Source organism: Phoca vitulina, unplaced genomic scaffold, assembly GCF_004348235.1.
Source record: "Phoca vitulina isolate PV1807 unplaced genomic scaffold, GSC_HSeal_1.0 scaffold39, whole genome shotgun sequence".
In the NCBI taxonomy this organism is placed as follows: Eukaryota; Metazoa; Chordata; class Mammalia; order Carnivora; family Phocidae; genus Phoca; species Phoca vitulina.
The window spans coordinates 7,085,478-7,157,566 of record NW_022589742.1 but is presented as its reverse complement, the minus strand read 5'-3'; positions in this window follow the sequence as shown (position 1 = coordinate 7,157,566).

Genomic DNA, 72,089 nt, shown 5'->3' with positions numbered 1-72,089 from the left:
TTGGCCTCCCTGATTCCGAGACCTCTTCCACACCACAGACACTCTGCAGACTCCCTCTGGGCTCACTTCATTCCTAAGTGATTTGAATGCAAACCGCAACCCAAACAACAGGGAGTATTCTTGATCGGAGAGTAGAAAATGCTACAGGAAACTTCCCTAGATGTCATCTCTCATAAACAAGGCTGTGGTTATTTGCACCGTTCCTTGGCTCATTATTGAAGCTCCAGCATACTCATTAGCTTTGGAATTAGTAATGTGCCATGAAAATGATGCTTGTCAATCAGCATAATCAAAGCGAATCACTTTGGGATGAGGTTTTCCCCAAATAAATAGCAGGGGTTTTTTGTTTGTTTCTGATTCAAAATAAAAGGCTTCTTTAGAGCTAGGGCTATGTGTGGCTGACTTTCCATGGGCACGGAGCCAGTAGGAACATGGAGTGGTAGTTTTGAACTCTTGCACTAGAGCCGTGGTTCTCAAAGTGTAGTCCCTGGACCAGCAGCATCGGCATTACCTGGGGGCTTGGGGAAAATGCAAAATCTTGGGCCCCACCCCAGACCCACTGAATCAGAAAGTGTGTGTGGGGGGGGCCGGCAATGGGTTTTCCACCAGGCCTTGGAGGTGATTCCTAATGCACACCCAAGTTTAAGAACCACTACATTAGAGAAAATGAGACAATGAGTCGAAAGACAAGAAAGAAAGGCTGTTCAAGGTCACGTGTGAGACCCAGGCAAAAGACATACCTTGGAACACCATGAACAACATGAAGGGTTTTTTTTTGTTTTGTTTTGTTTTTTTCAGGTTCTGGCCTTGGAACGAAGTGGGGATTAGGTAATAGATGAGATAAACATTAAAAGCCCATTAAGAAACAGGAAGACATGAGAAGGAACCCAACATAGAGAAGATGCACGAACATGAGAGGGTAAATGCAGACCAGAAAAGGAACCTGTTTGGCCGGAGGATGCCTTACAACTGAGAGAATGCATGTTCTGATTTTTTGGTTTCAGTTTGTTTCTTTAAACGACCCGTTGACGTAGTTGGGTGTCTGCAGTTCTTAGAATACCGGGGGCTCTCAGGAGAGTATTGCGGCTCTCTGGTGTGAAGCCAGGAAGTCAGGAGATATTGTCTGCTTTTCGATCTGCCACTGACTATTAGTGTGAACTTAAGAACGTCACTTAATCTCTCTAGACCTGTTTCCTATTCCAAGAAGTGGGAATGAACATCTCTGCCCACTGCTAGCTTTGGGGTCTTTTCTGTTGCCCTTAGATGCGAATTACAGGTGCTTCAAAGCCTGGTTAACAGAGAGTTAAGGAAAAGAAACATCAGTGTCCCAGGCCCTTGATTTATCCCTGACTTTGTGGTTGTCCACAGTGCCTTCATTTCAGTGACTGCAAGGATAAGCAATTGAGAGAGCCCCATCTCCCCTCCCCCACATAGCCTGGAGATGCCTACCTACGCAAGAAACCCCAAACAGAGAAAATGAAAGACCCTGCCACCCACCTCATTTGTGGCACCATCCTCCCAGTGAATTCATGTATAGCAATAAATATTGATTGCTAACAGTTCTTGAAAAATTACTTTGTGTTGGGCATTGCTCTAAGTAGCTTCTGGGTGTTAATATATGTGATGTGAGAAAGTGTTCTAGATCAAATAACTTGGAGAAACACGGAGTTATGTAACATTAAAAGGATTGCTTTACTGCAGGACCTGTTAGAGCCTTTAGTTGCATGCCTGGCTGCATTGTGACTTTCTAAGGACGGGTAGCATGCCGTGATTCCCAAACTTACTTTCCATTTGACTGTTTCTGGGTTTTTATTTGCTTGTTTTCCCCCAACCTTTGCACACCTATTCAAATCTACCCAGGACATACTTATTTAACCATTTGAGGTAGGGACAATTACTACCCCTATTTTATAGAGAGGAAAACTGAGGCTCAGAGAGGTTAAATGACTTGCCCAGGGTCACACAATGAGTAAGAGGCAGAGCCAGGATTCCATCCTGGGCAAACTGATGCCAGACTGGGTTTTGACCACGATGCCTACTGCTGCTTTTATAGGAGGAAGAAGAAGAAGAAGAAGAAGAAGAAGAAGAAGAAGGAGAAGGAGAAGGAGAAGGAGAAGGAGAAGGAGAAGGAGAAGAAGAAGGAGAAGAAGAAGAAGAAGGAGAAGAAGAAGAAGAAGAAGAAAAAGAATAGCTAAAATGGATGCAGCATTTACAATGTGGCAGGCTCCATGTTGAATGTGGTACATGCATTATGTCATTCACCCTCTCAACAGCACTGGGAGGCACGTGCTACTCTTGTCCCCCATTAATATGAAGTTATTGAAGCTAGAGAGGGTAAATAAGTATACCACAGTCACACATCCTGACTACAGTCAGAATTTGAACCCAGTTCTGTCTGGCTCTAAAGCCCATGCTTTTAACCACTAGGGGCTGCTTCTTCATCTAGACACTTTCATGAGCCCCAGTGACTGAGAACTCTTGTGTTAGGTGGATCTAGTGGTACTTGACATTTCCCTAAGTGACCATGGCAGTGGAGACAGGTAATTCTATAGAGGTTGCTAGGCAATGCCTAGAGGAAAAACCAAAGAGGAATCTTGAAATCTCTCACGGTGTGTGGTGCCCCACAGGAGCTACTTCGCCTCTGCCAGTGAGGGGTTGGCCCGGGACTATGCCCCAGACTCCCAGCTGTCAAGCAGAGGCCTTGCCCTGGAATGAGGACATTTTGTGGACCCTCTGTTGGAGCACCCAGCTTTGAGATGGGCTCCCACGCAGTCCCAGCTCATCTCAGAGAGGCAGCCAAGCCCAGCCTGTGGCCTGCTGTGTACACATGCAAAGCCGTCTACCCACTTGCTGTATCTGGTGGCTGGCAAATCCTGCTTCATGCAGGCTGAGCTGATTTTGAAGCAGGGCAGGAGCACAAGCAACTAAAAGACACCCACTCTGCTCTCCCGAGCCAAGTGTGGCTACAAATGGCAGACTCTGCTGTAATATTGGCAAAGCTAGCTTCATTCCCTGGGAGGATACAGGCTGCGGCCCACTGGAAAACACTTAGGTGTGATGGTACCAGGACAACCCCCAGTCTCACAGCTCTATAGCTTCACCTCCCTCTTGCTAAGCCTTATGAAGAAATGTGTTCTGGTGCCCACTGAGAGACCCTAATAATAGCGGTCTCCGGGCAGCCAGGAATTGTACAGACGTGGCCTTTGCTCCAATAAGCCCAGCTATCGACCCACTCCAAGCCCCCTGCTGGGAGAGCTCGTAAGCTAGTTAATCAGCATGAGCAGGCGCTGTGCTGGACACTGGGGATAAAGTGGGACACAAGTCCGAACATAGTTCCTGCTTCAAGGGGGACAGGTTTAGTATGCGAGACAAACATGAAGTGAATATTACACAATTTCTTTGATGACATAATGAACTCCTCAAGGAAGTTAGAGGGCAAGCTCTTGCAGGTGTTTCAAATGCCCGCTTTCTGTGCTACCTGTGGGTGCTGGGTCTTCCTTGGCTGTAAGTCCCAAGGCTGTGGCTTTGGCTGTAGTCATCAGCATTGCCTGTGGGCGGTGAAAGCAGCTTCTGGTCCTGGCTCACCAGTGCTCAGAGTGCCAACAAAGAATACTAACTGTCCAGAGAGCTTCTCAGGTTATTTGGCAGAGGAGCTAACCCCAAGGACCAGTAATCTGAGGACAGGGCCTAGTACTGATTATCAAGCACAAAAACGAGGCACTGTGACTTAATAAGAACCACCAAGGTCCAATGTAGTAATGGTGGGTGATAGTACCAATCCCCCTTTATCTAGAGGCCTGGGGGTCATGTAATTTAGGAGGTCAGAAAAATCAGTGCTTTCTGTTCTTCCTTCTACATGATTCCCAGACTTCGTTGCTGACTCCCTGTCTTCTGCTCAGCCTCGTAATATTGGAGAACCTTAGGGTTTGGTCGGTTTTCAGCTTCTTTTTGCTATATACACACTCTCCCTAGGTAATCTCATCACATCCCATGACTATAGATAATAGCATATTTTGATGACTTCCAAATTTATATTTTTAGGCCAGATTCACATCTCCAGCTGCCTAACTGCCATCTCCATGTGGATATTTAAAAGGCTTTTGGAACATAGCAATTGCAAGACTGAACTGTTGATTTTCCCCCAACAGTTTTCCAGTCTTCCTTGGCTCGGTGAATGGTACCACTATCCATCAAGTCATTGGAGCCTCTCTTTCCCTCAGGCCTCCCATCCATTTCATTAGGAAGTCCATTGCCTGTATCTGTAAATATATCCCAAAGACCATCATCTTTTCTCCATATCTACTGCAATCAGCCTAGTCCAGTCATAATCATCACTTTCCTTTACACCAGCAATGAAGGCCTTCCCTCTTCTGCTCTTACTTCCCTCCAGTCCAGTCTCCACAACTGGGATCAGTCATCTGCCTTCAGTGAATATCATCAAATCATGTCATCCCTCTGCCTAAAACCCTCCAATAGCTCCCTATTTCGTCTTGAATAGAACTCAACGTCTTTACCACAGTTTAGAAAATCTGTATGATCTGCTTCTAATTTTCTCTTCCACCTCATCTTGTGCCTCCGCTTCCTTATTTATCATATTCCTGCAACAGTGGCCTTTTTTCTGCCCCTTAAACATATGACACTCTTTCTAGCCTCAGTGCCTTTGCACAGGCTGCTTCCTGTGGCTGGAATGCTCTTTGACCTCACACTTCCTGTGTCTGTCCTGTCATCCTGTCACTGCCTCAGAGAAGCCTAAAGTAGGATTTTTTTTCTTTCTCAACTTCTTACCTCTTTTCTTCATAGGTTGTATCACAATTAGTTGCTTTTTTATACATTTATTGGACTTCACTGGGGCAGTGAGAGTCTGTCTTCCCAACTAGAATGTAAATCTCCTGGGGGCCACTACCACTGGAAGGGGTACTTAGAAGTTAAAATATAAATTAATTTAGGAACAATAAGTCATTTCCATCAAGCTTATTACATTTGTTAAATAATTCCCAGCTTCTGTAAATATCAGGCTCTTCTTCAGCATCTGAAATTATTTGATTTACTCATGTCTGGTTCATTCCTAATGTTCCTGGAACTCTTCTCTCAAAACAAATGATTTATGGGTATTTACACCTTCCTTTATTTGATGTGAAAATGATAAAGAAATTTTGTGAGTCTATCAAGGTTGGAAGTGCCACTCCTTTTCCCCCATGATAATGACTTTCAAAGAAAGCCGCGTGCTATCATAGAAAGAGCACTCACTGGCTTTGCTGACAAACAGAAGAAACGGCTGTCAATCTCAGCTCTCCCACTGACAAGTTATGTGACCTTGCAGAAATTACTTGACTTCTCTGAGCCCCATTTTCTACATAAGAGTCATAATACCTACTCCAAGGTGGTTATTTTAAAGATGAAATGAGACTAGGGTCATATAAAGTTAGCTGGCACGTAGTGGGAACTCAGTGAAAGTTCATTCTTTTCCCTTCAGGGCTAGCCACTAAAGAAAAGCCATTACTTCTTCATTACTCTATTTTTAAATGATATTTCCTGGGCTACCTACGTAATTTTTGGTTTGGGGTTACATGGCTTCTTTCTAAATATCAAATTCACCCTCCAAATAGGCATTTTGTCACCATTGCAGAGCCTCTTGAGAATGTGGTGCACACTCTGGAGCTGGTCGCCCAGGATGGGTTTTTAAATGTTTCCACAGCGGCAGCACCACTGAGGCAATTGGCCAGACCCTCATGGGCTGGCTAGGTCCCCACACATTTACAAAAACTGTCGTATCAGCATCTAGGTCCATGATTTTCCAGGCATATGTTTAGATACGAGACCATCATTTCAGAGTGAATCCAACTTGCCTCATGCACATACAGAGCCTCTTTGACTAAGACTATCTTTGTGGGGAGTATTGCCGGAGCAAAGACCCTACCCTGGCCAGCTCTGGGTAGGCGCTGTGGCCTGCTAATAGGACTAGTTCACACTCTGGGACCATCTTGAACTCAAGAGTGGCCTTGAAGTTAAAGGATAAAAGTAGACTTTAGAGGAGTTAATGAATGAATTCATGCTGGAAAATGTTTCCCTTGGGCCAGAACTCCCGTTGATTTTGTTCACATATCCAGTCCCGATTCCCAGAGGCCTCTAGTCACATATGACAAATGGCTGGTCATCCAAGCAAAGTGACCTGCCATTCAATAAACCATATCTCAGCCAATTTAGAAGACAGCTCATTTTTCTCCTTAGGGATCTCTTCTCCCTTCATCTGTATGAATATCCCAAATGCGGTCTACTGAGGCCTTTACCCCTGCTGAGGGAAGACAAGCTCCTCTAACCTGCCTGCAGGACCTTTCTTCCTTGTCGAAGGATCTTGGAAGGGCTCTAAAGGTTTTATTGCTTCAAGTTAGGCTTGGCCAAATTACTCACAAGTGCTGAATCCTCTTAGGGGTGTCAGCCTAAGGGAAGGAGACCTATTCAGACGGGGGGCCTGCATTGAGACTGCCGACAAAGACCAATTAGTCTTGATTGTGCTAGCTGCATTTGGAAGGTGACTGCCCTCAGACCACCAACTCATGCCACCAAAGTGCTCATCCCACCCAGAAGTCAGCTGCTTTCCCTCAGTTCCCACTCCAACTTCACATGACCCCTGGGTCAAATGCCTCTCTCTCGCCCTTGCTTTCGCTCCTGCCAGGTTGTGGAGAGTGCTCTTCATCCCAACTGCATTCTTTCCCCCTCGGTCTGAAAGCTGGTCATGTTTGTATGATTGCCATGACAAATGAAGCAATCTAACCTTCCCTGTAGAAAATCCCTGTGACTTCATTTTGATCTATTTTGCCTCTTGGTGGCCCAGGTTGTAAACTTCATTTGGAGGAATTCTGGTCCGTCTTTAGATTATTCACCTATTTATGAGGTTATACATTTCTGTGAATGGAAATGTATTTAAGCAGTGAGATGATGTCTTTCATCGAAACATCAGGTACTGAGCACCTACAAAGTACAATGTAAGTGTGAGGGCTTAGCCACTTAAGTCACAACTTCTGCCTCTCCAGGACCTCACTGCCCATAAGGAGATAAAGCCAAGTACATAAATGACCATGATAATGATCCCTGCCTTTCTTTAAGCATTTAGTATGTGCTGCCACCATGTTAAGTGTTATACATATTTCATTTAATCCTCATGGGTACACCATCCTTTATCTGCAGTTCTAAAATGCAAAGCTTTAAAAACCCATAGTTGATTCATAGGATTTTTTTCATAACTGATTTGGCAACAGTTGAACTGAACTTTTTCACGAACTGACCTGAGGCTATTTGTCATTTTATCCCACTTTATGTAATCATTCATTTGTTTCACTGTAGAAATACTAAGGTGTTTGCTTTCAAGCCCTATCCCAGACCCCCTAGCGGTGTTTTGTAGGACATAAAACGTGCCCTATACTTTTTAAAATCCCCAAATTTCTGAATTCCCAAACACTCGTGGCCTCAGGATTTTTGGAGAAGGAAACAGTATAGTTATTGTGTCCAATTTGAAGCCGAGAGAAGTGACACAACTTTCCCATAATCACACGGCCAGGAACTGAGGCGCCAGGACTGAAACCCAGTTTTGTCTGGATCCAGAGTCCATGTGCTTACCCCCTGAGCCACACCAGCCTCTCATCAGAAAACAGCGTATAGCAACGATCATTAGAGAGACTCAGATTGAGGGCTATGGGGAATTTGAAGAGGAAAAGGGGACCTCCCATTGGGGATTTAGTCAAAACTGCAGGGAGAGAGGGAGAGTGCATGTGGAACTGTATCTTGGAGGAAAGAGTGATCCGTGAAGAAGAGAAAGTCATCTAGCCAAGGAGCATTTGGGTACCTAAAGAGGCAGCGCTGGCCAGGGAGAGGAGAAGCTGGGAATCAGAGTGAGAAGGTAGGCGAGGAGCAGAATATGAAGGGCCAGGAGGACTAGAGTGAGGAGTTTTGAATGAGAAACAATTATGTGCCCCTTGCAGATCCCAAAGCACTTACCGGACATCATGTCATTCTGCCTCCATTCTGCCTTAGAGGAGCAAAGAACAGATACGCACATCCTCATATATTTTTGCTGGCTCTCTTTTATTTTTTTTATTTCACTTTATTTTATTTTGTATTTTTTATGAAGCAGATTAACAGGATGTGCTGAAAAGGCAGCCAAGAAAGTGAGGTAGTCAGGAAGAGCAACGGTCATAAACATCGATAGTAGAAGGATCTGTGCGGGGCTTTGTTGCTTCATTGTAAGCAGGGAGTTAAAATTTAACCAAGGAACTCATGCCTCACTGCAGCTGGTAGGGAGTCAGTGGGAACCCGGCCGGTACCCCCATGATAACTCACAATCCCCCTCCTTCTGCGCTTAAATAACTGTCTCCAGGTCTTCCTCCTCCTCCTCCTATTCAGAATCCCAGTAAAGGTCTTAGGGGAATATCTCCATTACCAGGGATTTAAACCTAGAATCCAAATATGTCCTCTTTTGTCATGAATAATCAAAGTTCTAAATTGATATTTTAGAAATCAGGTCCAGTTCATGAGTAGTGAATTGAGTGTGTCTAATTACATTTTATAGTCATTTAACAGCTGTTAATAATGTAATTTTGTGTTATGCCCAATTTGCACTGAATTACTTTAATGACACACATTGTATTTATTTTCCTTTTGGTGTAACAGTAATCAAACACCAGGGAATCAACTTGGACATGGAAAGAAAGAATTTATTATTTTCATAAGTTTGAAGAAAAGAGATTAAAAAAAAAGAGTATGTCGTAAAAATAAAAGTAGCTTAACATACATGAATGCATTGTTTTCTCTGGCATTTCTTAAGGAAAAAAAATAATGTAATGAACACAATACATTTGTTTCCCATCCAAGTCGGTATTGTTTGATGTGAACCAAGAGTTTGCAAATACACATTTGACTGACAAGCTAATGAGCTTCGTCCTCCCCTCACCCCCAAAAATATCCTTCTGGAATGAAAACCCAGATTTCTGAGTTTCTGGTGTATGAGTTAAAGAGACACAGCATCCATTTAGATAGACTACCCCCCCCCCCCAAAAAACTTACATGTCCAAGGTGAGGCTAGAGGAGAGAAGCAATATAAAAAAAGAAAAACAAACAGGAGGGAATACAGCTTTAATAGAAGAAAAATATAAAGCAGGTAGGCAAGTATTTCTCCCACGGGTTAGAAGAAACTTCTATATGACATCTTTATAAGGGTGAAGAGAAGGCCAATTTGGGGATGAAAAAAATTGCTAGATAATTGGAAAGGTCCATTACGAAAAGGCTACTCTGTATTTTTCCACTCACTTTAAGCACTTAAGACCAGGCATTTAATATTATACCCACATGTAAGTGTTTTCTGCAGCCCACATAGGCCAGTGCCCTTTATATTTGAAATGAACTATAAGAGTAGAACAGAAAGGAGTTCTACCTGTCTGCGGGATGCTGGCTGCCATAACTCCAGCCAGGGCCTGACCGAGCATGTTCTGCTTTTGCCCACTGGCCTCCTGTGACCTACTTGGGAGGAACTACAAATGGATGGGCCTTCCCTCCAGGAGAGTCAGAGTTATTTTGCAGTTTGTTAAGAGTAGGAGGCTAATTTCATCCCCATTATTGCTCTGGCCCCAGTGAATGGGGCAATGGTGTACCAAGGGGGGGCTGGTGGTGGGAGAGGTCCACCCCAGGTGCAGGCAATAAGGGGGGGAGGGGTGCATTCCCTGTGGAGAATTCAAAAACAATAATAAAACTGACTAAAAGTCGGTCAGCTTTTCATGTTCATCATGTGCTAGCCATTCTAAACAATGTCAGTGATAAAACACTCCTTCCCGCAGGGTTGCCTGCCCCCACTACTGCCTCCCCCACTTGGGTATTCCATTGAGTTGGGGGGTGGGGGTGGGGGTGTGATCCCTCACATACCGGGAGAGTTACAGAGCCCCAGTGTGTACCCTTGTCTTGTCACGGTGGGCATTACTGCATCATTGTGCGGCTAGTACCAAAGCTACTCTTCCTTCAGCCTCCTGATGGCCCTGACTAGCAGCTGCTGCTCCTTTACCCCTGCTCTTTAGCCTCTGTAGGCTTTTCTCACCACCACAGTGGCTCTTGCCAATGTGTGGGTGAATTCTCTCCCTGCCAATGTTTGCAGTTCTTTATTAACTTCCTAAAGGGTGTTGTGGCTCCTTTAGTTGATGGAGCCTTCTCTTGAGGAATTTAGGACAACTTGCCAAGGGCTGGCTTGAGGGTATTTCAGTGACACCACCTGATGTCTTACTCTGCCAACAATCAGCCACTGTCCCCCAGCCAAAGCTCACGGCCTTTGGCTCTTTCCTGCTTCAGGGTGAATTCTCTCCTTGCGCAGAGCACTGTCCTCAGAAGTTGGTGGAGGAGGGGATAGACTTGAGGCTTAATTCTGGGGTCCTGGATACCAACTCCAAAATTCTCTTCACCTGTCCATTCCTTCAGGGCTGTTTTGGCACAGAGTTGCAGATTTGACCGCGTCTGTATGTGATGGGGAGCGGGCAGTATCTATGCTTGAGTCAAGGAGCATGGAAACCTATGTAATTGCCTCTATAATCCATAGAAATACAGAGGTTGAGTTAACTGAAGACAGTCTTGCATTGGATTTCTTGATGCACCTCCAGTACAACAGATGGTCTTCTTTTTCTTAATCTGTTTTTGGATTATAGGTCCCTTTGAGAATCTAATGTAAACCATGCACCCTCTCCTCAGAAAAGTGCACTCCTCTGCATATGGTCAGAATTTTCAATGCCACTTACTTGGGTTCGGTTATGGGAGTCTCTGAACCTCAGATTAAGAACTTCTGGTCTTTTTAGTGCCATTGTATTGCCTGTAAGGTGAATCATGGAACACTACATCAAAAACTAATGATGTAATGTATGGTGATTAACATAACATAATAATAATTAAAAAAAAGAAATCCTGGTCTAGCAAGTCCTCCTTATCTTGCTGCCCCTCACTCCCCAGAAACATATCCAGGGTGATCTTCCACATTAGGCACAGGGAGCACGGAGCCTAGGGGGTTCACAGTACTTTTAGGGGCCCAATGATAATGTCTTTTTCAAATTTTAGTTCCAGTGTAGTTAACATACAGTGCTATATTAGTTTCAGGTGTACAATATAGTGATCCAACAGTTCCATGTATTACTCAGTGCTCATCAAGACAAGGGCGCTCCTAATCCCCTTCGCCTATTTCCCCCATCGCCCCACCCACGCTCTGGTAACCACCTGTTTGTTCTCTATAGTTAAGACTCTGTTTTTTGACTTGTCTCCTTTTTTCCCCTTTGTTCATCTGTTTTGTTTCTTAAATTCCACCTATGAGTGAAATCAGATGGCATTTGTCTTTCCCTGACTGCTTGTTTCACTTAGCATTATACTGTTTAGATCCATCCATGTTGTTGCAAATGGCAAGATTTCATTCTTTTTTAGGGCTGAATTATATTCCATTGTATATATACACCACCTCTTCTTTATCCATTCATTTATTGATGGACACTTGGGCTGCTTCCATAGTTCGGCTATTGTAAATAATGCTGCTATAAACATAGCGGTGCATATATCCCTTCAAATTAGTGTTTTCATATTCTTTGGGTAAATACCTAGTAGTGTGATTACTGGATTGTAGGGTAGTTCTATTTTTAACTTTTTGAGGAACCTCCATACTGTTTTCCACAGTGGCTGCACCAGTTTGCATTCCCACCAACACTACAGGAGGGTTCCTTTTTCTCTGCATTCTCGCCAACGTTTGTTTTTAGAGTTTTTTATTTTAGCCATTCTGAGAGGTGTGAGGTGATAGCTCAGTGTAGTTGTGATTAGCAGTTCCCTGATGATGAGTGATGTTGAGCATCTTTTCATGCATCTGTTGCCCATCTGGATGTCTTCTTTGGAGAAATGTCTGTTCATTTTTTCTGCCCATTTTTCAGTTGGATTATTTGCTTTTTGGGTGTTGTGTAAGTTCTTTGTATATGTCATTTGCTAATATCTTGTCCCATTCGGTACGCTGTTTTTTAATTTTGTTGGTTGTTTCCTTGGCTGTACAGAAGCTTTTTATTTTGATGTAGTCCCAATAGTTTATTTTTGCTTTTGTTTCCCTTGCTTCAGGAGACATATCTAGAAGGATGCTACTACGACCAATGTCAGAGAAAATACTGCCTCTGCTCTCTTCTAGGATTTTTATGGTTTTAGGTCTCACATTTAGGTCCTTAATCCATTTTGAATTTATTTTTGTGTATGGTGTAAGAAAGCAGTCCAGTTTCTTTCTTTCGCATGTAGCTGTTTAGTTTTCCCAGCACCATATGTTGAAGAGACTCTTTTCCCCCATTGCATATTCTTTCCTGCTTTGTCAAAGGTTAATTGACCATATAATTGTGGGTTTGTTTCTGGGTTTTCTGTTCTGTTCCATTGATTTATGTGTCTATTTTTGTGCCAGTACCATACTATTTTGATGACTACAGCTTTGTAATATAACTTGAAGTGTGGAATTGTGATGCCTCCAGTTTTGTTTTTCTTTTTCAAGGTTGCTTTGGCTATTCGGGGTCTTTTGTGGTTCCATACAAATTTTAGGATTGTTTGTTCTAGTTCTGTGAAAAATGCTGTTGGTGTTTTCATAGGGATTGCATTAAATGTGTAGATTGCTTTGGGCAATATAGGCATTTTAACAATATTTGTTCTTTGAATCCATGAGAATGGAATTCTTTCCATTTCTTTGTGTCATCTCCAATGATAAGGTCTTAATTTCTTCTAAAGTTGGAAGAAAAAATTGAACTATTACATCAAAGAAAATACTTTAATAAAATATAACATATTCATTTTTGCACTAATACAGTAGTAAAATATAAGTTTTAATATTTTTCATGGAGGAAAGGGCCCACAAAATAAAAGTGCCTAGGATCTGTGAAAGTCATAATACAGCCCAGAAAAGAACTGTTGTGGCTTTGTGAAGATGGAGGCTAGACTAAATTGTTGCATGTGCATACCTTTCCCTGCAGGAAGACAAAGGGTCTGTAGCACTTTCTCACTGAGCTGATGGCAGAGCCCAGGATTTGGAATTGGGGGACCCAGATTCCAATCTTGACTTAGTCGCTGACTGCTTGTGGGACCTTGAGCAAGTTATCTTACCTCTCATTTTCTTCATCTGCTAACTGGGGATAAACCTAAAAATTCTGCCTTGACCCCAAACTGGGGTCTAATACTCTGGATGTGTAACAAGAAAATAGATGCTAAGGAGTGCTCCATAACCTTTAAAGAACAAGAGATTGCAATTAATTGCATGATAATCACAGATTGGAAATCGTAGTGATGAAAGCCACCCTAAGGTTGCTATTCCTATTCTTGCTGTTGTTGTATCTCACGGATTCCCAGGATAGTGGAGAAAAGGAGGACCCTGGAGGAATGTCTAGAGACATAAACCCACAGGCCAATTTATAAAATATGAATATAAGGTAACAAAGCTAGTTTTTAGACAAAGATGAAATTTTTCTGAATCTTGTGTAAATAAGTGCTGTTATTCTAAGTTGTTATCCTAGATGATTATATACTTTTCTCAGCCATGCTATTTTTATAACTCTCTCTGAATTGCCTTCTGACTTAGATTATAAAATCCATGCAAAAATCTTTATTGTTTGTGAAACTGGATTTAGAACTGGCAGATCTGGTTTCAAGCCTCAGCTCTGGGGCTTACCAACTATGGGACCTTGGACAAGTCACTTTCTCCCTCCGAGCATTAAGTTTCTCCTGTATAAAGTGGGAGTCAGACTGGATAAAAAATTCCATACACATGACCTGGAAGCTACCCAGTGACGAAGCTGCTTCTTTCTAGCTCATGTACACCCTAGCCCACCTCTCTGGTGCCTATGCAGTCTTGAAGGCCTACCAATTTACTTTAGGGCCTAAAGAGTGAGCACTGCTGCCTCTGAGGGTTTAAAATCATGTGTTGGTATCCCTACAGGTGGATTCACTTTTGGCCCTGCAAAGACAACAGCCACTACTTCAATAATAAAGTTTACTTTCTCTACACATGGTACAAGAGGGCTTAATTTTGGGACTCCCTCTCAACCAATTGCAAGTACACCTTCTTCTGCCCTGTTCTCACTCAGTAACCCAATCCCAGCTACACAGACTACAGGATTCATCTTCACAGCATCAGTTGCATCAACTCCTGCCCCAGGAGGAACTAGATTTTCCTTAGGAATAAATGCACCAAAATAAAACTTGAGGAATACTGCTTTCACACAATCTACAGTGATTGCAGGGGTTTTTGAGCTGGGTACCAACAACCTTACTAATGCTGTGGTCACCAGTGCCGCCATCAAACCAGGTGACAGCGTCCGCTCCTTTTGCTTTTGGCTCTACTACCAGCTCTGCTACTTATTCTGTAACAACCACAGTGTTCTCATTTACCAGCAGTAATGCATCCTAGCCTGGGAACACAAATTCCAGTGTTGTCTCAATAGGGGATGCTGCTCAACCAACAGCATGTGCAGGATTACTCCTCATTCCTGCTACCCAAGCCTGTTCTCTGAACATAACAGAATTAAACTAGAAATCAATAACAAAAAAAATACTAAAAATTTTTTAATCCCCAAATAGTTGGAAATTAACAATATACCTTAAGTAACTGAAAAGTCAAAGAAAGAAACCACAAAGGAAATTGGAAAATATTTTGAACTGAATGATAATTACAAAATTTATGGAATGCAGTTAAAGAGGTTAGAGGGAAATCTATAGCTTTAGTTAGAAAGGTCTACAATTAGGGCGCCTGGGTGGCTCAGTTGGTTAAGTGACTGCCTTCGGCTCAGGTCATGATCCCGGAGTCCTGGGATCGAGCCCCACATCGGGCTCCCGGCTCAGCGGGGAGCCTGCTTCTCCCTCTGACCCTCTCCCCTCTCATGCTGTTTCTCTCTCACTTACTCTCTAATAAATAAATAAATAAAATCTTAAAAAAAAAAGAAAAGTCTACAATTTAGTTAGAAAGAACTACAATTTAGTTAGAAAGGTCTCCAATGAATTATCTAATTTCTACCTTAAAAGCTAAAAACAGAGAAAACTAATCCCACAATAAGTAGAAGAAAAATAGTGAAGATAAGAGTGGAAATTAATATAAAAGAAAGCAGACAATATAGAAAACAAAACAAATGTTTGGAATGGAGGAAGTGAAATAGTCTTAACAGAATATTATGTACATAGAACATTCAAAGGAATCTACAACAAAAAAATATTGGAAGTATTAAGTGAATTTAGGTAGGATGCTAGATATTAGGTGTATTAGTTTTCTATTACTACAAACTTAGCAGCTAAAACACAATGTATATTTATTATCTCACAGTTTCTGTGGGTCAGAAGTCTGGGTACAGCTTATCTGAATCCTCTGCCTAGGATCTCACAAGGGTGTAATCAAGGAATTGGTCAGGGCTGGGTGTCTATCTGGCAGTGTCAACTGAGGAAGAAGCCACTTCCCTGTAGATGTATGACCTTGCATTATTTAACCTCCCTATAGGTTTATTACCTCATCTGTGAAATGGGATCATAATACTTGTACCTAAGTACTCAATAAATAATACTTATTATTAATAATCTCCATGGTGTACTTGAAAATTTGGCTGAATAATTTTGTATTTGTTGGTCACACACTTTCAGATTCTGGAATAAAAATGCTGTAATATCTCAAATATCATAGTAATACCTTATTACTTCACATAATACCTCTAAAGTGTTAAATTTGTAAAAGTTTTAAAAAAGCAATTAGCCAAACAGTAGAAACCAACTGAGGGTAAACTCTCCTTTTTACTCAATGGTGTCTAAGTATTTGAGATTTGAGATTTCTTTTTCTCTCCAAAAAATATCTCATGGCTGCTAAGTCAAAAACTTTAGAAAATGACTTGGATAGAGGTGTGTGTTACAGCTAGGCTACCCCCACAACTATAGCAATTCAAGTCAAATTTCTATGGATGAAAGGAGAGACCATAATTGCCAGACCTCCTTACCAGAAACTGGTCATTGTGTCTGTATTAGTGATTTGATATTCCTCAGTAATGGTAGAACTTCAGTAAGTATCTTATACTACTTCAGTTAACTATAGTCAAACAGGTGAAGCCGAGAAGGTATTTTCTGTCTCTCTCTCTCTCACTGAAATCAAACACCCAGTCTTTAAATTTTCACCTATTGCTGTATCATCATTTCCATGTGAGAACATCCTTTATTATTTCCAAGAGTAACATATCATTACAAACCTTCAGTGGCAATAAAGCAACAATTGAGTATTAGTTTCCACCATTTCTATGGTAAGGGTTTAAGGTAGGAAGTATGCCATTACAAGAGTTAGCTTCTGAAGGACTATACTGGGCAATCAAAACAATGATATATTGTTTCTTAGGAACACTTAAAGTCACTAGAAAAGAACTAGGGCATACATGAGAATTTGGGAGGGATGCTGCACTTTCAAGATTGATGTGATTGGAATTGGTTGAGGAGACAGTGCAGATGAAAGTTATCCTGAGTTTCCCTGCGTGGTCTCCACAATACACAGAGGACTCTGGTGGAACCAAAGCCACCATGGAACACCTGTTCCACCTGCCACTACCTTTAAAAGTTTACTAAAATTAAGGGAAAGAATGGCCCTATTTCAGAAGACTCATCCATGTCATCAGTAAATTCATTCATGACACCAACTAGAGGCTGATCCGTGTTATATCTTCAACCCCAACCTACAAATGAGCAGCTTTTGGATTACCCAGAAGTTCTTCATGGGCCATATTAATGGAAACTCCTCAGTCCTACATTGTCATTGCTATCTGCTCTGACTCTATACATTCAAGCCAGCCCACCCTATTCATGTCATATCCAGACAACAGCATGTAAATGCAAGTACTTCAGAATTGTTTTCTACCGCAACCCAACTCTCCTCACTTTATTCCCGAATTTGGTTCTGTTCTGTTCAAGTTCCTCCTAGCTCCTGACTCATGATGTTCTTTAATGGCTAAGGTTTGTAGCCATCTTTTTTTTTCTGTTCCTGGCTTTTATGAATAGGACTTTCCCCTCAGCTTTGGCCTTTGGGATTCAAACTATGGCACTAGTCCAACTGTTTTAGGTTCTGTGATATATCTGGGTTCTGTTAATATATCAGAAATCTTGTAGTGCTCCAGTTCCCATCTGGTGGGTTTGGCTATAAGTGAAGATCTGAAAGATTGAATCCTGATCAAGTGAATTAGAGAAGATTTGGGAGAATACTGAGAAAGGATAGAAGGTACTGGGTGGGACATAATATTTACCTCAGAGTGGCAGACAATAAGGATTGTTCACTTCTCTTGCTGTTAAAGCATCAGCCTTCATAGCTACATTGCACTAATAGTGGGCTGCTAAAGATGAGGGCCATTGCCATGAAATGCCTGTGGTTGACTAATGGCCACTGCTTGAGAAAGTCTGGATGGCCCAGGTTGCTGATTACTATAATGGGAAAAACATTGTCCTACTCATGAATTTCATCAAATCCTCATCCTAGTTAGGAAACTCAGAATGTCAGTCACATATCACTGAGTATCTCTGAATAGCCTTAATTATGACATCCAGGCCCTCCCCTACAAAGCAGATCCTCAGAGCAGAGACTGTCACCCACCAAGCTCAAGACTGTCCAAATTGTCATGTTGGAAATTCCCTCTTTGAAAACTTGGGCGAGTAGAAGGCTTCCAACTTGTTAGGAAGAACTCCTGCACCATGAAATATCACAACTTTAGACAATGATGATAACTGTAGTCTCTAAAATGTGGTCACACGTGAGTTGTCCAGACCCAGAATCAACATTGCTGTGCTGAGTGAAACCAGACTTCCTGTTGAAGGGCAGCCCCTGAGAAGGATTCCAGCTGCAGTTTTCCTTGTAGAGATCTCCACCCTCTAGCATGAAGGCTATCAGGTGTTGGCTTTACAATTGGACAATCACTTGTCTCAAAACTCCCCAACATGCTGAGAGGTATTAGTGAACTTCTGGTGACCCCACACGTACCCTTCAAACTCAATTCCAGTACTTCTGACCTAGCATTAGGACTTGGAATGATGGGAAAGAGAAATTGGATCTAGATGAAGGTAGTGTCAACAGAGAACAAGCTGATTGTCATGAGGGAGCTTGACCAGAGTAGGAAAATCATCTGGTCTTTCAGGAATGAAAACTAAAATATACCTGGATTTCCCCTCACCAAATGTTGCAAGCAGCAATTCGTGATCACTAATTCCATCTTCTGCCTACCACTTAGAGCAAATGCCAGTTGGGTGCAAACAAAGTTTTTAATAGTTATCACCAGGTTGTCGTGCTTATCAATGGGACCAGCAGAACACTAATGTCAACAAAACCATTTGAGATTCTGAGTGCTGTCCTGATAAACATCTCATTTGCTTGCTCTGATCCCAACATGCAGAAGACAGTCACTAATTTGGAAAAGGAAGGGGAGACAAAAGAGGGTGGTCCTACCCAAGTGCATGAAACGTCTGAGTTGTAGAATACTTTAATGACATAGAAGAGCATGTGAGCTTGGATGAAAGGAGAAGGAAACAGATATTGTTTAGGTGGAGAGTGGCTAAGAGTGTGGGCTCTGGAATCTGAGATCCTGGATTGTAATCCTGACACTACCACTGACTAGCTGTGTGATCTTGGACTACTCACTTGCAGTCTAAGTTTCCTCATCAAAACCCAGGGATATAACTCTCTACACTTTCCATTCCATTTTGCTGTGAACCTAAAACTGTTCTACAAAATAAAATCTATTAAAAGATTGACCCAAGGATAATAGTAGTACCTGCCTCAAAGACGGTTGTGGAGACCACGTGTATCAGTTATGAGGTCATTGTCTCTCAGCCTGAAACCCATCCATCTATACTCTGCTTTGTGATGCTGGGACAGGGACCCCACAAGCCACATTTCTTTTTTGCCAGCTGGCTTTCTGGTAGGCTGTGCCCATGGAGACACTAGAAGAAGACTGTAAGTCTGGAGCAAGAAGAGATCTGCTCCTATCTGGGTGCTTCTTGTAGGTTTTATTTGCCAATGTATACCACCCTGACAACACTTCTTCACTCCAGCAGCTGCAGTTCCTACTGGAAGCAGTAGCTGAATCCAGCTTTTCATTTTTCTAGCACTTGCAGAACCAGCCTTATCACAGCCCCCTCAGAGACACCAGCTCTAGCCTCCTCAGAAATCAAGGTCTCAGCTTCACGGGGCCACTCTTCCAAGTTGAGTCAGCAGTACCATCTGAGCAGTGCCCTCATCTCAGAGGTCTGAGTTTCAGTTCCTCAGGGTCCCTGCTTTAAGCCTCTACGTTTTAATAATTTCAGCCTCTTCTCTTTGTTCCTCCAGGCACGGTTGCTGCTACTTGCAGTTGCTATCTATGTGACACTTTTAGACATGTTTCCTTTTACCTTTTCAGTTACCTAGGAAACAACTTTATTATGCCTAGTTACCAATTCTTTATAGTAAACTCTCTGTTCCTAAAACTGATGTGGTTTCTGTCTCTGACTGGACCCGGATTGATATACTATATTGCTAGCATTTATTGAGTACCTGCTATGTGTTAAGTCCTGTTATAAGAATTGTATATGTTTTCACTAATCTAATCTCACTCCCAAACACGGTGTTAAAGTACTATGAAGGGAATATCACAATGCCTGGCCCATAGTAAGTATTCATTTAGTGTTAGCCACTCTTTTTGTTTGGGTAATGCCTTAAACAGACCCTGAAACAAGGACTCCTAGGTTGCAGGTGGTTTATTGGGGAGGTAGCATAAGTCATGAATTGGGGAAACTGAGGCAGGAAGAGATAACAATAACCAGTAATATGTGCATTGATGAGCAGGTTACTGCTATGGACAAGTGGGGCTCAATCCTACTGGGAACCCCCTTTGAGAAGGCTACCATGACATGCCTCTGAAGTATCCCATCAGAGCACAGGGAGGATGGGCATTTATATACCCTTCCCATCCCCCACGGGCACTAACTCCCCCACATTTCCAAGTTAGCCAAATAGATAAGGGGCAAGGCATTAAGAGCATCAGTTAAAGCTATTATTATCCTTATGGGTGTAGACTATGGACTGGCCCGGTAAAGGCCATGAAAAATGTTTTCCTAATACAAATCACAAAACTGACATAGAAGCAAGGGGAGAAATATCAACAATGTCTCACATGTAATAGGCATTCAGTAAGTGTTTGTTTAACTGAACTATTGATGGTAAGATTCTGCCAGGAATGCTATTTGACTAACAAGACACTTGGTAAAATTTTCTCTTGAGTAGAGTAGAATTTTCCTTGAGTAGAAGGATTTAATTCTAACCCACCCTCCCCCGGCCAGAAGTTAACTGGCTATTAGAATATAGCAGCAACCATTGAGGATTGCTAGTATGTCACCTTGGAACTCAATATAGTAAAGGAACTAGACAGTCACATTCCAAAGATGGTCTTTGTTTAGAGGTATATGGGATTATATTTTTAGTATGGTAAATACTTAAACATATTTACATGTTATTCAAGGAGAGGCTGAAGGTACTAGGAAAGACAAGGAATAATGTTATGGAGCCGAGAAGGGATTTGGGGTACAAGGGAAGAAATTAGCCTTCAGAAGTAATAAGACATACTTTTTCCATGAGATGGAAAAGAATGGTGTGGCTGAACATAAATACTGTGTGTGGTAGGGAAGAGGGAAACAGCGTTGAGGAAGTTCTACCTGGTAGCTCCAATTCTCTTTCTAACTTAAAAAGACTGAGGGTAAGGGAAAATGAGGGTGGAGGTAATAGGATAGTAATCTTAAAGAAAATGTTGAGAGGAAGTCAGCAAGATGGCAAAATAGGAGGTCCCCTGCTCATCTTTCTGCTCAGTGACAGTAATTTGGCAGCAGACATGGACAAGAGTACATCTCTGGGAGCTTTGAGAGATCCAGCCACAGGCCAGGAGCAGTTTTGTCCTCCCAGGAGCTCACCAGGAGTCATGTCCATCCCAGCCCCTGAAGGTAGGCCTGCCAATTTCTGTCCCACTGAAGATCCTAAAAAGACCTTGTAATTCAGCTGTAGCTCCTCTCAGCTACAGCCCAGGCACAGTCCTTCCTGCCCAGGGTCTGGGTAGGAGACACACACATCCTTGCCCCCAAAGCAGGCCTGCTGATCTCTGTCCAACTGCAGATCTTAAGGCAGGCCTACACCCAGCCCCAACCCCTCCCATCCATGGTCTATGAGCAGTCTTGCCAGCCCAGGGACCTGCCAAGAGACATGTCTATAAGTTCCACTGGAAGCAGTCCCAGTGACCTTGATCTGATGGTGGAGCCTGAAGTAGTGGCCCAGTGACTTGTCACCAGCCCCTTTCAGCTGCAGTCTGGGAGCTGTCCTGCCTGCTTAGGGACCTGGCAGGAGACACGCTGCTCTGTGTTCACAAAGGTAAGCCTGCTAACCTCAGTCTGACTGCAGATCCTGAAGCAGCCCTGTGACCCAGCTGTAGCCCTACTTTGCCAAAGTGCAGGAGCAGTCCTGCCTGCCCAGGAACCCAGCAGGAGGCACACCCATCCATGTCCCTGAAGGTGGGCCTGTAGACTTTGGTCCCAGCAGTGGGCCCTGAAGTACTGTGACTCAGTTCCAGCCCCTCTCAGCTTTAGTCCAGGGCCCCACCCAATAGACCCACCCAGTGACCCACAGAGGGCCCTCCCAGGGACCCAGCAGGAACCACAGCCATCTGTGTACATGGTAACAGGCACACAGTCTGTTGACTCAACTGTGGACTCTGAAGTGACCCCTTGTCCCAGCACCAGCCCTACTGACCAAGGTCCTAGAAGTAATTCCATCCTACTAGAGATCAGAATCCACACCCATCCAAAGCCCCTGATAACAAGTCCACGAACCAAGGACCCCACCGTGGATCCTGTAGCAGCCATGTGATCTGGCTCCAACCCCACATGCCTGTTACCCAAGGGCAATACTATCAGCCCAGAGACCCATCAGAGGAAGGTCTTTACCTGCCAAAACCAGTCTGCAAAACTAGAAAAGGGTTTGCCCTCTCAAATACAGAGACACCAGCACAAGGCTACACGGATCAGGAAGAATCAGGCAAACATGACACCACAAAAGGAAACTAATAAAGCTTGAGTAACAGACTCCAAGGAAATGGAGATCTGTGAACTGGTGACAAAACATTCAAAACAATCATCTTAAAGAAGCTCAATGAGATGCAAGAGAACACAGATACGCAACTAGATGAAATCAGGGAAACAATGCATGAACAAAATGAGAAATCTGAAAAAGAAATTTAAACCAAGAAATCTTGGAGCTGGAGAATATAGTCACAGAACCAAAAAATTCAATAGAGATTCAACAGAAGAACTGATCATGCAGAAAAAAGAATTAGCAAACTTGAAGACAAGTCATTTGAAATTAGCCAGTTAGAGGAACAACAACATCAAAAGAATGAAGAATGAAGAAAGCATATTGGACCTATAAAACCATCAATAAAATGAATATATGGCATTATGGGAGTCCCATAAGGAGCAGAGGGGAGGCAGAAAGATTACTTAAAGAAATAATAGCTGAGAGCAGGCCAAATTTTGGGAGGGATATAACATCCAGAGATATATGAGGCTTAAAGGACTCTAAGCAGGATGAACTCGAAGATTACCCTAAGACTCATTATAATCAAATTGTCCAAAATCAAAGAAAAAGAGAGAATTATGAAAATAGCAAGAGAAAAGTAACTCAATACATACAAAGGAAACCTCATAAAGCTATCAGTGGATTTCTCAGCAGAAACCTTGCAAGCCGGGAGGGAGTGGGATGACATTCAACGTGCTAAAAGAAAAAAAACTGCCAAGCAAGAATACTATGCCCAGGAAAGCTGTCCTTCAGGAATGAAGGAGAGATAAAGACATTCCCAGAGAACAAAGCTGAAGGAGTTCATCACCAGTAGACCTGGCATACAAGAAATGATAAGGGAGTTATATTTGAATTGGAAGGATGTTAGGTACCAGCATGAAAACATATGAAAGTATAAAACTCACTGTTAAAGTTAAGAATATAGTCAAATCCAGAGTACTTTAATACTATAATGGTGGTGTGTAAATCACCTTTAATTCTAGTATAAGAGTTAAAAGACAGGGGTGCCTGGCTGACTCCGTCAGTAGAACATGCAACTCTTGATCTCCCAGGGTCATGAGTTCAAACTCCATGCTGGGCATGGAGCCTACTTTAAAAAAAAGTTAAAAGACGAAAGTATTAAAAATAGCTATAGCTACAATAATTTGCCAATTGGTGTGCAACATAAAAAGATGTAAATTGTGCCATCAGTAGCATAAAGTGTGTGCAGGGGGATAAAAATGCAGTTTTTGTATGCAATTGAAATTATGTTGTTATCTGCTTAAAATAGATTGCTATAAGATATTTTATGAAAGCCTGATGGTAACCACAAAGCAAAAACCTACAGTATATACACAAAAGATAAAGAGAAGAGAATCAAAGCATACCACTCTGGAAAATCATCAATTCACAATGGGAGATGGTAAAGGAAGAAGAAAGGAACAAAGGAAATACAAAAAAGCCATAACACAATAAGACAGCATTTGTAAGTCCTTACCTATTGATAATTACTTGAAATGTAAATGGGTTAAATTTTCTAATCAAAAGGCATAAAGTAGCTGAATGGATAAAAACAAAAGAACAAGACCCAACTATATGCTGCCTATAGGAGACTCACTTCAGCTTTAAGGACACATTGACTGAGGTTGCCAGAGGGCAGGGGTTGGGGGAATAGGTGAAATAGGTGAAGGGGATTAAGAAGTACAAACTTCCAGTTATAAAATAATTAAGTCATGGGGATGAAAAGTACCGTATAGGGAATATAGTCAATAATATTGTAATAACTTTGTATGGTGACAGAGAGTAACTATACTTATCGTGGTGAGCGTTTGGTAATGTATATAATCAGTGCATCACTTTGTTGTACACCTGAAACTAATACAATATTATATGTCAACTATACTTCCATTAAAAATTAAAAAGCCCAGGGATGTCTGGGTGGTACAGTCGGTTAAGTGTCCAACTCTTGGTTTCAGCTCAGGTCGTCATCTCAGGGTTGTGAGATTGAGCCCCACATTGGGCTCTGTGCTCAGTACAGAGTCTGCTTAAGTTTCTCTCTCCCTCTCCCCGTACCCCTCCCCCCACTCTCCCAATTAAATAAATAAATCTTTTTTAAAAATTAAAAAGCACAGATGTTTGCTTGAAGTTAGGGACACAGCAGGCAACGTGACTGGCCCCAAGCTGCGGAGTAGGAGGCCAGAAGGAGATCTCTTCCACAGTTCAGGGCTGAGATGGATCCACTCAGGTAGTCTTGTTCTGTTACAGTCCACTGGTCCCTGCTGGCCATGTCTCAGCATATGACACAGCTGAGCCAATGTCTTGTCTATGACCATGTCAAGTGAATAGAGCTGTTGTTTCCACCCTTGCTGCCATCCTTGGTTGCCTCTGCAAAGACAGGAGGCACAAGACGCTGGAGCTGTGTCAGTCAGCATGCTGCCCAGAAAGAGCCCTCCTGCCCCACCCCAGAACTGCCTAGTGCCAGATCTAATCCAATGAGGGGATTTTCTGGGACAGCATTCTAAAACAAGTTCAGTGCCAGCATGGAGGAGACCAGTTTAGGGAACTAGTGTGAGTGGGAGTGAGCCTCCAGAATTGCTGAGCACTAGGCATCAAATAGGAAGAGATGGAAGAGACAGAAGAGAAGAGAGACTAAGTGAGGGGGCCAATGTAAAACCAGAGATGAAAGGATGTAGAGAAAGGGCTGGAAAGTTCTGTTTGAGGTCTGAACCCCAAGAACTTTGAGTTCTCCATGGGAGCTTCATGTGATCTCACCAAATGGAGCAGATCTGTCAGAGCAACAGGACAACCTGGGCCCATCCCCCAAAACTCCCCAAGGCTTCAAGCATATTCCTTGTGCCCAGATGGGCTGTGGGCTCCCCAAGAACACTCTTCTCTAGCTGCAACCTCAAGACGCCAGCTTTAACATCTGGCCTTCATACAAGATACAGGGGCCCTCTTAGAATAGGCACAGTGTTTTTCATGTGAGGACATCCTGGGCGTGGAGAGCTTGGGATCCTTGGATCTGCCACTGGACATTCCCCTGGTGTGGATTTTGGCAGGAGGGATCCATACTGGGCAATAGTCCAGTGCAGACAGTGCTGGCCAGAATCCTGGTTCCCTGACCTGGCCCACTGCCCTCCTTGGCTATCAGACAAGGTTTGCAGAGCCCACAGATATCTGTGCCCATTGGAACAGCTAGGGAGCTGCAGGATCTGGAGACACAAGAGGGTCCCTTTTGTCTCCTTCTGTCCTCACTAATGACCTACGTCCCTTCCCAGGATGGCAGCTGGAGGATTGGCCTCTGACCAGAGGAATACAAAGCTGTTCTTCAAGGGGTGGCCCAGCTATTGAGAGTGAACACACAGGTGCCCATGGGCAGCTCTGACCCTCACCCACACTCCTAGCTGAGACGAGGGCCGTGAGCCAGGCCAAGGTAGCCATGTCCACATTTTGGAAGACATGCCAATTTGGCTGTCAACCCTGTGTCACTGCTAAGATGTGAGCTGCGGCAGGCACACCCTTCTTACCACTTTCACTGAATCTTTGGCATAATCCATTGCAACTTACACATGGCATCCTCCAGTTGGTATGCCCACCCACGTGGGGAGTTCCCAAGGATCTTTAAACCCTTGCCCTTAAATCATCTCACCTGCCTGCTCCTTCCCTTGGGCAACTCTCTTGGGCAACCACACCACTCCTCACTCTCTCCATTCTTCTCTCCATTTTCTTGACCCCACCCTGTCTCCCAACACACACACACACACACACACACACACACACACACACACACACAGTTTGTCACAAGACCAGTGCAGTTGGGTTATTTTGTGCCATCCCTTCTGAGAGCTGTTTCTGTTCGTCAATGCCCTCTGTCCCTGAGCGTGGCTCTGTCCCCATAGTTCTGTGCCTTCCCACCAAGCATTACAGCAGATGTAGGATACAAAGTCCCCTCTCTTAACCAATCATGGATTCAGCCCAACGGTAAGGGAAACATCCTGCAGATGTGTAGGATGTTTTGCCTGCCCAAGTGCCTCACAATGACTGGATGTGGTCAACAGGGCAGCTTGGGTTGGTACATTTGAGAGGAGGAGACAGGCCTCAGAGAGGGGTTCAATGATTTGCCCACACAATTAGTGACAGAAGTAGATTTCAAGCCCTGATCTGGAGTTTTTCTTCTCTACCTTTCTACTACATTGCTTCTCCAAAGACAACACCAGTGTGGCCCAAGGACTGGTGGCAGTTCTAGAACTGTTTGTTGCTGGTCCATGACAAGATGAGGAACTTGTGGCTTGCTAGGAAAATAAAATATCAACTAAACTAAACAGCATCTTAGTGATGCAGTCGATTTACACTGGCACAAACTCTCTAAGGCAATGCCACCCACAGTCCTGGTGCTGAGGGCTGGCCAGCATGAGGCTAGACTCCTTGCAGAACCGGGCTTTGCCTCCTGTGGGAGGGGAATGGGTTGCAACAGAGGCTGAAGGCACAGGTGGCATGGTCGTGGAATAATCACAGCCCTCCAAGGGTGAAGATGACCCCGTGCAGCCCAGACTTGGCCCAAGCCCAAGCCTGGAGAACAGCGCTACTCCAAGAGCCCGGCTGCAAAGGCTTTTGTGCTTTTGTTTACCAAGTTTCCTCATCTGTAACGCAGCTGTGCCAGTCCCGGGCCTGTTCACCCTCCAGCCCCTTCCTAGCTTTTTGCCTGCATCTCTGCATGTGGCAGGGGGACTGACCCCTGCAGGATGTTTCCCAGAATGACCTTCCACTAGGCCCAGCCTGTGAGAGGGGCTGGCTGGAAACAGGCAGGAAAGAGGAAGGGAGAAGCCGCGGAATTTCTTCTGCCTTCTTCTCTGCATCCCAGGGCAGCCAACTTGTCCCAGTTTGTCCAGGACTCTGCTGGTTTTAGCGCTGGAAATCCCAGGTCTCGGCACCCCGGCAGTTCTGGGAGAAGCAGTGTCTTCTTCTCCAGGGACTGGGTCACTTCCGTGGCTCCAGCTCCTGCTGGAAGGCTCCTCCCTCCCCTGTCCCAGAGCAGGCTGTGGTTCCAGCCTCCGCGGGGCGCCTCCTCCCCTGGGCTCTGTAGCAAACTGCCCTCCCAGGGTCCCTTCGGCTTCCCGCCACTGCCACTGTCCGGGTGGCCGCTTCAGCCTTCCTGTGTTCTCAGCTCTTCCCTCACCTGGGACACCAATTCCTTCTGTTAATTCCCACTGCCGCTGACACTTGAAGTGGTTTCTGTTTTACTGCTTAGACCCTGACCAGTGCCACGGGGACAATGCTACTGACTTTATAGCCTTATCACAAGGATTAAATTAGTTACATAAACCACTTAGTGTAGCGCTTGGCACATGGTAATTGCTTGTTAAATGTGAGCTGTGTGGTGTGAAATAACATTTACTCGCACTTGCCATGTGCCAGGCACTCTGCTAATCACTTTACACCCATTATCTTATTTAAGCCCTATCACCCTTATACCTGGGCTAACGTGTTCCTGAGTTAATTGCTTAGTAAACCTGTTTGTGTTTCACACCTAGCAATCCCCAGGTTCTTCTGAAGCCCTCCCCCTTGTGACACCAACCATACCGTTGATGTAGTGAGCACGCTCTCAGGCTCTCGGGACACAAAGAGAAATGAGACAGTAACTTGCACACGATGGACAGTCTCTTGGAGGAGACTGGTGCGTCCGCCAGCTGATCTGTCCCAGTGCGGGGTGGGCGCTGCCATGTCAGTGGGAACAGCTGTAGGACAGAGGGGCGCTGGACTGTCTGGCTTTGGATCTAGGTTCTGCCGCGTTCTACACCTGTGGCCACCTACCATAAGGAAGAAAGTTCTTTTTAAACCCTCTCTGCCTCAGTTTCCTCCTATGGCAAGAGTATTATTTTCATGGTACCTATCTCATAGGGGTTGTTTTGAGGATTAAAAGAGTTAATATTGTCAAAGTGCTTAGAATAGGGACGCCTGGGTGGCTCAGCGGGTTAAGCGTCTGCCTTTGGCTCAGGTCATGATCCCGGGGTCCTGGGATCGAGTCCCGCATCGGGCTTCCTGGTCAGCGGGGAGCCTGCTTCTCCCTCTGCCTGCCGCTCCCCCTGCTTGTGCACTCTCTCTCCCTTTCTCTCACTCTCTCTCTGACTCCCAGACAAATAAATAAATAAAATCTTTTTTTTTTAAGTGCTTAGAATAGTGGCTGGCGTGCACTAAATACTATGCATTTGTTAAATAAGAACCAAATCAATAAGGTGAACCCCTAGTGGGGGGAATCTAGAGAACGGTGTCATCTGAAGGCTTCACAAAGGAGGTGACATTGGAACTGAATCTTGAAGAAATAGCAGAAGTTTTTCGGGTACAGAAGAAAGCATCTAAATCACAGGAAAATTATGCACACAGGTATAGAGTCGTGAAAGGGCCTGGTGTATCTGAGGAGTGACGAGAAGTGAGTAGCTGGAGTTTGGTAGTAGGAGAGGAGGCTTGAGATTTATTTTGGGATACATTGGACAAGGCCTTGAGTGACATGCTAAGGAATTCAGGTTTTATTTTGAGGAAGGGAAGAGGAGGCAAATAGAAGGTTTTAAGTTGGAGAGGGTGAAATGATCAGCTTTGTTTTGTTGGCATGTCATTCTCATGTCACTAGAAGCTTCGAGCTGAAAAACCCAGTTCAGTTGTAATAAAAAAATATAGTAGAACCAAGTAGGCCCAGATTGGAAACAACCCAAATGTTCATCTGTAGAATGGACAAAGAAATTGTGTGGTCTATTCATACAGTGGAACACTATACAGCACCGATAATGAAAGAGTTACTGCTATATGCAAAGAACATGGATGAATCTCCTAAGCTTGATGTTGAGCAGAAGAGCCCAGACACAAAAGGGTAAATCCTGTCTTATTCCGTTTGTATAAAGCTCTAAAACAAGCAACACTAATCTATGCTGTTAGAGGTCAGGACAGTGGTTTACTTGAGGGAGGAGTAGTGACAGAGAGGGGACCCAAGTTGGTTTTCCGGGCTGCTGGCAATGTTCTGTGTCTTGAACTTGACCTGGGCCCTGAATCCACATGCACACACATTTTACAATCAAGTTCAAGACACAGAATATTTGTACATTAAAGCAACAACAACCACCTTTTTAGTGATGTATAATATACATACAGAAAAAATCCACTTATTGTTTTAAAGTACAAGTGGGAGACATTCAGCCCTGCAGAGATCCAACTGCCCCTTGACCATACTGGGATATAGGGAAGCCGTGAACACAGGTGTCCTTACAAAGCTGGTGCCCCCAAGAGAGATGGGCCCTCTTTTAAGTGTTGCCAGATGACCCCAATATTATGCCTCTAGATGCATTCAGGAGCAAACGGCTGGTCTGCATCATCATTATGTGTTTCTAAAGACCAAGTTTCAAGCACGTTAAACACTGCTGTAAGAAGAGATAGGAGGAACCAGGATTTGGGGTGAAAATCAAGGGACACTTTAGCCTTATCTGTAATGGTTTACATTTTTACATGGAAAATGCATTCCAGCATTCCTTGTATATTTACACTTACCCAGAAATAAGGCACAGCTCTGCCTTGTCATTACATGGTGATGGAGACTGCTGGATAACTAGGATTGAAAATCGCTAGGCCTGGATTATTGTCATTGCTAATTAATGGCTTGTGTTTCTAGAGTGCCCTGTGGATTGACCCTTATAACACCTCTGTGAGGTAGACGGATGGTGTTGGGAACAATATGCAGATAAGGAAACTGAGGATCCTAGTAGTTACATGAGTGGCCCCGGTCAAACAACCAGTTGGTAGAAAACTGGTATCTTCATCATAGTCCAAGCCTTTGTTATCTCTTGCTTGGACAACTACAATAGCTTACTAGTTGTTTCCCAGGATTTACTATGCTCCCCAATAAATTGTCCACACTGAAGCTAGAGTGATCTTTTAAGAATGCCGTGTCACCCCTTGGTTTAATACTCTTCATTGGCTTCCCAGTGATCATAGGGTAAGGACTCAAATCACCAACAGGACTTACCAGGCCCGTCATTGCTGGGCCCCACATGCATACCTCTCCAGCCCCATCACGGTGCAAGAGGGCCCCATCTCATACCATGTTCCTTCTTGTTCTTTATGCTCCAGCCAAATTGAGTGTCTAGTCCCTGAAACCTGCCATACCCCCTGCAACCACAAGGCCTTGGTATGTGCTGTTCCCTTTGAGGTGGATGCTCTTTCCTTCCCCTCTTTGCCAAGTTATCTTCTATTCATCCTTGAGATACCAATCAATGATTGCTTCTTCACAGAAGTCTGTGTTGACTTTCCTGAGTTAAATCCTCCCATGACAACTTCTTAGAGAACCATTGGCTTTTACTTTCATAGGCTTCACCACAGCTGTGATTTGCTACTGATTTATTTTTTCATTGTCTCTCTCTCCCACTAGAATGGAGGTTCTGTGAAGATAGGAATCTTGTCTTGTTGACCACTCTTTCCATTAGTTCCATGCCTGGCAACTTGTAAGCTCTAGGTTGATAGCTAGTGAATCCCTGCAGGAATTAGTTATATTAATCAGCAACTGATATATTAATTCTATCATGGAGTCTACACCTGAGTTCCAGTGGGGGCTCCGTCACTCTCTGTTTAAACTTCAGCAAGTCCCACTCCTCTCTGAGCCTCAGTTTCGCCATTTGTACAATGAAAAAGTTGGACCAGCTGATCTCTGAAGTCTCTTCCAGGGCTAGATTATTCTCAAACTGAGAGTCAGGAAACTAGCTTCCCTATTTTCTCCTTGAAGCTCTGTGCTCTGGCTACAAAAAATGAGATGGAAACTTGTCAAACATTTCAGTTTGACATGGGTCACTTTCTGTGCCTTCAACAGACACCTGTTGATGGGTGGACTTATCCAGTTAAGGAGCCCCATTCTCCTTGTTTCCCTTCAGCGTTATTGCAGTTTGAAGTTATGTTAGTCTTTTCAAGGAAAAAATAATTCCAGGAGACTTAACAAGTGACTGCCAGTTAACTAGAAAGGCAATTTTTGGAAAACAAAAGGCCGTTTTTTGAAGAATTGTAGAAGTTAAAACATAGGAGAACCTGGGTGGCTTAGTCGGTTAAAGCGACCAACTCTTGATTTTGGCTCAGGTTATGATCTCAGAGTTGTGAAATCGAGCCCCAGACTGGGCTCCTGCTGGACAGGTAGCCTGCTTAAGATTCTCTCTCTCCCTCTCCCTCTCCCCTTCCTCCCTGCTCTGGCACACGCTCTCTCTCTCTAAAAAAAAAAAGAAAAGAAAAGAAAGAAATTAAAACATAATTAGAATAATCATCTCATGGTTTAGAGACCAAGCCTTGGCTCTGCTAAGTTCTTACTGGCTATGTGACCTTGGACAAGTTACTTCAATCTGCTGATTTCCTCCAACCCTCCCTGTAAAATGGAGGCAATAGCAGAACCCATCCCAGAGGACTGTCATAAGGATCAAATGACAGGATGTATTTAATCACATAGTTAAGTACCTGGCACACCATAAACAAACCTTCAACAAAGTGTGGCCACTCTAATCATAATTATTATATGACAACACCTAAAAAGTTTCTTCAACTCAGGCTATGAACACAACTGGCAAAAGCACAACAGAGCATTGCATGCTCAGGAACGGGGCGAGCGGGGTCTCGTTTGTTGTGAGGAGCCAAAAGATTCCACTATTTGAGTAAAGAGAACATTAAACTGAGGAAGTATGTGGTAGGGGTTAGGAGCAAGCTTTTTAGCCCCTCTGATCCTTGGCTTCCTTGTTAATACAAGAGACCCTAATCACATCACCACGTTGTTGTAAATTAAGGTTAAATGTCATCATGCCTATAAAGCGCTTAGCGTAACCTGGCACATAGCGCTCAGTAAACGGTAGCCTCTGTTACCGCAATTATTATTACTCCTCTTCCTCCTCCTCCTCCTCCTCCTCCTCCTCCTCCTCCTCCTCCTCCTCTTGAGCTAGACAGAGCCTTTGCAGCCCTTGGTGACGAGTGCAGGCGGCTGAAGTTAGAGCTCCTGGTGATCATCCAAACCGGTTCTCAGGCTTCTAAATTCTGTGTCAAGTGAACTTCTGGGCCATTTAAAACACAAAAGGCGCCCCCCCCCCCAAGTGCCCCGGATTTTCAAAGGGAATGCCGGTGCTTGGAAGAAGTTGTGATGCCCCGGGCATCCGGGGTGGCTCGGTGGGGAAGCCCGCGCCGCGCGGCCCCCAACTCCGGCCTGGCGGTCTCGGGGGCGGCGGGGGGGCGCCCGGCCCACCGGCGCGCCCGGCGGGGGCACGGGCGGCCGGGCGTCCACTCGGCCGGGCCCCTGGAGGTGTTCCCAGGTACCCGAGCCTCGCGGCGTTTTCAAGTGCTGGCTGCGGAGCTTGAAAAGGGCCCGCCGCTGGGCCGGGCGTTTTGTGTTTGCCAAACAAAGCATGAAGGGAGAGTGAGCAAAGGGGGCGGGCCGGGCGCGGCACAAAGGCCGGGGGCGGGCCCCGGGCTGGGGAAATACAGTTCAGTGGGCCTGAATTGATACGCTCATCCCCCCCGAAAGCCCCGGGCTGGGCGATCACAGGGCATGAAGGCCTAGCAAAGAGCACTCCGCTGCATTGATCCAGTCCCGAGCGAGCGAGCGAGAGGCTGCCAAGGGGAGGAGGCACGGGTGGGGAGGGAGGGCGTCCGCGGGGGTCCGCAGGGGCCGTCGGCCGCAGATTAGGCGCTTTTCTTGGAAATGAAGGAATCTCCCGGCCTGAGCCAGGGCCCTCCAGATGGAGCGTGCCCTCGAACCGAAGGGCCAGGGTAGGAATGATTCCCGGGTTTCTGTGCGGAGCGGACACGCCGCGGGGTCGACCACCACAAAGATGCTCTCTCTTCCTCTTCTGCACGAGGTGGAGGGGAGTGGCTGCGCCTTCTCCAGGGCCCTCCCCAACCACCCCCCACCCCTGCATCCTGTGGGTCAGGGGATGCACAGATGCCTGTGGTCCTCCGCCTTGCCGCGCTCCTCACAGACTCCGCATCTACACAGTGTCTGCCTCTATTTACTGGTTGAAGGGAGGGACAGATTGGATGCACGGAGGGAAGGACGCAGGCATAGATGTGTGGCTCAACCAGATGGGTTTCTGTTCCCTTCGTTCTTGCCTAACGAGTATTTTTGACTGTGTGGCATTGTCTCATTTGAACATGATGATGGGGGTTTTATTTTTCTATTTGTACCATCTCGTGTTTTCCAGATCATTGAACATGGTCGCAAATCTTTTATATAATTAGAGAAAACATCAACAAACATTGTTGCTACTAGAAATAAAGCCAACGGAACAGACTGAAGAAGGACAGGCTTCAGAGAGGCTAAGACGATTCCAGTGTAACTCTTCTCACGGGCGTGGGCCACGATCACCCCGTACGTAACACAGGACCTGGCACACAGGATTGAACAAATAAATGGCTGGGTCTGCCGCTACTGAAATCCAGTGCCATTGAACAAACGAAATAGCTGAGGTTCAGAGGGGCTAAGTGTTGCGCACCCAGGACTGAAATCTGCCAAATGCAAATCCTTCCCCGCCGCCCCATACAATCCTGAAGGGCTTCTTCAAATACCGGCCATTTCATTTCACTCCTCTGTGTTCATTTCTGGACTCTAAGGCCCCAGATTTCCTTTCTGAAGACACAAGGTTTTGTTTGTTTTTGTCGTAATGACACACTCGGCATCATTAAGTGTCCGTGAAGAGGAATCTTTTAGTTGCATTAGAAACGTGGTTTGTGGCCACTGAGAGCCTTGGGAAACGAAGCTCTCCTAGCAGGAAGAGGCAGGCTGCTAATGAACCGGCTTTCTGGGGGTGGGGTTTCTGCATTCTCCTAGGGCTGACTTTAGCATTATTGCCAAGGAAAGGCTTAGGCCCTGTCTGAACGACACTGTGATTTGTGAGTATAAACAGTTTAGATCTAAGCAAAGCGGTTCTTACCCAGAAAGAGTTTCCCATCCGTAGCGCCTTCCCTGACTTGTAAATCGGAACTGATACAAAATACTTCAAACTTTGCCTTGATTTGAAGTTTACTGAGAGAATCAGGCCAAGTAATTGAGCAAAAATATAGTTTTTGATGTTAAGTCAGTATTGCTTAAACCGTTTTATATGAAATCCTTGAAACAGTTTTGCACCATAATTTATAGGAATTCCTTTTAAAAAACATGTCTTTATGTTGATGTCAGTTTGTTTTGCTTGCAAGTATCCTTTGCCAGGATTATATTTTCACTGGAAACATTCATCATAGTAATGAGTATCAATCTACTACTTTATTTTTAAATTTAATTCTTACATGTGGTTTTGTGAAATTCTTAAACATCACATGAAATATTTTTCATAAAAATGCACCGTGCAAATCCACACTGATTTAGCCCATCTGTTTGGATGAACAGTTTCTTGGCTTTAGTAGGAAAGAGGGCATGAATATTTCCTTGCAATATTTTTCCTTCCCTGAAACACCCATGAATGAAATAAGACCTCAGGATTGCGTGAGATAATTTACATACTAATTAGGTAGCATGGTGGAGGGGGCAGTGGGTGTGGTCTTGAGCAAGTTGCTCATCCTGCCTTAGGTCTCAGTTCACTCACCAGTCCAAATGCTGAGGGCTATTAAGAGGCTAAAACGAGATGTGTATGAAAAGAGCCTGGCATGGTAGGTGCTCAAGAAATGGTCATTCCTTTTTACTACTCACAACAGCCACCACTGTCCTCCTTTATAAAAAGGATCGGTTTTCTCACCTATAAAGTAGGGATAATGACACTTACAATAAAGGTAGCACAGTATAGAATATTGACTAAGAAGAGCATGGGCTCTGGACTCAGATTGTCTGGATTTAAATCTCAACCCCACTATCAACTGTGTGATCTTGGGCAATTTAATCAATCTCTTTCTCCCCCACCCCCCATTGTACTACTGTGTAAGGAGCGGGTGGTCAGGGGCTGGTCGTAGTACCCATCACCCAGGGTGGTTGTGAGTATTTAGTGAATTAAGGCACCCAGCATAGACCTTCTTAACCTTTTTATGCATGGCTTCTTTTGTCAGTCAAAGCCTCTGGACCCCTTTTCAGAATAATACTTTTAAATGCATAAATACAATACTTCAGATTACAAAGGGGAAATTAGTTATAGTGAAATAAATGTATCAGTGTATTTTATTTTTTTAAAGATTTATTTATTTATTTGAGAGAGAGCGAGAGCAAGAGCGAGAGAGAGAAGTAGACACCCCAGGAGCAGAGAGCCCAACGTGGGGCTTGATCCCAGGACCCTGAGATCAGGACCTGACCCGAAGGCAGACGTTTAACCGACTGAGCCACCCAGGTGCCCCGGTGTCAGTGTATTTTAAAAACAAATTTGTGCTATATGTGCTTCCTTAATAGTGCATTAAATAAGTAACAAGGTTTAGCAGGCTCATATCTGCCATTATTTCAAAGCAATAATGAACAAAATGGTATTGTGAGATTCTGGCGACTGCAATGTACTGTAAAAATATCTGTGGGGCGCCTGGTTGGCTCAGTCGGTTAAACCTCTGTCTCTTGATTTCGGCTCAGGTCATGATCTCAGGATCATGGGATCGAGTGTTCCCCCCCCCCCCCCCCCCCCCCCCGCCATCAGGCTCCCTGCTCAGAGGGGAGTCTGCTGGAGATTCTTTCTCTCTCTCCCTCTACCCTTCCCCGTGCTCTCTCTCTTTCTCTCTCTCTCAAATAAATAAATCTTTAGAAAAAATGTATCTGTGATAGGGGTGCTTGTGTGGTGCAGTCGGTTAAGCATCTGACTCTCGATTTCAGCTCAGGTCATGATCTCAGGGTCGTGAGATCGAGCCCCACGAAGGGCTCTGTGCTGGGCCTGGAGCCTGCTTAAGATTCTCTCTCTGCCCCTCCCGCCTGCCCTCCCTCTCTAAAAAATAAATAAATAAATAAAAAGCTACTCTTTATTTTAAAAAAAGTATCTGTGATATTTCTACTGGTAATAAAGTCTCAGGTATAGCTAATATGACTTTGATTTGTTACCTACATTCATAATTGAAGGAATGATTGCTTTCAGTTAGAGATTAATGGAAATTAAGTTGTAATCTTTTCCCATCCAAATTGATGGACACCAGATTAAGAACAAAACTCTGATTAGTACAATAAATGCCCGCTATTATCACGTTAGAGGGATCATGTGGATCATGTGGGTTGGGTGAACATCGGGCATTCGATACATGGAAACTGTTTCCGTTGTTTTCACCTATCCGCCGCTGTTGTTGCATGAAAGCAGCTATAAACATTATGTTTTTAAAAATGGGCATGGCTGTATTCTGATAAAACTTTATTTACAAAAACAGGTGGCCAGGGGGCAGGATTTGGCCCATGGGTCATATAGTTTGCTGGACCTGGCATTAAAACATTGTTCCCTGAGGAATGTGAAATTCAACTTAAAACATTTCAACTTTTCATGTCTTGTCAAGTACTTGGCACAAGACCCTACTGGGAAGTGCTGTGAATACTCTTTAGAAGAACCAGAAATTGTTCTACAAATGATAACTAATCAAAATAAATGGAATTTTCTTGGCCTGTTACCTGTGATAATATCTAGACCTGCCTTGTCTACGAGGACACGGAGAAACATAAAGCCAACAACAATGATGACATGAGTAATTAGAACCAGCAACATTCTAATATGTGAGGAAAGCAAATGACATGGAAACTATTAGTGACAATACCACCTTGTGTCTGGAGCTTTCTCCGAGGAGCTATAACTATCTTGCAGCTGTTACCTGCTTGGCCACTATAGATGTGCAGTAGATACTTGTTAGTTGAGTGTCCCCTGTGGTCCCGATGAGTCTCCAAGGAGGAAGAGAAGCAAGCATATATTCATTTTGAAATCTTAGTACTTCCATTGCATAATGTTTTGGTATTGCTAGGGTTGATGGAAAAAAAGGTGAAACAAAGTGAAATAAGGGTGCCTGGCTGGCTCAGTTGGAAGAGCATGTGACTCTTGACCTCGGGGTCATGAGTTCCAGTCCCACGCTGGGTGTAGAGATTACTTTAAATAAATAAATAAACTTTTAAAAAAGGCAAAGTGAAATGGTTTGGTGTTCATGGAAAAGGAAAGAATGGAAAAGGAAAAGTACTGGAATGGTTGCTCTTCAGATAAAAACATCTCAGGGCAACAAACATACTAAGTGCAAGGTGTGATGGTGAGCTAGAGGGAAAGAAAAAATATAGCCATTGGCTTTTGCTCCTCCTACAAAAGAGTTAGGTATGTATCTATGACAGAGAAAGTGGTTGTGTTAGGGGATAAGAGATGACAGCATAGGATCAGAGACGTTATGTTCCAGCCAGCTGTGGAAGTAGGCTATCTAGAGCTAATATCTCATGGTGTCCTTTTTTTCTGGCCCCAAGGACATCTATTTCCTATTCTCCTGTCTTGCTTAGTATCCGACTTCAGTCGGGCAGGGGTGGGGGGGTGGAGAGAAAGCTCCTTATACAAAAGTTACCATGACATTGTACACAAGAGGTCCCCCACCTTTGGTGGATATGGTCTGACCTTAGACTGCTTCAGACACAAACACAGCAGACGCTAAGCAGCTCTCAGTGTATGACTTTATTTTTTTAATTTTTTTTTTAAAGATTTTATTTATTTATTTGACAGAGAGATAGAGAGAGAGAGCACAAGTAGGCAGAGAGGCAGGCAGAGGGAGAGGGAGAAGCAGGCTTCCTGCGGAGCAGGGAGCCCGATGCGGGGCTCAATCCCAGGACCCCGGGATCATGACCTGAGCCGAAGGCAGCTGCTTAACCAACTGAGCCACCCAGGTGCCCCACAGTGTATGACTTTAAACAGATTCCCCTTCATGGGAGAAAAAAAAATTCCGAGACTTCAATCCGGGTCCCAACACTGGAGACTGCCCTCAGCTGTAGAAGTCACCAGTGGTTCCTGCATCCTCTGCTTGCCTGGGTGGGACTCTCCCTACTGCATCTGCCAGGGCATCGGAGCACAACTGTACTCTTGTCAGGCTGAGCTACAGCGCTCGGAAGATGTTCTCCCAGAAATCCTGGTATCTGGATCCTTGAGTTTTAGAGCTGTCCTAGCCTACCTTTTCAGTTTTCTGAAGCTGTGGGGCCTGCCTCTGCACCACACACAGAAGTGGTCTGGGAATTCGTCTCTGTCAACCGGGCACCGTTCAGAGCTTTGGGCCTGAGCCCTTTCACACTCTGCACTGGTCCGCACTCCTCCTGGCCCCACTTCTCATCAGCAGTCTTACCTTTACCTTCCATACCTCGTGTTCCGTATTGCTTCCTCAGCAAAAAGCGGTGGTTAGCTTCTTTCCTGTTACCCAACTTCCTTTTACCTTGTGGGGATGGGGCTCAGTGAGGCTTCCACAGTGCTAGGGTTGATGGTGACAGTACACTGGATAGAGCTGCAAAGATGCCCAAATCAAGAGAGTGTGCATAGAGAAGTAAGTGGGAACTCAAAGTCAGTAAGCCAGAGAAGGGCATGTGACTATGTCATAAAGCTGGGTAGGCAGTGGGGAGCAGTTATTGAAAGCCAAGCTGTGTGGCCAGGGAGTGGAGGAAATGGGAGCAAACATTAGCATGTGGAGGAAGTGAGTAGGCAGGCAAACCTAGCTAGATATCTGAAAGGAGTGTATTATGTATGGCCAATTTGACCCCTCCTCCAAATAGGGCATGCTACATGGGGGAGGGCCAAGGGGGAGACCACCACCGTGCCAGTCAAGGTAGGCCAACTTACACTGTGGTAACTACCTACCATTTCAGTGGTTTAAGGGAACACACGTTCCGCTCTGCTCACACGCTACCTATCTTACGTGGGTCAGTGTGGCTTTGCACCACATAGTCACTCAGAAACCTAGACTGAAAGTACCTCTTCCATCCTGTAGCTACACTATCAGGAACACATAACCTCTTTGGTGGTCATCTAGAAAGAGAGTTGTTTACTAGTGATTAAGTGCTCTGGCCTGGGGTTGACTCCTGTCACTTCTGCTCATGGTCCATTGGCTCGAACTAATCACATGGTCTTGCCCAACTAGAAGGGGTCTGGAGAATGTGGGGAGCTCATTGATATTTGGTGAGCACTAACTGAGCTACAGGCAGCATTCGGATGTCAACGGCTGCTCCAGGGCCTTGACATTGACAGAGCCTCTCCACGGATGGCACTTCGTCTGGGTTTACTCCAGCCACACGTGTGGGTCCAAGAAAATTAACACTTCTAGTACAACAGCCCATGTGCTGGCTTCATATAACATTACCTTATGGGACAGCAAACTCTGGGTTCTAAACAGTTGATTCACAAATAGACTTTGAAAGCTTGCCTCTTAGTTAAGAATGTCCTTAGTGACCTCAAGCCTAGGATGGTCATGTGGTAAAGTTGTGCCATGAGGAGGGAGCTGTGGCGGTTTTTAGTAAACTTCTCCTCCCATGGTCCCTATCCCCGTCAATGGTACTACCGTGTAGTCATGTACACAAGCCAGAAGCCTTTCCAGCCTTCTCTGCCACCAATCTTTCTCTCACTCACTAGGCTTTGACCCCACTGACCTTTCCTCTGCCACTCATGCACTCCAAGCTTGTTCTCGTCTCCGGGTCTTTGCATTTGCTGTTCTCTCTGCCTGGCATACACTTCCAGTCCACCCCCATCTGTATTTAGCTCTCTCTTACCTTTAAGTGCATAAATGAACCACTGTGCACAGCGTGGTCCACAAAGCATGAGATCACCACCACTGGCTGGTGATGCAGGGGGAATCGCTAGAATGTGAGCTCTGTGAGAGCAGGGACCACTGTGTATCCACTGGGATCTAGTAGGGGCTCAATAAATATGTGCCAAAAGGATGAATGGTCAGAGCAAGTCACCAGTGAGGGCAGTTATAACCTCTTCTTCACTCCCATAGGCTTGGAGAGGGGTATCACATGTCACCTATATTTAACTTCACCCTCAGATGGGGCCGTGTAAGGGTGGAAGTGGTCTCCTTGAGTTTCTTCCTATGCTTTTGCCTCCTCCTCTGGGTGAAGAAGTCAGACTGAGGAGCAGCTTCAGTGATTTCTTTTGCCTATGGCTGGTAAGCAAATAATTGACCACAGGCACCCGGGCTCAGGAACTAGAAGTGACAGACTGAAACCTTTCCTGTTACTTTTTCTGGGAAATTTCCTTTTGATATATTCATTTCAGAATCATGCACATTGTTTCAAGCACACAACCTTCTAGTACGTTAAGTTCAATATCTGCCTCCTCCCCTTCCCCTCATTCCCCCCACCACCAGACTGTAAACTACACAAAGGCAAGGATTGTATCTCTTTTGCTCATCACTCTCCCCAGCATCCAACGGTGGGCCTGGCAATTGTGGGTGGGTGCTCAGCCAGTGTTTGCTGAATTAATGAATGAGGCCAGAGATGGGCTACCCCTGATTCCTGGTTTCTAAGCCATGTAATGTCGAGACGAGAAATCTGCTTTATTTGAACTATGGCTCCCTAGTCACTTGCTTTACTGTTTAGTTAAGGTGGATCAAGCTGTACTGAAAGGATTTCACCTGGCAAGACAATTGATCTCACTTTGGTGATCTCATACCGGCCACAAAAAGTGTCACTGTGATCTTAGAAAACAAAAATCCCATATAACTTTCAACATATTTAAAGTGATATACCTCTTAAACAATCATTGGGTCAAAGAACAAATCAAAAAGGAAATTTGAATATGCCTTGAGACAAATGAAAATGAAAACATAACACCAACAGTTATGGGATCGGGAAAAGCAGTACTAAGAGGGAAATTCAGGAGTGCCTCGGTGGCTCAGTTGGTTGAGTATCCGACTCTTGATCTTGGCTCGGGTCTTGGTCTCAGGGTCATGGGTTTGGACCCCACATTGGACTCCACGCTGGGCATGGAGCCTACTTTAAAAAAAAAGAGGGAGACTCATAGCAATAAATCACTTCTATTAAATTGGGGCACCTGGGTGGCTCAGTTGGTTAAGTGGCTGCCTTTGGCTCAGGTCATGATCCCAGGATCCTGGGATAGAGCCCCACATCCAGCTCCCTGCTCAGTGGGGAGTCTGCTTCTCCCTCTGCCTCTGCCCCTCCCCCTGCTCCTTCTCTCTCAAGTAAATAAATAAAATATTTTTTAAAAATAAAAATAAAAGGGAAGAAAGATCTCAAATAAACAAATCTAACTTTATATCTCAAGTAACTAGAAAAAGAAGAAAGTACAAAATTATCAGAAAGAGGAAAATAACAAAGATTAGGGCAGAAATAAATGAAATAGAGACTAGAAAGATAATTTTAAAAATCAGTGAAATTAAGAATTGGCTTTTTGAAAAGATAAACAAAATCACCAAGCCCTTAGCTAGATTGAGAAAAAAAGAGAGGACATAAATAAATAAAATCCAAAATGAAGGAAGAGACATTGCAACGGATGCCACAGAAAAAAAAGGTTCTTTTTTTTACGTTATGTTAATCACCATACATTGCACACGTGCACGCGCACACACACACACACACACACACACACACACACTGGAATATTACTCAACCATAAAAAAGAATGAAATCTTGCCATTTGCAACACCATGGATGGAGCTAGCGAGTATTATGGTAAGTCAGTCAGTCAGAGAAAGACAAATACCATATGATTTCAGTCATACGTGGAATTGAAGAAACAAAACAAAGAAAAAAAGAGAAAAACAAAAAAACCAGACTCTTAACTATGGAGAACAAACTGATGGTTACCAGAGGGGATGTGGGTGGGGGGATGGGTGAAATAGGTGAAGGGGATTAAGAGGAAAGAAAGAAAGAAAGAAAGAAAGAAAGAAAGAAAGAAAGAAAGAAAGAAAGAAAGAAAGAAAAAGAAAACCTCCTAACAACCAAAACTCAGATATCTTCACAGGTGAATTCTACCAAACATTTAAAGAAGAAGTAATGCCAATCCTTTTCAAACTCTTCCAAAAAATTAAAGAGGAGGGAACACTTTCAAGTTATTTTATGAGGTCAGCATTACCCTGATACCAAAGCCAGACAAAGACATCACAAGAAAAGGAAACTACAGACCAATATCCCTGGTAAATATAGATGCAAAAATCCTCAAGAAAATACTGGCAAACCAAATCAAACAGCATATTAGAATATTAGAAGGATCATACACCATGACCAAGTGAGATTTATCCCTAGGATGCAATTAGTGGTTCAACATATGAAAATCAATTAATGTGATACACCACATTAACAGAATAAAAGATAAAAATCACACAATCATCTCAATAGATGCAGAAAAAGCATTTGACAAAATTCAACACCCTTTCATGATTTTTTAAAAAAAACCTCTCAACAAACTGAGTATAGAGGAATGTACCTCAATATAATAAAGACCATATATGGCAAGCTCACAGCTAACACTGTCAATGGTGAAAAATTGAAAGTTTTCCCTCTAAAATCAGGAACAACACAAAGGTGCCCACTCTTGCCACCCCCATTCAACATAGTACTGGAAGTCCTAGCTAGAGCAATTAGTTAAGAACAAGAAATAAAAAGCATGCAAATCAGAAATGAAGAAGTGGAATTGTATCTGTTTGCCAATGACATGATCTTATATAGAGAGAATCCTAAAGACTACATTTAAAAAAAAAAAAAACTGTTAGAAAGGGTAAACAAGTGTGGTAAAGTTGCAATATACAAAAATCAACATTAAAAAATCAGTTGCTTTTCTTTTTTAGGATTTTATTTATTTATTTGAGAGAGAGAGAGAGCGCGCATAAGCCGGGGAAGGGGCAGAGGGAGAGGGAGAGAGAATCTCGGGCAGACTGAGTGCAGAGCCCAATATGGGACTCGATCCCAGGACCTGAGCTGAAACCAAGAGTCAGTCGCTCAACCAACTGAGCCACCCAGGTGCACCCCCAAACCAGTTGCTTTTCTATACACTAACAAAGAACTATCTGAAAAAGAAATTAGGAAAGCAATCCCATTTACAATAACCTCAAAAAAAAAAAAACTTAGCAATAAACTTAACTAAGGAAGTAAAACACTTGTATACTAAAAACTACAAAACACTGATGAAAGAAATTAAACAAGACACAAGCAAATGGAAAGACATTCCATGTCAAGCATTAATAATGTTAAAACATCCATACTTCCCAAAGCAGTCCACAGTTTTGGTACAATCTCTATCAAAATCTCAAAGGCATTTTTTACAGAAATAGAAAAACAATTCTAAAATTCATATTTAACCAGAAAAGACCATGAATAGTCAATCAATCTTGAGAAAGCATAAACCTGGAGGTATCATACTTGCTGATTCCAAAATATAGCATAAAGCTCCAGTAGTCAAAACAGGATGGTACTGGCATAAAGACAGACATACAGACTAATGGAAAAGAACAGAAAGCCCGGAAACAAGTCCCTGCATATATAGTCAACTGATCTTTGGCAAGGTTGCTAACAATAAACAATGGGAAAAGAACTGTCCCTTTAACAAATGGTATTGGGGAAACTGAGTATTTACATTCAAAAGACTTTTCACTGGACCTTTATCTTGCGCCATGCACAAAAATCAACTCAAAATGGATTAAAGACTTAAATGTAAGACCTGAAACTATAAAACTTCTTGAAGAAAACATAGGGGAAAAGCTTCATGACATTGGTCTTGCCAATGATTTCAAGGATATGACACCAAAAGCACAGGCAACAAAATAAGAAAGAAACAAATGGGATTGCATCAAACCCAAAATCTTCTGCATGGGAAAGGAAACAAGTCATCAGAGAGAAAAGGCAATCTATGGAATGGAACAAAATATTTCCAAACCATATATGTGATACAAGATTAATCTCCAAAATATACAAGGAATCCTTATAAGTCAATAGTTAAAAAAAAAACAACACACCCTGACAACCCAATGAAAAATGGGCTAAGGACTTGAATAGAAATTTCTCTAAAGAAGACCATACAAATGGCCAGCAGGTATGTAAGAAGGGCCGAGCATCAATAATCATCTGGGGAATACAAATCGAAACAACAATGAGATATCACCTCACACCCATCAGGATGACTCTTATCAAAACAACAGAAGACAACAAATGTTGGCAAGAATGTGGAGAAATTGGAGCCTTTGTGCACTGTTGGTGGGAATGCAAAACAATGCAGCCACTACAGCATAGAGGGTTCTCAAAAAAATGAAAAATAGAACTACTATATGATCCAGCAATCACACTTCTGGGTATTTATCCAGAAGAATTAAAATCAGTAGCTCGAAGAGATATTAGCCCTCCTATGTTCATGGTAGCACTATCCACAATAACCAAGGTGTGGAAACAATCTAAATGTCCATTGACCAGTGGGTGGATAAAGAAACTGTAGTATATACATAATAATGAATACTATTCAGCTTTCTAAAAAAGCAGGAAATTCTGCAATATTCGATAACATGGATGAACCTTGAGGACATTATACAAAGTGAAATGAGCCAGTCACAGAAAGACAAATACTTCATGATTGCACTTACATGAGGTACCTAGAATAGTCGAATTCATAGAATCAAAGAGTGGAATGGTGGTTGCCAGGGCCTGGGGGAAGGGAAATGGAGAGTTACTAACCAATGGGCATAAAGTTTCAGTCAAGCAAGATGAATAAATTCTGGAGTCCTGCTGTACAACATTGGACCTACAGTCAACAATAATATATTGGACACTTAAATGTGTTAAAAGTAGATCTCATGTTAAGTGTTCTTTCCGCAATAAAACAAAATAGAAATAAATAAAAATAAATATTAAAAAGGACATTAAAAAGTGATATACCTCTTCCTATGATAATGACAGTGATGGTAATAGTAACAACATTAGCTATCATTTCAGTGCTTATTATATACGAGGCGCCTTGCTAAGAACTTTGTATGCATTGCCTCATTCAATCTTAGCAACTTGAGCTCCTTTCTCTCCAGGGTCTCAGTTTCCCCCTGTAAGAAAGTGAGACACAATCAGGTAGTAGGGGCAGGGATCTGAGGAGGCAGAAGCTGCTGATTGATTCCCCTGTCTGGCTTCCAGTGCTGAAGGGAGGGCATTAAAAATACATCCCCAATCTATTCAATGCTGCCAAAAGGAAATATATCCATTTTCTACTTACCACATTGGAGTTGCTTTAAAAATAATTCCCAGAGGAGCTCCTGGGTGGCTCAGTAGGTTAAGCATCAGACTCTTGATTTCGGCTCAGGTCGTGATCTCGGGGTCATGGGATCAAGCCCTGCAATGGGCTCCATGCTCAGCACAGAGTCAGCTTGTCCCTCTCCCTGCCCCCCCACTTGCTCTCGAGCGGTGTCTCTCTCTCTCTCTCTCTCGTATGCTCTTAAATAAATAAATAAATAAATAAATAAATAGAATCTTAAAAAAGGGGAACCTGGGTGGCTCAGTCAGTTAGGCGTCTGCCTTTGGCTCAGGTCATGATCCAGGGATCAAGTCCCGCATCGGGCTCCCTGCTCAGCGGGGCGTCTGCTTCTCCCTCTCCCTCTGCCTCTCCCCCTGCTTGTGTGAGCTCTCTCTCTCTCCCTCTCAAATGAATAAATAAAATCTTTAAAAAAAGAATCTTAAAAAAACTAATTCCACTGAGAAATTATATTCCAGTGGAAAAGTATAAGTGGAATAAATGTAGGAACTACCAGCTGTTTTCACCTGGGAGGAGATACTTATATAGCGACAGGTGGATGATTTCTCGAGGCCCACGGGCCTGACTGTCAGATGTTAGATAGATGGTCACGCTGCCTTCCCCTCCCTCCTCAGGTTCTTTCCAGAGAGGAAGATGTGCTAGATATGACACGGACACTTCCCTCTTGAACCTGCCTGTGTTTGTCCACCTGAGCCTTGGAGGTATTTACCTCGTTGTGCGAGCTGGTATGTCGAGGTACATAAATGGAGCCCTCTTGTCCCCCACTTTCAGCTTCTGATGAATTAGTGTGTGAGGCATCATTTTGCAGTACTTCGAATTCGATTACTGTTCTCTTTGATTTGCCTTTTTTCCCAAAGCTTCCTCAAATTCTGTTTAAGAACCAAGACAGTGTGTACAATTTGGCAGCTAGGAATTTGGGATTTAAGAAGTCACCTGCACAACGCAGCATATCTACCTATAGTCTGTGGGATTAGGTTCCTTAGCTTCATTTGGACCTGGGTACAGCTGACCTGAATAATGAAACAGGGGGCCCAAAGTTATGAATCCCCTCTGAGCATTGCTTCATTAGAATCCCCTTACAAAAAAAGAAATGGGACTCATCTCATCAGCTCGATTTTATGGCATCTGATTAGACCACTATTTTCTCAGCAGGTCTCTTTTCTTTAAACTGTTGACTATGGATGGCCTGCTGAATAGAATGAACTTTGGACCACTAAATTGCAGCATTATGGTTATTTAGTGTAATTTATGAAAAACGAGAGAAGCCATGATCACTTACTTCTTGTTGCTAATGATGTCTCCATTTATCTGAACAGGTATGGGTTTGGAATATCCCTCCCACCCCGATACTCATCCTGGAACACTTCCCAATTAGAGACCCCAAAAATGTCATTTAGAGGTACAGACTCTACCGATGATAAATTAAAAATTAATAGCACCTGTACATGAATTTATGCACACCCACCATCAGCGGCCTGTCTGGAAAGCTATGCATTTTTACTATGTTCACCTCCTAAGTCCCTTCATTCAGTGCTTGACTTATGGTTCAACGAATTTGGTAAAAGCCTAAATGGGGTTTCAGTGTCATATACTGAATGGTGCATCGCCGTCTCTCTGTTTTGAGATATGAGGGAAAGGGTAGAAATCATGTAGTATTTATTTAAAGCCTTGTGATGATTAGAGTAGTACAACACGCACAATTTTCTGGCTAGTGGGAAATCCACGGTCACACCTGCATTGCGAATAAAGAAGCCATCATAAAACAATTGCCACTTGAATTGATGATCTTCCTGAATATTGACTTGTAGACGCGGCATATCACCTACAGCTAGATGCAGTCGTCTCAAGCATCCAGGAAGGAAGAGTGTGGTATGGTGGGGTGGCAAGCAAGGACGGGTGCATTGGAGTGAGCCAGAGCTGGATCTGTGGGCCAGTCCTATCATTCATGGCCTTGTGACCTTGGGAAAACTTTTACTCTTCTTTTTTTACTCTTCTGGAGCCTTGAAAGCTTTATTTGGAAACAGGGAGGGGAATGCCTACCTCTGTGGGTTCTTCAGAAAAGGGTTCAAGGAAAGAGCACGTGTAAAGTGCATAGCTCAGTACCTGATTCACAGTGGACAGTCAGCAAATGTTCTTGTACATTCCCTTCTTCCAAGGGAGTAAAACCCAGATTTAGGGCTCACACCCACTTTACAGTGTCTGTGGTCATCATTGGAAATCTCAAGAAATTTCCCAAACAAAAGTAGTTTCGTTCAACCTTTACTTCAGAAGTTAATATTAGAGTTGGGACGTCTAGGAGGTGGGCAGTGGGATGGAGGTGTATAACAAACCCAGACATCCCAGAGTCCAACTACAAAGGAGTCTCTTCTCTGGCAAAGCTTTTCTCCTCTTTTGTTCAAAGTGACAGTGAACATGGGCCAGATCAAATAAATAGCATTACCCTTTGCTACTGGCTCATTTGAGAGGGATGACGAAGTTTGTTTGCCTTTGTGTGGGCCGACTCACATAACCCTGGCACTGACGAATATTCAGTATGTCTTTGTGTTTTCACGCAAGTAGCACCAGAAAGTGGTCAGCTGATTTTTCTTGGTTCTTAGAGGGACACCTGTAATTCTGCTGGTGCTCGTGTGCTGAAAAGGGGGGCCTTAATAGGGAGGAGGACATGGAAGAGGGAGCATGGGAGAGGAGGCATTTTATGCTTTATCAACACCTGAACGCTGGCACTCCCTCAAGATTCTGTGGTTTCATCTCTACTTGACCACAGGCATGCTCCTTTAAAATTCTGTGTTTTAAGTTAAATTGGTTACAATTGATCCCCATCCTGCAAGGACTAGCCCAATTCTCAACACAGTCCTCTGGAACAGTCTTACTCTGTCTAGATTCTGTCTTGCCTCTCAACTCTTCAGGAGCTGCCAAGGAAGAAAATTCCTTCCAAAAGCTTTCTGTGGCAACAACTGGACCCTATTGAGAGTTCGTGCCATGGTTTTCATCTGGTTTCGCTGGTAATCATTGTTGGTGTCATCCTCCATGTCTCTGGGCTTGTGTCTCTATCACAAGGACTTCTGCTAGAGCGACGCCGCCGGTTTCGCCACACTCCATCTGGTTGGTGCAATGGGGCAGAAGAACTAGGCATGCCCAGCACAATCTCTCCTGTCACATCTGCTTGCCTGCCCAGAGGGTCCTTTCTGCCGTGCATACTGCGTCAGCTCTGCACCAATGATTCAGCAGCGAGCAAGACAAGACCTGGGCCCTTCTCTCCACGGGCTGATACCATTTCGTGAGGAGTCCGAAAAGTAAATAAACAAGAAAATACCATACAAGTAGAGGGTGATAATCCCAGTGGTAGGGGTGCACCCTGGGAGCATGGAGGAGGTGCGTCTAACCAACTATCAACTGTATCATCAAGTGTCAAGAGTCAGGAAATTCGGGGCGCCTGGCTGGCTCAGTTGGTAGAGCATATGACTCGTGATCTCGGGACTGTAAGTTTGAACCTCATGTTGGGTGTAGAGAGTACTTAAAAATAAAAAAAAATTCTTAAAACAGAATCAGGAAGTTTAAAGTTGATAAATATTGATCGAGCAACAACTTGGGAGTCGCTCTTGCAGCATGCATGGTAAGCATGCCCTCTGGGCCAAGTCCTGTGCTAGGAACTGGAGAGATAAAGAAAAATAAGACACAGGCCATGTGTTTAAGGAGCTCACAGTCTAACAGGGAAAGCCTCCAAGTAAACTAAGACTTTCAGTACAGTACAGAGATGGGGTCATGTATAAAGAGCTGGAGGAAAACAGAGGAAGGGCCATGAATGCAGCCAACCTGAGGGAAAAGCATGGTCAAGAGTATGGAGATTGGCCTGAGCATGGAGTGTTGAGGGGTGAAGTTTGGATGATACACAGGGGTCAGATAATGAAGAACCTTCTATGCCATGCTAAGGAACTGAGAAACTTGGACATGATTCTGTGTAAAAAAAAAAAAAAAAAAAAAAAAATCAGATGGGGATGAGTCTAAAGGCAGGGGTATAAGCTAGGAGGTACTGGGCTCTGAAGGTCCAAGGGAGAGTGCCTGAGAGCCTGAGCTAAGCCAGGAGGAAAAGAAAAGACAGCAGAGAGATGTGAGTTGTTTGGGAGGTAGACAAATGGGTGACGGACTGGATGCGTGGCTGAGAGAGAGGAAGGAGTCTATGATGACTCTCGGTTTTTCTGCTTGGTGTCCTGCCGGTCCTGGAAATATAGGAGGAGCAGGAGTGGTAGCGGTGGGAAGGGGATGAGGAGCTCAATTTTGGACATGTCGATTTTTTTTTTTAATTTTAGTTAGTGAACATAGAGTGCAATATTGGTTTCTGGAATAGATCCATGGATTCATCACTTACATACAACACCCAGTGCTCATCACAGGTGCCCTCCTTAATCCCATCCCCCATCTAGCACATCCCCGACCAGCCTCCCTCCATCAACCCTCAGATTGTTCTCTATTGTTAAGACTCTCTTATGGTTTGTTTCCTTGGACATACCAAATTTGGGGTCTCTCTGTATCACTCAGGTGTAACAGCGACTTCCAAAGAAAGAAATATTGCAAAAGATATGAGGCTTGGTACTTGCTCTTATTTTCTGAGCTAAGCTTGGGGTGTGTCTAATGCAGTCATCTTAAATAGACATAGAAGAGACATCAAAGCAGGCCTGAGACCAAGCAGCAAGACCTCTACCAGGTAGAGAGTGAAAAAACGAAGCTCCTCAGGCCCTCTCGACCTGCCCTGTGTCTCTCTAGTTGATGTTCCTGCTATTCCAGTGTTGCAGGTGTCTAAGTAACTCTGCCGCAAAGTACACCAAGAAGGAGATTAAATGGGCAAAATGGTCACAAAATCTACCTTTTTTTGGACACACATCGTGGCTTCTGTGGTAAGTGAAAACAGAATAAACACAAACACAAAAGAAAGGTTGCAGGCCCACGTTCTTCTAAAATAACGTTCGAGGGGAGGAAAAGAAAAGTGTTGATTTTGCTCTTGTCTTACTTTTCTAATAACTTTATTGAGATCTAATTCATACCATACAACCAGAGCCTCTGATGTCACTCCTAAGACGGCACACTTTGGGGCATGAGCAGAGTCACCTGGGATAACCATGGTTTAGCATGGCTCTCTTTGTCCCTTTCCCTGATATCTCTGTAAAGCTGTCTGCCTCCTTCTGTTAGTCTACACTAATTTCTGGCTGATTTCTCTATTGTTTTCAACAATCCTTAAGGCATAAATTGCTGCACGGTTTGATTCAATTCAATTCAGGCTGAGTTAGCTTCGTGATGCAAGTTTTTGAAGTTTGTTTTAACTCCAGGAGGGCTCTTCCTAGCTGGGTTATCTCTGGTAAACAATATGGCCTGTGGTTTAGCTTGTTGCTCTTATAGAGGGACCAGCCTCCTCCTCCCTGCTCACCATCAAAATCTCCGTTGTTTCTAGAGCGCTTTTAGTTTTGAATTTCCACAGACTCTTTCAAATAAAGTCAGTTCCTTTGGGGAGTGCTACAAAACTTAACTGTTCTTTTTTTTTTTTTTTAAAGATTTTATTTATTCATTTGAGAGAGAGAGATAGAGCACAAGCAGGAGAGGTAAAAGCAGAGGGAGAAGGAGAAGCAGGCTCCCCACTGAGCTGGAAGCCCGACGAGGGGCTTGATCCCAGGACCCTGAGATCATGACCTGAGCCGAAGGCAGACGCTTAACCATCTGAGCCACCCAGGCGTCCCCAAAACTTTCTGTTCTTATGAACTGAGTCTCCCCCTGAGCCATTGCTTTGAGCATTGGACAGGGATGGGAGCCTCTGGTCTCCTTGGCTTACCTCTCCCAGTGTGGAACCTCTGCCCTATAAGCTGGTAGTGGGTAAAGGTGCTTAGGACCCCTGTACTCTCTCCAAGATATATAAAAGACACATATAACTCAACAGCAAACAGAAAAACAATCTGATTTTTAAATGGGCAGAGGATCTGAATAGGCATTGTTCCAAAAAAGATACATAGATGGCCAGCAGGTACATGAAAAGGTGCTCAACATCACTGATCATCAAGGACATGCAAATCCAAACCACAATGAGATATCCCCACACACCTGTTAGAATGGCCATCATCAAAAAGACGCGAAATAACAAGCATTGGCAAGGACGTGGAGAAAAGGGGCACCCTTATGTATTGTTGGTGGGAATGCCAACTGGTGCAGCCACTGTGGAAAACAGTATGGAGGCTCCTCCAAAAGTTAAAAATAGAACGACCACATGAGCTAGCAATTGCACTTCTGGGTATTTCTCCAAAGGAAACAAAAACATTAACTGGAAAAGATACCTGCGCTCCCATGTTCATCTGCAGTATTATTTACAGTAGCCAAATACGGAATCAGTCTAAGTGTCCAATGACAGATGAATGGATTTTAAAAATGTGGCATGCACAATGGAATATTACTCAGCCATAAAAAAAGAAGGAGATACTGCCATTTGTGACAACATGGATGGACCTGAGGGCATTGTGCTGAATGAAATAGGTCAGACAGAGGAAGACAAAAACTATAAGATCTCACTTATTTGTGGAATCTAAACCAAAACAAAACCCACAGATACAGAGAACAGCAGTTGCCAGAGGCAGTGGGTGGAGGGGGGGCAAAATGAGTGAAGGGGGTCAAAAGGTACAAACTTCCAATTATAAAATAAGTAAGCTCTGGGGACCTAATGTACAGCATCGTGACCATAGTTAATAATACTGGATTGTATGTCTGGAAGTTGCCAAGAGACTAGAACTTCGAAGTTCTCATCACAGGAAAAAAAATTGCAACTGTGTGCGGTGACGACTCTTCACTAGACTTGTGGTGACCACTTTGCTTTATATACATATATCAAATCATTATGTTGTGTACCTGAAACTAATATAATGTTATATGTCAATGATCTTAATTTTTAAAAAAAATAAAAATAACAAATAAATAAATAAATATTTGAAAAGAGATAACAATGGAGAAAGCAGATGGGCTACATGGCTTTTCATGGTTACCGGAAAACACAAAATGTGATCTCACAGATGACCAGGTACCAACCTGCATGATCTTCTTTATGCACGGAGGCATAAATAATAGCTGGTTTCCAAAGTAATTTGGAATAATTTTGCACCTTCAAAACTATAATCCTTTCCTGAGATACCAGCAATGTAATTTTCACAAATGTAGTAAAATCAATCAATTCCAATCACTTGAACAAGACACTTCCTGTCCATTCTAAATCAGCTTGTAGCCAAGGAAGGAGACCCAGGTAGAAGGAAAAGTGTGGCCTTATTACTGCCTTATGATTATGGTCAAGCTTGACTCAGCTTGAGTTTAATGACTCAGCTTCAGTTACCTCATCTATATGTTGTCTGCGTCCATTAAAAGAACTTACGTGAAAATTCTTAGCAGTGTTTTATGAGAAATAAGGCCTAGAATGCTAGGGGATGTTTCATATGTCTTAAAATGGGCTTATTTTAGGGAGATGGTATACTTCTCCACCAGGGTAAAAAGAAAAGTTGCTTTTTGCCTAACAAACTTAGTTTGACTACGTGAAAAACTTTAAGACATGACACGGGACTTAATAATATTACTTTTAACACAAATTTGGCTAATAATTCAAAACTAAGATGTATTCTCTCCAGAATGCAACCCAAAGGCTATGTTGTGTGCTTTAGGGCAAAGTGCACGGACTCGTGCCTGGCTGCTTGGGTTCAGATCCCGGATCAGCCACTTTCTAGCTGTGAGAGCTTGGGCAAATCACATAACCTCTTGGTGCCTCAGCCAAATGAGGGTAACGCTTTATGGCTGTTATGAGGCTTTAATGAATTTAAAGACGAAGAGAGGCATAGAGCAGAGCTGACCCAGAGCAAGCACCCTGCAAATGAGAGCGATGATGAACATGACATGAGCTTGGATATTTGTCCCTGTGGAAAGTTCTCATCCTGTCCCAAATGAATTCCTTCATATTTCCTAAAAAATAGCCTCCCTTTCCTCAGAGAGGCATCGTGGAAAGACTGTGGAAAAAATATCTCCAATGCAAAGCCATTGGTCATCAAGATGACCAATGTGAGAAAAGGCAAATCCGTTGTTCTGGGCATCAAGTCCCTGGAAATGTTGGAAGTGACAGCATGTCTGATCAAGTGATGCCATTCAAGACATTTAGCCAAGGGTGATGCTCTAGGATGAAATTAAAAGGAAAATGACAAATAAACTGTGGCAACTAATCAATACATAGCCCAGTATGGAATCTAACGCAGTCTGTTTCAAGAGCGGGACCTGGATTTTGCAGAGCCCGCCTTTTTGTGGTCAGAATAGGGTTTTGTTATAATCATGTTGAGAATTGCAGAGATTAGTGCCCTGAAATCATTGTCATTGCAGTATGAATATTTATTTCTTTTGTGTTCCTTAATAGTTGGAAAATGAATGATAGATATGGAGATGGGTAGACAGGTATACAGTTGTTATTGGTGTGATCCTATTTCAATAGTGCAGTGGAAGAAATTCATTTGAAATTGCACTGAATTTAAAATAGGGCTAGAGAGAAAGACATTGTCAGGGCTGTATGTGGATTCCAGATTAAACATAAAAGCAGAAGTCTATGCCTTTTATCTTCTGATTTATCTACCTTATAATAATTGTTACTTTATTTCAGACATGGTTCTCGGGGACCAGCACCTCAGCCCTGTCTCCCCTTACAATCATTAATACCCTCTTTGGCATAAAATCCCGCATTTTCATCTTTTGCTCTAAAACTGATTTAGTGGCGTCGGTCCTCTCCAGAAGGGATTGCTAACTGCCAACCAGAATGAATGACTGTAGGTCAGGCCACCAGCCCTTTCGGCAGGCACCTGTGGGGTAAGGGTTGGGGGCATTGAACACAGCACTGGGAGGTGAGGCCCTCACACAGCGCTGGGTGGCACCCCACAGGCCCACTGCCTGCTTTTGTAGTTAAAGTTTTATTGGACCACAGCCATGCCTGTTCATTATGTATTTCCCATGGCCGCTTTCACACTACAATGGCAGAGGCGAGCATTGCAAAAGAGACCATCTGGCCCACAATGCCTCAAATATTTGTCATCTAGCCCTTTACAGGAAAAGTTGGCCTTCCGTTGCACGAGACGGTTGTTTGCGATTTACAGTGTTCTGACGTGCTTAAAGTTCCTGGGCAAGAATCTAAACTAAACCCAGCAATACTTGCTGCCGTGATTTGTTGGCTTAGAGTCAACTCTGAGCAGGTCTGGCCGAAACTAATGAAAAGGCAGTTCTCGAAAGCAGCCCGAGAAGGTGTCCCTGTGAGCCTTCGCTTATGCGGTCCCTCTACCTGGAACGCGCACCCCATTCCACCTCCTCATTCTTTCCGACCTGCCTCCTGTTGGGCCTTCAGGATTCTCACCAAATCAGACCTCCTTTGTGAAGCCTTTCCTCACACCAGACCCCAGGCAAAAGGAAGCTTTCTCCAGTTTCCAGGGCTCATGGTACAGAAGCCCGGCCCAGCTGGTCCACACGGGATTGTCGCCACACACCACCCCCATCTGCTCCACTGTGAACTCCGTTGTATTTGTCTCCGTCCCCCAGCCTTATAAGACCCCGTCATTCGTCGGATTTTCCCTAAGTGGTTAGCACGTCATCCCCACACCGCACACCTCACCGCTTGCGTCCCTGTTTCGACTCTTAGCCTCTGCGTCGGCAGCTAGAGTGGACTTCTAGGGTAATTCACGTCAAGTCACTCCTCTGCTCGAACCCTACACTGGCTTGGACTTGGCATAAAATCAGAAGGCTGGCCATAGCCTGCAGGGCCCTGCATGACCCACTTCCCTGCCTGCGCGGCCGCCATCGGCCATCTCTTCCTGCTCTTCTCCTTGCCAGCTGCATTCCAGAAACACTGGTCTCCTTGCTGTTCTCAAACATGCCAACCGGGCCCTCGCATCGGGGTCTTGGCATTGGCTCTTCCATCCTCCTGGGCTGCTCTTCTCCCCACATAGCTCGCTCCCTTCATTCACTCAGGTCACTGCTCCAATATCACCTCCTCAACGAGGCTTTCCTTCTTTGAAGGAGGAAATGGGCCCTCTGCCGCTGCCTCCTTAAATCCATATTGGTTTACAGCACTTATCAGCTCCTGTCAATACTCTGCGTACCCACTTCTGTGTTTATGACCTGCCTTTCTCACCAGGCTCTGCGAGAGTTGGGGCGCTGTCTTGTTTACTGCTCTAGCTGCAGTCTTTGGAATAGGGCCTGGCATCCAGTAGGCGCCCAATAACCAAGTGAATGGAGGTCTGTCTGCCTGTTGACCCTGGCACCACTCCCACCGCGTTTTCACCATATCCGTGTCACAATATGTGCTCATAGCAGTGTTTCACGAGTGAGAGAACGTGATAGGGAAAGCATGGGTTTTAGGATCTTAGTTCAGATTCTAGCTCTACCAGACAGTAGCTGCGTGACCTCTCCAGGCCTTAATTTACTTGGAGTTAATAAGGGGAGAATTACGTCCACAACACTGGCTTGTTGTAGGGAATAAATGAGATAATACATATGTTATGAATTATTTTTTAAAGACAGGCCACAAGGGGCGCCTGGGTGGCTCAGTCGGTGAAGCAACGGCCTTTGGCTCAGGTCATGATCCCAGGGTCCTGGGATCGAGCCCCACGTTGGGCTCCCTGCTCGGTGGAGAGCCTGCTTCTCCCTCTCCCTCTGCTGCTCCCGCTGCTTGTGCTCTCTCTCTCTCTGGCAAATAAATAAATAAAATCTTTTTTAAAAAATTTAAAGACCGGCAACAACATGTTATGAATGGTGTAATCCCATTTTTGCCAACATGTGCTTGTGTTTAGACAAATGTCTGTAAGGGGCGCCTGGGTGGCTCAGTCGGTTGGACGTCTGCCTCTTGGTTTCGGCTCAGGTCCTGATCTCAGGGTGATGGGATTGAGCCCCGCAGGGCTCCACGCTTGACAGGGAGTCTGCCTGAGATTCTCTTTCTCCCTCTCCTTCTGCCCTTCCCCCTGCTCGCGCTCTCTCTCTTCTCTCATAATTAATTGATTGATTGATTGATTAAGTAAATAAAATCTTTAAGAAAAATGTCTGTAAGAGTATAGCCCAAAATGTTAATGGGAGTCATGACTGGTAGGCTTAGGAGTGATTTCTTTTCTTATTTATAATTCTGTAGCTTTCTGTTTCTTTCTTTTTATAATGAGGTGCATTGTTTGAATCATCAGAAGGAAAAGGTCATTTGAATTTTGAAAAAAATGAAACGAAAATAAGACCCATGCCCTTCCCACCACACAGTGCTGCCCAGCTCCTTTGGGCCCAAAGAGAAAACAAACAAAAAGCTACAGGGGCGGGGAGAAAACCCTGATGAGCGCGTTGACAGGGGAGGGCGGGCAGGAAAGGAAGGTAGGCAGGAACTGCGAGGAGAGAATTAGAGCCGAACTAAACTCATTGTCCCCGGTAGACCATTTTCCTTGCTTAGAACAGGTTGGAAAGAGGGGCACAGAGCTCGGAGTATCGGCATCGTGCCTCCGAGTCACGGGCAGAGCATGAAATGAGAGCGCGTGCCCACGGCCAGGAGAGTGTGTGGTGGTCAAGGACACTTCTGGAGCCGGGTAACGTGGGGGCAGAGCCTAACTCCCGCCTTACTGACTGACCCATGGCCTTACCATGTTTCAACCTCTATTTCCTCCTGTCTACAGTAGGGAGAAGCATTTAGCCCTGGCAAATTTACGGTGAGGACTCAAGGAGCAAATGGCCTGCTGATCTCTAGGAAGTACTGGGTTTGGTGTCCTACTTTGTACCAAGGCCCTGCACCCCACCCCCTCGGAATGGAGAATAAAGGGGCGCAGGGGAATAATGCCTCTTCTAACTCCAGCCGCATTTTCTGGGGCCTTGTAGGCAGTGGAGAGCCAGGGAGGAGGGTCAAGGGTGGTAGGGAGGGAGTCAGCACTGATTCTCTTTGTGTGGCTGCAACAGGTGTGGGAGGGAAGCCACGTCCCCGCCTGCCCACCCGCCCCTGAAGCAGCCACTGTAGAGCAAGAAGCACTCGGCCACCTGGCAGAGAGTGGGGACTAAAGAAGACGGCAGGGCCGGGAGGTACGACGTGTGCCAGCTGGGCAGGGGTGGCATGAGAGCAGCCGTGAAGAGTCCTAAGGTTTTGTCCAGCCTTGCGTGCAGCTGGTGCCCAGAGCTCGATGAGATGAGTGCTGTGTCCCCCCAGCTCGCATCCTCCAGCTCTATAGAAGCCTGGGCTGCTCATCAAGCTGGAGTGGATTTTATTGTTGTGGACGCCGTTAACCACACAACACAGAGGGTGCAGAAGCCGGAGGATTGTTATGTTCCTCCTCTGCGGTATTAAACGTTTCAAGTCGTGATAAAGAGGTTATCGGGGTGTGTAAGATCCCCTCCCCCTACCTCTTTCCTTCTTTCCATAAGAGCATATTGAGGTGTGCCGTGTGCTGGGCTCTGAGGATGCAGACAGGAACACACCCCATGATCCGCCGTGGAGGAGCAGTCGAGTAGGGGAACCAGGTAGGGGCCAGGCAGTTAGAGTGCCCTGTGCACAGGGGGTCCCCCAAAGGGAGCAGCGACAACACCTATCAGGATGTGAACAGCTCTACTTCCCACTGGAGGCCTTAGCTGGTTCCTGAAGGAGGTCAAGGAGTTTGCCCATGGCAAAGGCCTTGAAATAGGTGGCCAGCAAGTGACAATTGAGTCAGAGTAACCTAGACATGTCCAGATGCCAGGAGGGACACTATCAATGCAAGACAGTGAGCCACATGAGTGTCCCTGTGGAGGCTAAGGGCAGTTAGAGTCCATCTTCTTAACTTGGGGCAATCAAGCCCTACTGACAAGCTCCCCCACATCTGGCCTCAGTCTCCCTTTCCAACCTCATTGCCATTATCTGGCCCCCTCCTCTAGCCCCCATCCTACTCTATCCACATCACCAAACATGCCTTTCCAAGTATAGTCCCATTCCCCAGAATGCTCTTCCCCACATCTGTCTTTGGCATAGTCCAATCAACTGGTTACGGCCAAATTCCTCCTCAAATAAACCTGATCTTTTCCTTCCCCTTTATGCCCAGGACACTTAATACTTCTGTTAAGAACTTGACACAACCTTCCTTGTATAGGCAAATGTTAAAAACACAAGCTTGGGAGTCAAGAGACCAGACTTAGAAACACTTACACCTGTGTGACCTTAGGTAACTCTACTAATGCTTTGAGCCCTGTTTCATCCTGTGTGTCCTAGAAATAACAATAATATCTACTTACTAGAGTTATTTTTAGGATGATATGAGGTATTACATGTAAATAATAGTACCTGACATATAGCAAGCACTCCATAAATTATAGCTATTTTTGTAATAAGGCCCTATAATCCCCACCCTAAACTGTGAGCTACTAGAGGTCAGGAACTATTATTAATCTTTGTACTTCTCTTTAGTGTAGTGACTAGCACATAGGAGGTGCTCAATAAAGTTTGATCCGACCTTGAATCATTGTCTTGAAGATACTGGGGCAATCCTGGGGTACTCCAAAGTTCAGGTTGCTGATCTAGGATATATGCATAACCCTAACAGTATAAGACCCATACATTGCCTACACTTACCAAATAGCCCCCAGAGTTGGGGAAACCCCCCTTAAGGGTTGACTGGGGATGGGTATATGTTTGAAAAGGCTTTTTTTTTTTTCCAGGCCATGAGTGGAATACTTGGCATTAAACCAGTATTACATGAGTGGAACTAATGGGATACTTAGGGTGAGAGATCATCAAAGCCCCCTCATTCCCTAGAACAGTCACATGAATTGCCCATGAGCAGGTTAAAGGAGCGCTCCAGACTTCTGGAAGAGATGACAGAGGAAAATGAGCCACTGCGATCTGCTGGGAACAGCCCAATGAACCAGTGGGGAGGGGGCAGACATGGAGGAGCAAGCCCATGCTTCTGCTGAGAACCCTATAGGCTCTTGGTGAGGAGGCAGGTGGGGGCCAGTGCTACTGTTACTTAAGACACCACCTGGGCCTGTATGGATGGGAGGAGACAAACAAGAGAGGGACAACCCCTGCCATGTGCTGTGACAGGTCACACTCTTTTATGAGTCTACAACTCCCTGGAATAGACTTTACACACAGTTCTTAGCTCTGATTCCTTCGTACCTCTCCACTCGTTTTGTCTTTGCCTCAGTTTTGTCATCTGTTTCTTTTTCCCCCTTGTTGAAGTTGATACATCTCTGTGAGCCACGACCAGTCTTTTTTGGAATGATGCAAAGCATAAATAAATAATATATATTTTTTAGATACACAATCTCATTTGATGCTCACAACAATCCCGTGACTTGGATATGATGTCTTCAGAGAGTATGCAGCTTGGGAAAATCTTCGGACTCCAAGCCCAATGCACTTTCCACCCACCAATGACCTGGGGATTGGGAATTGACTTGGCGCCAAGCACGTTCTGCCAGTCCTATGAGGAGAGCATTGCCATCGACACAGATCTACAGGTGGGGAACCCGCGGCTCACGAAGCTGAGGTAACTGGATGCAGTCGTACAGCAGAGCAAGTAGCAGAGCCTGGATTCTGTCCCAGCCAGTGCTCACTGGACTCGCACCTAACAAAGGTAGGGAGCTCACTGGTGAGGGTATTAGAGGCCACATCCTGCCACTACTCAGTCTGCTGTTCTTCAAGTCCCATGGGTCTGTAATAACAACACGAATAAGAGCTTACACGCCTTGACCACCTACCAGGTGCCAGGTACCAGACTAAATCCTTGAATTTCATGATCTCATTTAATCCTCATAATAATCCTCCGAGGCAGGTACTATTTTGCTGCCTTTTCTCACTTCACTCCCTCTCCCTGTGTGACCTCATCAATACCCACAGCTAGTTAGTATCTATCCTCAGATGGAAGAAAAACGCTTTCATCCAGCCCAGACTTCTCTGAGCATGACAGACCGGTATTTCCAATTGCCTACTTGGCTTCTCACTTGAATTTATTCGTGCACGCATTTGGCAAATATTTATTGAGCACAGTTCTAGATGCTGAAGACTGTAATAATATATAAAATAGACAAAAATCCCTTCCTTGTGGAGCTTATATTTTGGTGAGGCAAACACAAGAAGTGAGAAAAAATACAAACTATCTAGATAGTAAGAAGAGCTAAGGTAAAAAAAATAAAGCTGAGAAGAGACTATGAAACGTTGGAGGAGTGTTGACATTTTTGGTAGGGTGGAGACAGAAGGCCTCACTGATGTAGTATTTGAGTAAAGGAGGTGAAGGAGGGAGGGAGATAAGGGAGGCCTCTAAAACACCTCCAAATCAGCATGTCTCAAATCCAACCCCCCATTTCCCCCTCAAAACCTAATCCTTTTCCAGTGATCTCAATTTCAAGAAATGATCCCACTATCTACCTATTTAGTCAAGCCAGAAACATAAGCATCATCCCTGACTCCACACTTTCTCCCTTCCCCACACCTTTGTCACCATATCCAATCCATCACCAAATTCTGTTGATTCTACCTCCTAAATGCTTCCCCCATCTCCATTATCATCACTATGAACCAAGCCACCACCATCTCTCACCTGGACCAATGCAATGGCCTCCTGCTTCTACTCTGGCTTCCACCTAATTTGTTGTCCTCACAGCAGCCAGAATGACTTTTTTAAAACTCAAATCTGGGGGGTGCCTGGGTGGCTCCATTGGTTAAGCATCTGACTCTTGATTTCACCTCAGGTCTTGATCTTAGGGTCATGAGTTCGAGCCCTGTGTTGGGCTCCACGCTAGGCATGGAGCCTTCTTAAAAAAATTTTTTTAAATAAATAAAGAAATAATAAAACTCTAATCTGATAATGCTTTCACCTTGCTTAAAGCTTACCAAGGCATCACATAGCTCTTATTGGTAGGATGAAGACCAAACTCATGACCTATATGTGATATGACACCAATCTCTCCAGCCTCTTTTACACCAGTATTGCCTCCCACACACAAACACACAAACACACACCCACCATGCTAGCTTTATTTGAGAATCTTAAACAAAGCATGTTCTTGCCATGATAAGGACTTTTAACATGCTCCTCCTCCTTCTTGTAATGTCCTTCTTTACCTTTCTCAAGCAGACCTCTCTTACTTAGTTACTACCCCTTCAGAGCCCGGCCTCCTTTGATCTTGATGACGTCACATTTTCCTGTTAACAGTTTGTCATGATCCCATGGATTTTCCCTTTCTAGCACTTTTGCTCATGTAATTTTACACCAATATGTCTATTTGATTATTGTCTACCTGCCCCACTAAAGTGTTGACTCCGTGAGGATGGGGACTTATATGCTCATCATTGGATCTTCAGCACCTAGAAAGGTGCTTAATACTTAAGTAGGTGCTCAACAACTGTTTGTTGAGTGAGTGAAACAACAAATGAATGAATCACCATTTCATAGATGAGAAAAGGAGCCTCAGAGAGGTAAAGTATATCACTCAAGGCCACATAGCAAGAGCAGGGACTTGAGTCTAAATATGTTAGATTCCATCTCCCATATTTTTTCTCCTGCTACTTGCTGCCTCTTGTTTTATGTTTTTAACTTCACAAGTTACATGTGAATACATTCATGCTGTAAAAATTCAAACCATAAAGACTTGTAGAGAGTAAAAAGTAGAATTCCCCTGGCCTTGCCCCTCCTGAGCAGTACCACTGTTAACACCGTGGTATCTGTATCTCCAAGGCTCCTTCCCTGCTTGTACTGTGTGTCTATATACCTGTATCTCTATCTATTACACACACACATACACATGGATAGACATAGTTTTATTGAGTTTTGTTTTTCACATTGATGGATCATACCAGGTGCATCCTTCTGAGATTTCTTTTATTAACTTAACATTATACTCTAGAGATCTTTTGATATCAGTACATCAGCCTAGCACACTTCTTTGAGAATGTGAAGTGATACTTAAAATGTACAAATGCCATTAAGTCACTATTTTGTTATCAAAAGAGAGTCAGATAATAATATTTTAGTGTAGTTTCTCTAGTATATGTCACTGTGCTACATTTTAGGGATCCACAGATGAGGAAGACTGTTCTTGTCTGTATCCTGTCAGCATAAAGCTAGGAGGCATGAGACAGCATGGCAGACTCAGGGCAACAGAAGTAACTTTGGATTATCAGCTCCTAAATGCAAAGGCAAATGTGGGAGAGGCAGAGCATGGGAGATAAGTAGGGACTAGATCATGTAGGGCCTTATTTATTATGTTAAGGAGTGTGGACCTTATCCTGAGGGCACAGGGAACCATGTAAGGATTACTGGTTAGGAACGCGTTGGCTCTAAGTAATGGAAAGTGTGCTAATATATGTTTTCTCAAATGTAACAAGAAGTCTAAAGACAGGCAGTCGCTGGTTTGGGTTCAGAAGCTCCACAAAGTTCTTGGAGCCCAGGCACTATCTTCATATTCATCACTGTGAATGTGTTCGCTTTCACCCTCATGCTTATTGCCGCAGAGTCACAAGATGGCCACCACGGCTCCAGGCATCATGTGCACGTTCAAGGAAGTTAAAAGGGGAAAAGAGATTGTTCTCAGGAAAGCAAAAATTTCCCACAGAACCCCTAGCAGATTGAAGCTTATAACTCTGGCTAGAATTGTGTTATATGGCCCCCCAAGCTTCAAGGAAGGCTGGAAGAATTAGTATTTAGTTTTTCTAGCTTCTGTAACAAGGGCACATAATGATCAGGAATGGGTATTTAGGTACCCAGCCAAAATGATTTGCTTAACAGCAGGATTTTACTCAGGGAATTGGCAGGAACTAACCTATCAGGCACCCCTGTCCCTGTGGTGCCATTGTGATTCTAAGAGATTTGTTTGGCAACTCTGAAATGTTGGGAAAATTTTCAGGCCTGAAAAATTGCATTAGCACTCAGTCTCATATGTCTAACCTGACAAGATCTGTCGAGAGAATTCCTGGTGGTGTACAAGGAATATATGATGCCCTTTTCAAAGTCGGATATTGCCACTTTCACCTGGGGAAACTTTCACTTTCACTTGGAATTGTAGCTGTTGGCCTAAGGCTGTCTTGGAAAGCCCATACTGTCAAGACACAGTTCTACGTCTGCTCAGGAAGGATCTGATTGGAACTGGTTGAACTCATAGGACTGTGTCTGCTGCCGTGCATCACCTTTTGGCCAGTCTCACTTGGCACTTGCGTGTATGCCCTGTCTGGGAGACTCAGAACCCAGGAAATGCCAGGAAATGCCACCACCCACAAAAAAGGAAGATCAACTGGAGTCAGTCTCTGTCAAGGCCCAGGAAGAAGAGTGTATTCATTATTCAACCTGCAAGGGCTACCCCCCCGAATTACAAAGATGAAAACAAATGGGATCCATAACCCGTTTTTAAAAAGGAGAAGAAAAGGAGGAACTGGGAGTTCAGGCTCTGCTGCAGTCTCTTGGCCCCAGCACTCAGCACTCAGATGGGAGGAGACAGCTACTTCTTCCCACTCTTTTCTTAACCTCCTCTGTCAAGTCAGAGGGGCTCAGGTATTCATGAATCTGGACCGCTCTAGAGAAAAGATCCTGGATGGAGCCCATGAGGGGAATACTTTAAAAAATGACTTTTCATATGTGGTTGGGGGCAATTAGAATAATCGACAATGTTTTTTGCCCTGTGTGAATAGTTTAATAATTTATCCATTTACTCTTGGCCTGACCTCCCCAGAGCAAACCAGGACAACCCCATCTTGTAAACGAGAATGTGGATGACTCAGACAGAGTATCCTAAGTTCTAGACTCCTTTAATTCCCAACTCCCACCCCTCCATATTAAGGACATATACAAGTTTTTTAGTTGCCTTTTTATCAAAATCCTGAGTCGAGAGAGTTGGCTAAGGCCACTTTTGCTCTGAGAAATTAACTACCTAAAAAACTATGGAGCTTTATAAAGGACAAGTCCACCCAGACACCCACCTCCATCCATGTGTGACTATTAATTCAGACTTCATAAGTGACCTGTCCTGTTTACATCAATCAGTGTTACTCCTCCTTTGCATGAATTACCCAATCTCATGACTATCTGGAAGCCCCTGGTCACTATTAGAGCAAGGGTCCCAAATGGCAGGATCTTCTGGCCCAGTAAGAGCCTGAGAATCTATAATTTAAAGAAGTGCCTCCAATTATTCTCATATGTAGGCAGGTTTGGAAACTAGTTAACCTAGAGGTCGTTCCGGAAAACTGGAAAGACATGATGTGGTACAAGGTAAATTTCTTCCAATAGGGATTACTCACCACAGAAACATCCAGGCAGGAGAACACCTCAGTCCTGCACCCACGTATCCATTTATCCAGCTGATCATCTAGGCAAAAACTATGTTTTACAGAGTAGGTCAGGATAAGATTGACTTCTGCTGCAGAGTAATGGGGAAACTAACAAATCTTTAGGAGGGGAGTGACATCATCAGATTCATCAAATCACTCTCACATCTTCTACTGTCCCAAACTGAAACTGGTTCCTGGGTCTTCTCAAGGTCTTCAGGATGGTAAAACCTATTGCCATCTTCCCTTAAGTAAATGCATGTATACATATCCATTCATTTGACAAATATTTATTAAGTACTTGCTATGTGTTAGACATTTTAATGGGTTCCAGAGATATAGTGATGAACAAGCAGGGCAAGAATCCTGTTCTCATGGAGCTTTCCCTATTTTTGGCTACCACCGTGTGTTGCCACATTCCTATGCAAGCCTGAGAAAGATTCCAACATCCACAACAGAAGTTTAGTAGTGCAAGTGAGCTCTGATACCTGGTACAGTGGACTTGAGGGTGAATAGACTAGAAGGGTCAGCATGTCTAGAAACTGGCCTCTGACATCACATGTGCTAGCATGATCTTAAGATGGTGTGGTTAGCATGGCAGAGACTGCTAGTTGTTACTCAGTATTTCTTCACTCCTTCTATTATTATAACAATATTTTGCTGGGCACGTGATCATCCAGAATGAAGACTGTATTTCCAGCCTCCACTGCAGAGCTAGGTTTGGCCATAAGACTAAATTTTGGCTATTGGAATGTGAGCAGAAGTGACGTGTGCAGTATCTGGGTTGTTGCCTTAAATGGAAAAGACATTCCTTACCCTTCCCTTATTCCCCTCCCCACTGGCTAGACATCATGGTGAACCATCTTTGACTATACAGATAGAGTAATATCCTAAGGATGGCAGAGTACCATGGTAGAAGGATCCTGGGCTCCCGGATAATTCAGTGAGCAGGGTCACTATACCAGCCCTGGGTTACGTACCTCCAGATGGTTACATGAGAGAGAAGTCAACTTCCATCTTGTTTAAGCCACTCTTACCTTGGGTTTCTGTTACAGCAACAGAACTTACATCCTAACTAATCTGTGTACAGTAAGAAACTCATTAGTTACCTGAATGACAATAGATTCAGTGGATTGGTGAAGGCAAAACTTATATGGTAGTTGAGGAACATGGAAGAAGCGAGGAAGTAGAGATGGTGAATGTAGGCAACTCTTGCAAGAAGGTCATCTATAAGAGCAGGGACAGCTAGGGCAGTAGCTATAAAAGATGTTAAGTGGAGAGAAGAATTTGGTCTTGGTGGAATGGCGATGAGAAATTTGATCATGTTTCCAAGATTATTGGAAGGCTCCAACAGAGGACACGAGATAGAAATACAGAAGGGGTGAAGGGAATTGATGGAAAGGAGTCCCTAAGGAGTCAGGAAGGTTGAGCTCCAAAGCCCAGGTTAGGGAAGGGAGAGCCAGTTCTTCGGAGAGGGAACTGATAAGGAAAAGGTGAGTGTGGGAACAAGTGAGCAGAGGGCTGCTCAGGAACCCAAGGGACAAATAACGATCTTAAGTAAAGGTGGTTGTTTTCAAATAATATGAACACTTGTGGGAAGCAATTCTTACCCTCTGAAACTCCTCATATGAGGAATCTCTAGCTCTCTGATACTCTCTTACACAATCCTACAATGAACTTGCAGAGAAGATACTATAATTATGCCCATTTTACAGATGCGGAAACTGAAGCCCAAATAGGTGAAGGGGTCAATGGAAGTGCACGCATACAGTGAGTGGAAGAGCCATGACTTGAACTGAGGTCTAAACACTTCTCACATGTGTGCTCATTTTGCCTCAGCTTTAAGAATGAGTAAGATTTCAATGCAGATTTCAATCTTGAAATGAAGTGTAAGTAGACAGAAGAACTGCAAGTGCAAGCAGACAGTAGATCTGAACAGTTCTATTTGTTTTAAAGATCTTTTTATTTATTTGAGAGAGAGTAGGGGGGAGGGGCACAGGGAGAGGGAGAGAAAGTCTTAAGGAGACTCTACACTGAGCACGGAGCCCGACTCGGGGCTTGTTCTCAACACCCTGAAATCATGACCTGAGCCGAAACCAAGAGTCTGATGCTTAACTGACTGCGCCACCCAGGCGCCCCTGAACTGTCCTATTAATGAGCTTCACTGACAAACCCTTATGGAGCACTCCACCAAACAACAATAGAATACACATTTTGTTGAGGACACTGGAAACATGAACCAGGATAGACCATATTCTGGACTACACAATGAGTCTCAGTACATTCAGAAGGTTTCAAGTCATACAAAGTCTGTCCTCTAATCACGAGAATTAAAATAAATTAAAAATCAATGATGGAAAGATCTTTTGAAAATGCTTAAATATTTAGACACTAAATAACATATTTTTAAATGAACCATAGGTTAAAGAGAACTCAACAGTGCATTTAGAAAGTAGTTTGAATTGTGCACATGAAAACACAACATTTAAAAATTTGCGGGAAGCTGCTAAAGAAGTAGCTATGGGGGAGGATTTATATAGCACTAAATGCCTGCAGTAGAAAAAAAAGAAGGTCTCAAATTGTTGGCCTCAGTTTCTTCCTTAAGACACTAGAAAGAAAGAGGGACGCCTGGGTGGCTCAGTCGTTAAGCGTCTGCCTTCGGCTCAGGTCATGATCCCAGGGTCCTGGGGCTCCCTGCTCAGCGGGAAGCCTGCTTCTCCCTCTCCTACTCCCCCAGCTTGTGTTCCTGCTCGCTGTCTCTCTCTGTCAAATAAATAAATAAAATCTTGGGGTGCCTGGGTGGCTCAGTCGTTAAGTGTCTGCCTTCGGCTCAGGTCATGATCCCAGGGTCCTGGGGCTCCCTGCTCAGCAGGAGGTCTGCCTCTCCCTCTCCCACTCCCCCTGCTTGTGTTCCCTCTCTCGCTGTGTCTCTGTCAAATAAATAATAAAATCTTTAAAAAAAAAACTATAAAGAAAGAACAGTGAGCTTAAACTGCACAGAATAGGCAAATATGTCAATAGAACTGAATAGAGAAGGAGTTGGCAAACTTTTCCTTAAAGGACCAGATAGTAAATATTTTAGGATTTATAGTCTCTGTTCCAACTACTCAACTGTTCTGTTTTGGCACAGAAGCAGCTATAGACAATATTTAAATGAATGAAACCTATATGTGTTCCAATAAAACTTTATTTATGGACACTGAAATCTGAATTTCATAGAAGTTTCATGTGTCATGAAATATTTTTCTTTTTCTTTTTTCAACCACTTAAAAATATAAAAAACATGCTTAGCTTGAAGGCCATATAAAAACAAACACATAAGAAAAATTTGTTGATGGCACGTGGAATAATTCACATCTCTACAGAGACTTAAATATAGTCACATTAGCTTGGAGGAATTTTAAGTGAGACTTCCAAAATACTAGGTAATGAGAAGGGTGGGAGAGAATAGGATGAATCACTGACTGATAGGGTGGCCGTAGGGAATGACTTGGAGAAAATAGCTTCTTTCTGCCATATGGGCCAACAGAATTGAACATGGGGAGAGGAGGAAGGGTGGCAGGTCAGTTTGGGAAGGCTCTTTATGAGGCATTAAGGAAAACCCCTCACCCCAACCACAACAGCTTGGCTTTTCCAGCATCCCCCTTCCCCATGGAGGTGTCCGGAGCAAGGCTTTATGATGTTGAAGCCACCACAGGGTTACCATAGGCTGGGGCAGTGCCTTGATAACCAAACAAAGATGAAGGGTAAAGTTCCTCATTGCTCTTTGGAAGGTATATATAGGGAAGGTAGGAGGCTTGGGGTAAACCACTAGGAAGCATCGATGTAGCACAGATATGGACCAACTAGCCTCAAGTGCTCAGGAAAGGAAGAAGAGAATGACCCCGTGTCAATGCAGGTGCAGAGATGGTGGCAAGGTCAGATGACCCTACCCATGTTCCTCTTTGTCCCCATTGATGCCTCACCTAAGACCCCTACTCTGTCCCTGCTTGGCACAAACCTCCTCCCCAGCCTGCACCCCTTTTTATGAATCCTCCTTCCCACCCAGTCTCCATCCTTTTCCCCCAAATGCCCTCTGTGCTCAGCATGTTGCCCTCCCAGGTGCAAAAGACAACCAAGCAAGTAAGGATGCCCTGCAAATGTGTATCTCCAAAAGATCCTCTGAAATATCTATCACCTGTTCAAGAAAGCACAAGTGAGAAACAAGGCCAACAATATTGTCTATTAGCACATCTTGAATAAGGAACAGAATCAGAACCAAGAGATCCTGGAGAACTCCACCAATCCAAGTAATTCCCTGTACATAATGAGGCCCAGAGACCTAGAACTATCTGTTTCACCTCCAGAAGAGGCTGTAGAGAAATGGTTAACCTTGTAGAGACCAAATCTTAACACCTACGTGGTATACCAGTAGCGATGATTAAAATAAAATCAATAAGATTGGAAAAGAGAAATGTTTCTTTTTTTTTTTTTTTTGAGAGAGGGGGAGAGCAGGGAGGGGCAGAGGGAGAGGGAGAGAGGGAATCTTAAGCAGGCTCCACGCGGGGCTGGATCTCACAACCCTGAGATCATGACCTGAGCCAAAATCAAGAGTCGGACGCTTAACTGACTGAGCCACCCAGGTGCCCCACTTTTTTTTTTTTAAGAGAAGTGTTTCGGTTTCTCTGTGAATTCTCTGATGGGAGGGAGGGAAGGAAGGGAAGGAGCAGGTGAGTGAAAAGGAAGGAACGTGGGGTCCTGCAGGTCTGGAGGCCAGATCAGCAGGTCCATAGTCAGCCAGACTTTAGCCAGAGGAAAAGGACAAGGTCAGGGCTGGGCATGGAAGGCAAATTTCTTCAACACTTCATCCCATGGGCAAACGGGAAAAAGGACTTGGTGTTTCTGTGTGTGTGTGTTGGGGGGAGGGCCCAGATGGGTTGAGGTGTGATATATGTGCAATGACAATATGACAATGACACTCTTCCCCCAAAGATGACAAAATCACCTCCCAACCACCTACCTCATGGTGGTGTATGTTGTACCCCACCTGGTGCTGTAAGCAACTAAAGGCCCTTAGGGACCAAAAAACTCACCCCACAGAAAGTCACTGACAGCACCCCACACACTAAAATAATGGTGTCTGGAGGCCACAAACCCCACATGAATTAGGAAACTTTCTTTCATTGAAGTATAATTAATATACAATGTTATAATAGTTTCAGGTGTGCAACATATTGGTTCAACGAACTATATATTACACAATGTCACCATCTGTCACTATACAATGTTATTACAATATTATTGACTATATTCCTATGCTGTACCTTTCATCTCTGTGACTCATTTATTTTATAACTGGAAATTCGTACCTCTTAATCCCCTTTACCTATTTCACCCACCCTACAACCCACCTCCCCTCTGGTAACCCCTATTTTGTTCTCTGTATTTAAGAGTCTGTTTGGGTTTTGATTGTTTATTTGTTCATTTGTTTTGTGTTTTAGATTCCACATGTAAGTGAAATTATATGTATTTGTCTTTCTCTGACTTATTTCACTCAACATAATACCCTCTATGTCCATCTATGTTTTGCAAACGACAATATCTCATTGTTTTTATGGCTGTGTAATATTCCATATATATAAATATATTTTTATTATATTATATATAATATATTATATTATTTATATATAGATATATCACATCTTTTTTTTTTTTAAAGATTTTATTTATTTATTTGACAGAGAGAGACACAGCGAGAGAGGGAACACAAGCAGGGGGAGTGGGAGAGGGAGAAGCAGGCTTCCCACCGAGCAGGGAGCCCAATGTGGGGCTCGATCCCAGGACCCTGAGATCACGACCTGAGCCGAAGGCAGACGCTTAACGGCTGAGCCACCCAGGCGCCCCTATCACATCTTCTTTATCCATTCATCTATCAATGGACACTTGGGCTGTCATCTGTATGTCTTCTTTGGGAAAATGTCTATTCCGGTTCTCTGCTCATTGTTTAATTGGATTTGGGGTTTTTTTGGTGTTGAGTTGTAGGAGTTTTTTATATATTTTGGACATTAACACCTTCTTGGATATACATTTGCAAATATTTTCTCCCATTCAGTAAGTTGCCTTTTTATTTTGTGGATGGTTTCCTTTGCTGTGCAAAAGCTCTTTACTTTGGTGTGGTCCAGTATTTTATGTTTGCTTTTGTTTTAAGGCACTTTCTGATTAAGAAGCTTGGGATGGAGCAGTGGCCTACCAAGGATGGAATAGTGAAAGCCACCTACCCTAAGTGCAGGCAATAATAGGGAGCATTGTCCACAGAGAATTTTAATACCAGAGTTCTACTGAGTAAAAGCTGGTCTTGTTTTTATTAGTAGACATACACAATATTTCAAAATTTACCTTGGGAAGTCACAGGCCCCTAGAATAGCTTAGACAGCCTTGAAAAAGAGGAATAAAGTGCCTGGCTGGCTCAGTTGGTTAAGCATCTGCCTTTGGCTCAGGTCATGATCCCAGGGTCCTGGGATCGAGCCCCGCACTGGGCTCCTTGCTCAGTGGGGAGCCTGCTTCTCCCTCTCCCACTCCCCTGCTTGTTCTCTCTCTCTCTGTCAAATAAATAAAATCTTAAAAAAAAAAGAAAAAGAGGAATAACATAGGAAGAGTCACTTTGCCAGATATGAAAGCTCACTCCAAAGCTACAGTGATCATGACAGAGTGGTATTGGCAGTGGGATAGATACATTGATCAATGGAGCAGAATAGAGAGGTCAGAAATGGGCTCATAAAAATGAGCCTGAGTGATTTTTGACAAAGGTACAAAAGCAATCCAACACCATTTTCAACATATGATATTGGAACAATTGGACATCTGTAGACAAAAAAATATTAATATGTAACTAAACTTCACACCTTATGCAGACATTAACTCAAATGAATCACAAACTTGATTATAAAATGTAAAACAATAAAACTTCCAGGAAAAGAGCACAATAGAAAATGTTTGGAACCTAGGGCTTAATCAAGCTGTTCTAGATTGGAGACCTAAAGCACAACCTGTAAGAGGAAAAGGGGTTATGGCCTCATCAAAACTAAAAAGCTCTGTTCTGGAAAAGACCCCATTAAGAAGATGAAAAAACAAGCTACAGCCTGGGATGAAGTGTTTTGCAAACCACATATCTGACGAAGGTCTACTATCTAAATCTTTCTCAGAACTCACCAGTAATAAAAATAACAACCAAAAAATCCAATTAGAAAATGGTCTGTTATGGAAACAGTTCATGTGTGCTCAGTAGCTGCTGGTGAGAAACTAAGCCACATGAAGGAAAAGTGCTTTCTTAAGCAGACATTTCTTTAGTTCTCTAGTGAGAAGGACCTTTCTGCCAACATATGGATGAGATGTCCAGGGCCGTTCTGGGGTCAGTGAACACCCCTAACTGGGAAAAAGCATGCTGAGAAAGCAGTTGAAAACCAATCCGGCAAATTTAACATCAGCTCTCGGTTCTGCAGAAGCTGGGCAAAGTATTTTAATTCTTTTGATTCACACTAGATATTCTCATGTTGTATATCGTCATATGGCTTACATTAATCATGATAGGAAATTATGTAAAAGGTGACCGCAGTTTTGAAGCAAAGAT